Source organism: Pituophis catenifer, unplaced genomic scaffold, assembly GCF_029215685.1.
Source record: "Pituophis catenifer annectens isolate HBS135680 unplaced genomic scaffold, rPitCat1.0.hap2 SCAF_3, whole genome shotgun sequence".
NCBI lineage: Eukaryota > Metazoa > Chordata > Lepidosauria > Squamata > Colubridae > Pituophis > Pituophis catenifer.
In genome coordinates, this window is record NW_027256883.1 from 134,308,961 (window position 1) to 134,381,049 (window position 72,089).

The following is a 72,089-nucleotide window of genomic DNA, read 5'->3' on the forward strand; positions in this document are numbered from 1 at the left end:
GGTTGACTGGCCCAATTCATACATTCGTTTATCAATCATTAAATGCAAAATTAGCAATTGTGTATAAACATGGAGAGGCTTTTAAATATTTTACGTTGGAAGGGAAATTGTTCAAATAGGTTCGCTAAGCGCTTCAGTGTTAGGATTATGATTGAAACAAAAGTAGATCTATGTCCAAAAACATTAAGCTTAGAGCCAGTTTGATGTAGTGATTAAGGCATCAGTTTAGGAACAGGAGATTCAGAATTCTAGTTCTACCTTAGATTCAAAGCCAGTTGGGTGACAATTATTATATTTTTTGGAGTATAAGACACATCTTCCCCCCCCCAAAAGAGGGTGGAAATGTTGGTGCGTCTTATACACCAAATACAGCCATTTTTGGCCTCCCGAAGCCCCGCCCAACTTGTTCCATTTTTGCGAAAAACAGGCCCATTTTTTTGCAAAAACGGGGGCGTTTTTGCCCTCTCCCAGCCCCTAGGAGCACTCTGCAGGCCTCCCAAACCCTCTGTGTGCCTCGTTTTTTGCAAAAACGGGCAAAAACCAGCCTGCGTGTGTGTGCGTGTGCGCATCCTTTCCTCCGCAGCTGCAGGAAAATCTCTCCCTCCCCATCTGCAGATCATTCTTTCAAAGAGGTGCCCTGCACAGATGCACATCCAAAAACGCTCCCTCCATGGCTTTGGAGCCTCCAGTCTTGCAATCCTGGGCAGGGAAGGCAGAGGTTTGCTCCAAAGCTGCGGCAGAGTGTTGTACAAGGAGACCTCCGCAGCTACAGTAACATTTCTGAAATGTTAACTTTTAACACTGTACTGGGCTACGTGGGTCGGGACGAAAAAACAGTAAAAAAATTGTGGATACTGGTAGCTGCTGCTACAGTACCCTTTGGAAGGCCAGTGCAAGATGCGTGGGGTCTGTCAGTTGGCCTCCTGCTGCTTTTGCAGCCGCAGTCGGCTGCAAAAGCAGCCACGCTTGCTGGAGGCCGCAGCCTGAGTGGCACCCGCAAATCAGATGTTTCGTGGATGGTGGGATGGCATGCTGTGACCCTTCAGAAGACTGGCACGAGGGGCCACTTGCCCCGTCCCCGCCTCATACCAGTAGATGGGGGGTGGAAAATAAGGAACAACCTCCCCCCCGCCCCCAAAAATAAGGCCAAGCCCTTATTTTGGAGTTCAAAACGGGGAAACACGGTAACAAGTTTTATCTGTTTTTCTTCTTTCAACATAAGCTTTCATCAAATCCGATTAAAGAGGAGAGAGTCAGTTTTAGAGTACATTGTATGAATGGTGTATAAATCTTCTGTATTAACGCAACTACCGGTATAAAAATGTAGTTTCTATTCTAGATGTTTTTCTGATTAACATAAATAATGGTTGTTAGAGCAACATCTATGGGTATGGTCTTAAATTATTGAAATTTATACTAAACGGATCTCTCAGCAATCGCAAGTGAAACAAAAATTGCGTATGTAATAAGCAAAAACTTGTTAGCAGCTTTAATGAGTGTTGAATCGCAGCTAGAGGAAACTGCTAGTTATTACCACTGAAAAGATACTCATTTTAAAGATAGTCATGTGACAAAGGTGCATGCTATGCAAATTCTTAGTACACAAAACAGTAACATTTCACTATTCTAAATTGAGAAGATTATGGTATTAATTTATTTCACATAATTGTTTTACCCTTTTCAGATAGGTAAGGTTTGTTGATGGAACATAATGTATGTTATTAATGTTCAAAGAGACTAACCTACTTTAAATAGATTAAAGGTTCTGGTTAGATGTAGATATGGCAACGTCTAATTTAGTTTAGTTAATGTCAGGACTGTACTTGGATAGGAGACTAGTACATTTTAGAATGTATCAGATTTGGATTGTGAAAAACATTTGGAGAAAAGAAGAAAGAAGTGGCATATTACTTCTATATTGTTGATCAGAAAACTACAATGTTGTTTCCATAAAGGCACCAGAAGTTAAGCTCAGTTCAAGAGGCATTACATTTTTAAAGGTGGCAGAACCTAGCCAATTTTACTGATCATGAAAAATCAAGCAATAATCCTTTGCTCGGTGCAATTTAACAGATTTCCATTCCTTTCCATCCATAATACTTTTGAAGACACTGCCTAAATAATAGCAACAGCGCTTAGACTTACATACTGCTTCACAGTGCTTTACAGTCCTCTCTAACTGGTTTACAGAGTCAGCATATTTCCCCTAACAATCTGGGTCCTCATTTTACCAACCTCGGAAGGAAAGAAGGATGAGTCAGCCATGAACTGGTCAGGATCGAACCCATGTCAGTGGACAGAGTTAGTCTGCAATACTGCATTCTAGTCACTGCCATCACAGCTCCTAAATAAGACATATAATTATTAATAGGGCTGAATTGTGACTCGAGGCTGGAATTGGGGATATTACTAAAATTGAAAAAAGACAGGGAGAAGACAGGCACACAATTATATAATTATTGTTCACACAATTCAGAAAAAGTAGAAATAAATAATAAAGTACCTAGTGATTTAGAGGAGGGAAAGATGAGAATTCAGGGAAAGAAGACAACCCTCTCCATCCAAAAGATTCAGATTTATTATTGTAATAGAAATGAAATTCCTTTTATCTTCAGTGCAAGCATACAGGGACATGAATGTTTATTTTTTTAATACAATGAAACTGCTGGTAATCTTATTTTATTCTGTCTGCTTCCTTACATAAGCATTCTTCTCCGTGAACAAAGTTTCATGAAGCTCTCCCAAGTATAATGGAAATAAGGGAGAGAGGCTTGTGAGAGAACAGTGAGATGTGTGAGCTTGGAGAATTCAGCAGTCAGCCTTATTATTTTGTCTAGAGGATTTTTGCAGTTACGAGAATCAGAGAGGATATCTATCTCTATTGATTGAATTGCTGGGGAACTCTCTGGAAAGGCGTGGTGAATGATTTCAGATAAAGAGAAGAAAATTGGGTGACCCCTAACCTTGATTACCGTGTTTTCAAAAGATGTACCATTTTCCTATTTTTTCTTTCTTTCTTTAGAACTAAATCTTATCCTTGAATGTGATAGAGGCTACAGCAAGAGCCTGATGATTCTTGTTAATGTTTTATTTTGTTTAAGCCAACCTTCCATTTGTCTGAAATGAGGAAAAATTGTTTCAGAAAAGGGCAGTTATATAGATCATATATAATTTAGCCAAGCTCTCTTTTCCATTCTTAATCTTGAGGGTTACTCTGCCAAACATTGGTTTACCCATTAGAAACCCTCACACTAACTATATGTGACTACATTTAAAGTTAGGTGTCTTCCCTTCCACACCATCTGCCCAGTGAACATCTGCTTTTTATATGGTTCATATTGAAATTTATTGTTGATTTAAGTGTATTGTCTAGTGTTGGTTCCTCATATCATGACTTCTGCTTCCATGTGGACTTAGATCCACTTAGTCATAACTAGCTTGGTCTTTCCATTATCATCCCTAATGAACAACTGCTATATGTTCTTATATATAATACATATAATAAAGTTATAAAGCATAAGGTAGAATCTGTTAGTGTCCTTTCAACATGAAGTGACACCCCCCCCCCAAAAAAAAAGTATTGTGTAAGAAAATGGTGAGAAAGCAATGATCTATTAAGGGTTCTTGTTTTGTTTTGTTTGGAAATAAAAGAAGTAGTTATTTTGTACGACTACGTGAGTATATATATATGTACTTTCATTGCTAATCAGTTATTTTATATGCTGGTATCTATTTTCTCTCTGCTCATGACTCTTGAAATCCAATTTATGATAATTTCTAATTGAATCTGACAAATCTTTAACTTTACCTGTATTAGTGGGCATCAGCATAGCATTTAATTTGGTTATATGGTTAAATGAGCTAGCATTTGAATGAGGACACCCTTATAGCGTCTGTAATAATAATACCTTAGAAAAGGTTGTCACTACGTAGTAAGTATTCAGTGAATATTAACCTACTTGTAATAAATACAATTAATAATGTACATAGAAGAAAAATGATGTGCATTTTATTTTAAAAAATTCTTCGTCAAAAGAAATGGGCAGCATGGATATGACAGGAAGGTTGAATCTAACCTGAATTATAGAATGACCTAGGAAGTTTGCTCAGAGGGGATTGCCGAATAATTATGTTAATATGCAATTATCACCTCATTTCTTTTGTAGTAACTTCAAGATGTAGTGTAGTAAGGGTGTTATAGCAAGTGCTGATAGTTTGCAAAAATAGTGATGTTTGTGATTTCCTAGACAATAAGACTAGCCTGGGGCATTTAAGTGATAATCTGTCATTCTGAAGATGGAGCTGACCTTTGTGCTTCATTTCTTAAAGCTTACATGATATGACTACAGGCAGCTCTAACTGCAGAACTCATTAAGATTTTCTATAAAAATAAAATCATTTTTAAAAGAACCACTTTAAAAGTTTATTTTCAGTTTTGAAGGGAAAAGGAAAAAATATCTCAAGACGATTCTTTATAGAGCTGTCTATTTGAACTAATTTGGGCTGCAGTTCAATAGCTATCAGTAAATGAAGATTTAATATATCGCTTGGGTAAAGAGGATGTCCCTTAAATCCAAATGGCTGTTAAACCTGATTTTATGTTATTTGTTCCACTATGCGGTTCTTAAAAATAAGATTATTTGCAGAAAAATCTTAATGGGCAAACTCACAATTTAAAAAGTTTGAATGAAATATTTGTCTGCTACATATCAAGGATTTAATGTAAAGATATAACATTGATTGGCCTTGTCTGGACTTAGAACTTAAGGAGAGCCAGACATTAATATATGAATGGGAGATCACCAGAGACTACTAGATGTGTAAGCTAAACTGAAAAACGTTCAGAAAAAAGCAATGTTAACCCATTGGTATCCTATATTGTTGCCAAGAAAACTATATTGATTTATCAATACAGTCACCAGGAGTTGAGCTTGACTCAGTGCAACTTTATCTATAGTAGAGTTTCCCAAGTGTAGTGGTATACCTTCCTAGAGTAGGTGCAGAGCCCAGAGGAGGCATGAATAACCCTTTAATTATCTTGTTGCAATAAATCCACATTTCCCAAAGTTTCATGGTATTTTCATTGTTCATTTATGTTCACTTTGGTATTAGGATTTTTAGGATAGGTCTGTACATTAAAATTGCACAAAAACATGATATGATGGCAAAATGTTTTAAGAACTGGCCCCTTACCTGGAAGCAAGCTATATTGAAAACAGTGTGACTTACTTCTAAGTGCCCTGTTTCCCCCAAAATAAGACATCCCCTGATAATAAACCCAATCGGGCTTTTGAGCTCATGGCAATTTTCAGGGTTCAAAAAAATATAAGACAGGGTCTTATTTTCGGGGAAACACGGTAGATATATATAAAGCTAATTTCAAAAAGTAATCTTAATAAGCCAGCTATGTGTCAGTGTTATTGCCTATTTGAATGTGAAGGAAGTATGATATCAGTATGCATATATAATGTCATAACTGGATTTGAATGTATAATTTATAATTCAGTGACTAAAAAAGAGACCATAATTAAATTAATTTTAAATATTTGTGTCATCTTATTTTAGAAGTATATAAAGACAAATGCATTTCAAAGTGCATTAATGGAAGGGAAATAAATTATTTGTTTTAATGTACTTATTTGTCGTGGAATGTTTTATCCATTTGTCATCAGTTTTTTGTGAAAAAAATGTTTTTAAATACAGGAAGGAAAATACTTTCAATGTTGGTATAGATGGATGGGAGTTTTACAGTATAAAACTTTAAGGAGATAGTGGAAGCTTATTTTATATCTCATCTGCACAACTTGATTTCCTTAATGCTACACTTGTATAAAAGGATTATTCAAAGATTAAATTTGAAGATTCAACTCAAAGGTTTTTATATTACCCATTACCCGATCATATTTGAATCAAAGCATCTGATTAATTTTCTAAATCAGCAGTAATTCAAATTAGGATGGAACTAATTTAAAAGCTTTCACTAAGTAATAAAATCTTACGGCATTTATTAAATTTCTTAAATATAGTTCTTTTTGTATTTCTATTCAGATTTTCTAAATTGTAATCTAAACTGAATGTTAAATGTTGAAAATATTCTAGTTTACACATAAACTGAGTATACTGAGTTCATTAGTTTGTGTTAGCATAGAACTGAAAAGTACACAAATGCATTGTAGTCTCTTCTGTGGTTAATCTTAGAAACTTTAATCTATATTTACTATGGAATAAACAAAGTTAGAATTTTTAATTGTGAGAATCTGCACTTCAATTTTCCAGAGTATTTCAGAGCACTATCAGAAGTGTTGGAAATGTCCTGTAAAAGGGATTAAATTGCTGAAATCAACAATTTGAAATGGATGATGTAATACATTCTTTCTGTATAAATTAATAATTTTGATAAGAAGACTACAGTTTAAAATAGTTTGATATATGGACAGTGAATTTAATACATTAATTAACCGATTATTGAAAAAAGTGATGCATAGCTATATTCTTAACTTGATGTTTTTTCTGACTATTTTATCCAATTGTTTAATCTTCAAAACACTTTATCCAGTTTAATGTCAATTGAACAAGCTTTGTTGTGTGTAAACAAAATTTTACATAGTATTTACAGAATATAATTGAATAATTATCCAAAAAAATAACCTTGTCCATTGTATTTTTCAATTTTGCACTTAAAACAATAATATTAGAATTAGTAGTGCAGCTTGGTATCTTCATGCAGAGTTAGGAAAATTCTCTTGAAGTCATTCTGAAAATGATAATTTTATTTTTGAAGCAAATATAATCTTAGTTTATCACCCTGCTGTTCAGGGGGCACCAATAAAATTGTTTTAAATGGGAAGCGTCTGTTCTTTTTTTGAACCCCTAACACCAGAACAGATGGGTGGAACATGGAACATGAAAGGTTTTACCTCAGAGGTGGCAACAGTGAAGCCACTCATTAACACTGAATTTACCACTTCGTTAACAACGTTGCTTCCTGTTGAGAAAAGCTAATATAGTTTCTCAAATTGACTGAGCATATATTTGTCTAGGTCTGTGAATGTCATGAGCTGGAGAAAATACAAATATTTTTACAGCATAAATATTCTAAAAATTGAAATAATTTCTCTACTTGCATTTTGAAGAATAGAAATGTGATGCTTCAGATTTCATTTTTTATTTTACTTGCAATATTTTACTCCTGCCTGAGCTTGTTCTCATTTTTAAATTTCTATGCATAAGATTTACTAGTTGGGATGCTGCATTGTTGTCATTTTTATACTGATTACACAATACATACTTTGTTAGGAATCAGTGTTTATTCTTTTGTAGACTTATAAAATTGCAGGGAATTCTAAAAGTGAAAATATTAAGCAATTTTATCTAATGGAGCCATATCCATTCATCTAATGGATATTTCATCTTTTCGTATGTATTGCTTTATTTTATATGGAAATCAGATAAGCTTTAGACTAGATTTAAAGCATAGTTCTGACATTGCTTATGTACTGTTAACAAATTGGATTTGAAATCTATTTACAACCTCTCCTAGATTTGTTTTTTTTTCAATTGTCTAAAAACATTTTCAAATCATATCGCAGACGATTATATTATCGGATGCTAAAATAGCATACTTTTTTAGGCAGGATTGTGCCTACCATACAGGAAGGGGAAATGATTGGTTTTAAGGTATCTGCGTGAGGAGGAGGGCATGAATGGGTACAGGCAAAATCAATTTACTTAGGATAGCAATTCCAGTTGCGATTGTTAAACGAATCATGTGTGGTCATTAAGTGTAATGTCACATGACTGTGTTTTGCAACTTTTTGCCAGCTTCCCCATTGACTTTGCTTGTCAGAAGCCACAAAGAAAGTTGCAAAAGGCGATCATGTGACTGCATTGTAACAGCAACAGTTGTCAAGTGATCGAATTGTGATCATCTGGATGCAGAGGCGCTGCAACAGCCACATCTTCAAGAGTCATCTGTAAATCTTCTTCAGCACTGTAGGGACTTCAGAAAGTCACTGAATGAGTGATTGCTAACTGAAGACTACCTGTATAAGATAAACATAAGAATCTAGTAACGCATCCTTTCTCTGCCAGACCATGCAGGTTTGGAAGGAAAAATCCATCTGGTTCAGTTCCAAGCTGGGAGAAAGGTGCTGGAAGTAAAATGGAGGCTGATTGAAAAGAAAGTTTATTGATGAACAGAACCACAACATGCAGTTCTGGGACAGATGATCAAATGAGTGGATGGGTGTTTATAAGTTTCTGTGACTTTGAAGTTTGATGTTCTGAGGAGTGTGCAATGAAGGGGTTTGTGTCTTTTGCTAAATAATGGTAGGTTAATCCTATTATGTTCTAAAAGATAATGTCCTTCCTTAATCCCATCACCCTGGAGCTGAAGATGTTTTGTTTATGAATAGATTGGCCAGGATTTCTTAATGGGCCCAAAATCTCCATGTCTAAAGATTTCTGCTGGAAGCTGTATTACTATGCAGGAAATTGGGATTGGAACATGTTTCTCCATTTTTCCTTTGGGGAAATATAATATTCTGCCTCTTTTAATATTCCCCAAAATATTTCATCCTTCTAGGAGGGGGGAGAGGGCTTCCCACAGCAGTTTTCATATTAATTGTAGACGCAAAGTCCCTTTTTCCATAGTTAGTGCAGAATGAAGCAGACTGGTTCAAATAATAAGTCATTGAGTATTGTAGTGTGTGCGTGTCTTTGTGTGTCTGTGTGGCCACAATAGGAACTAGAACCTCCTGATTTTACAAGCTTTTTGCCACAGTTATTGAGCAAACTTGGCTTCCCCCATTGATTTTACTTGTCAGAAGCCCTCTAAGACAGACATGTCAAATCCACGGGCTGCATTTGGCCCGCAACAGGCTGCAGAGTTGGCCTGTGGAGCCATCCCAAAGACAGAGGGACTGGCCCCTGCCGCCCAGGGACCAGCCACGCTCCTAATCAGCCACGCCCAAATCAGCCCGCCCCCAAAGGGCAAACAAACTCCTGATGCGGCCTGTGATGGGATCAGGTTTGACACCCCTGCTCTAAGAGGACCTCATAAGTAGCAATCACATGAATGCTGCAACTGGTAAATATACCCTGGTTGCCAAGTGCCTGAACGTAGTTGCCCACTGGGACATTGCAGTGGTTGTAAGGGTGAGGACCAGTCATAAATCATTTTATTCAGGACTGTCATAACTTTGAACAGTTTTTCAATGAATGATTGTAAATCAAGGACTCTCTCTGTATGTTCTCCAAATATAATTTTAAATTGAAATTGATAATACTCTAGACATTATTTTTTCTGAATAACCTTATGAACATTTTTTTTTTTTAAATTTGATTTATATGCCGCCCTTCTCCGGAGACTCAGGGCGGCTTACAATGCGTTAAGCAATAGCCTTCATCCTTTTGTATATTTATACAAAGTCAGTTTATTGCCCCCACAAACTGGGTCCTCATTTAACCTACCTTAGAAAGGATGGAAGGCTGAGTCAACCTTGAGCCTGGTAAGATTCGAACCTGCAGAAATTGCAGGCAGCTGTGTTAATTACAGGGTGCATTAAACCACTGTACTACCAAGGCTCAATTTGTCCTTGGTACATTAGTAATGCAGCAATATCTGGAAGGTTGCAGGTTTTTCACTCTGTATTAGTAATTAACTTTTTTTACATGTGTATGGTAGCTCTGAATGGGAAAATAAATCCATAATGTAGCCTTGATAGAACATACAGTGCAAATCCTTTATATTCCTTTTAATTTTCTTATCTCCTGGTTTTTCCATTGTGTTCATTGTGCCTACAATATTAAATTGGACAAGGTTTCTTGATTTACTGCATATGCAGTGGCAATTATAATTTAAGAGTACAATTTAGCATTTAAAATCTCAACTCTTTATTACATGCAGAAATTTCAACAAGATATTTCTCATATACTGAGAAATTTTACAAGTGGTAAGCACTTTAGCTGATTTTACAGTTTTTTAAAAAATCTAATCTCTTATATTGACATAATGGGCTTACAAATATGATTACATACATGAGTACTAGGATGATTGTAAGGTAGACGGTTGACTAGAAATGATCATCTTATGTAGAAGTGTTTGTCGAACTTCATCTTTATTTGTGATCTTTATTTTTATTTTTTTTCACAATACTGTGAATAAAAAATATTTTTATTTTTTTAACAATACTGTTAAAAGTATTGTTTTGATGAAAATATGTGGTGCACTCATTATATAAAATGAATGATGCTTTGCTACTCAACTATGTATATTATAATATGGTGTTTTATTCTGTTAAACATAAAATCTTCCTTGATTTTAATTTGTGGAATATCTGTAATAAGAGTGAAATCCATCTGAAGAAATACTTCCAGACAAAGTGCATATGTAGTACATGAAGCTTTGTGTACATCTCAATGCATCTCTCTTGAATGATTTGTGCATGTCTGCTCTATAATTCTACATTGAATTTAAATTTTGGAACTAGGTACACTTCTGAAGTTATTAATCTCTTCATTACTATGGTAGTATGTTTTTGTATGTGTGATTTTCAGTGACATGATATTTTTGAACTATCATGTTTAATCTTAAAACTATTGTTATGCTAATGTGCATTCTAATATGGATCTTTTTATTTTTTTACTTTAGAGTAAAAGTGCTTAATGGACAGAGAATGTCAGCAGTATGGATGAGGCAGAAATCAACACTGAGATCATTGGTGCTAAAGAACTGCTAGATGACAGTAATTTCATCTCTGAGAAGTGTGGCATTCCCAAATTAGAAGAGAGTGAAACATCATTTCAGAATAATACATTGACTTTGCCTGAAGATCTATCAACAGACAAGTCTGAAAACGCCTTAAGTGGGGGCCAGACATCTATATTTATACATACTGGGGCTCCTGCTGTTTCTAGTGAAAATTTTGTTCTGCCTACAGAAACTTCTGTTAATGGACCAGTTCCACACTCCAGTTTAACTAAGATTTCCATTATGAAACAAGGCAGCATTTCATTAACTAATGCACAAGCTGTGGGTCATCAAACAGATTCTTCTTCATCTGTCACAGTGGTACCTGATCTTCAACTTCCCACAAAACCATCAGCCCAAAATTCAAGTCCGGTTTTGTTCTTGTTACCTGAAGCAGCACATGCTAAGAACCTATCACATTCCATGAAAAATCTACCTCCCTCTGCTTCAGTTGCTTGTGATGTAGAGCCATCAATAGGAAAAAGCATAAAATCAGATAGCACTTTAGTAAGCCAAGTAGATGTGAGTGAGGATAACAGAAATTCATTAGGAAAAGATGATGGTAGCAAATCACTAACAGGGATTTCCTCAGCTGCAGGTGACTTCAGATCAGAAAGTGATGTAAGCTGGGATCCACAGAAAGAATACATAGAATTCCTTATGACAAATGAAGAAACGGTAGAAGAGCCACCAATTCAACCTAAAGTTGGCATACAGAAAAGGAGAAAAAGAAAGATGGATGTTAGCAAAATAACTCGCTATACTGAGGACTGTTTTAACGAATCCAATTATATTCCTGACAATTCTGAATCAGTAGATATTGAGTTTTTGGAGCAGAGTGAGAATGTACAAGTAATAGAATCACAAAAATATTCATTAGCAAGAGTAAAGCCTGAATCTACAGATGAGGAATTGGAAGTTGTGGATGCCATCCAGCAACTGATTTATAATCCAAGTAATAAGTGTGTAGATGATATTTCCCCTGTTCACAGTAGCACTTTTCTTTCTAATACTTTATTGAACAAATGTGAACAAGATGATTTGGAATCACCATCTAATTTCATTTCTGATGAGCCATCTTTTTATCCCTGTACAAAGTGCAATGTGAATTTTAGGGAAAAAAAGCATCTGCACAGGCACATGATGTATCACTTGGATGGCAACAGGCACTTTCGTCATTTAAATGTTTCGAGGCCTTATGCATGTAGGGAATGTGGCCGGACCTTTAGAGATCGCAATTCCCTTCTTAAACATATGATAATTCATCAGGAAAGAAGACAGAAATTGATGGAGGAAATTCGTGAATTAAAAGAACTTCAGGATGAGGGTAGGAGTGCACGGTTACAGTGTCCACAATGTGTGTTTGGTACCAATTGTCCCAAAACCTTTGTGCAGCATGCTAAAACCCATGAAAAAGATAAAAGATACTACTGCTGTGAAGAATGTAACTTTATGGCTGTGACAGAGAATGAACTTGAATGCCATCGAGGGCTTGCTCATGGGGCAGTAGTGAAATGTGCAATGATCACTACAGACATTACCCAGAGAAAAACACACAAAAAGGCATTAGTGAAAGATTCCTATATGGAATCCTCAAAAAAGACAGTTGACTATATGTGTAAAATGTGTCCTTTTACTACATCAGCCCGAAGCATTTTAAAAAAACATGTGGAATATTTGCATCCATCAGCTTGCATAGATCCCTTTGGCAGTCGCCTGAGATTAGATAAAAGAAAAAGGCTCGGAATAGAGGAAGCTTTAAATTTTGGTAGCAGGACTAAACATTTAATCAAGCAAGCATCTGCCTTTCCAAAGACTTCTGTTTTAAAACAAGATCTGAAACGACCATTTGGCTCTGCATTCCAGACAAGTCACTTTGCAAAACTCCACAAGAGACCCTCCAGGATACAGAAGGCTCGGAAAAGCGTTGCACAGTCAGCTGTAAGTGTGTATAGTCAAAGCTCTGCAGACAGGTTTATTTTGAATAGAAATAGTAGTGACCCAAATCCTAAAGATTTACATCATGCAGGAAATCTAAAAACTATGCATGTATGTGTTTGGGTATATATATAAATACATATATACACACATACGCATACATACATACACACACACACATAGGCATATCTAGGATTGTGAAATCTAGCGGTCTTTTTTTTTTACACTTAAAAGGGGATGCTACAAGATCTGTCAGGTTGTTACCTTTATTGTCTTAAAATAATTCTTAAAATAAGGTTTATTGTGGATTCGCTTAACTGTGATGAAAAAAGACGAAGAGTATAAAAAATAAGCATGTTACTGTAAAAAAAAAAATTGATTAAAAGACCCAAAAGGGGAGGATCTGTAGCAGGAGATGATTTGGACAGTTTTCCAGGCATTCTACATAAAATGACTGTTGTTGTTTTGCAGAAACTTGCTGGGAAAAAAGACAGCTATGAAACGGACGATGAAAGTTCATGGGATAATGTTGAACTGTGTGATTACACTACACGGTCTGTGGAGGATGGCTCTTACAGTGATATTAATCAGGACCATGTAAACCTGTTCCCTTTATTTAAAGGTAAAATGGAAGAAGAAGGTGGTGGTAAATCGTCTCTTAGATATGAACAAAATGATGGATTTTATTTTGAATATTATGAAGATGGAGAAGGTAACAATTATCTGCATGATTTCCAAGATCATCATCATTTGGAAAACATAGGTACAACATTGCCAAAGCATAATTCCGTTTTTCACTGGACTGATTTATCACTTGAGAAAAAAAACTGTCCATACTGTCCAGCAACTTTTGAAACTGGTGTTGGATTGTCTAATCATGTCCGTGGACATCTTCACAGAGCTGGGTTAAGTTATGAGGCACGCCATGTTGTCTCACCTGAGCAGATAGCTACAAGTGACAAAATGCAGCATTTCAAAAGAACTGTGACGGGTACCCCAGTGAAACGAGTTAGAAAAGGTAAGATTTTTCTTCAGGTTTTCAGCATACAAGAAATATAGACTAACATGAATATTACCTCATTTTATAGTATCCTGACTACTTTTTTATTTGTTCTCTTGTTTGAATGTTTTAACGTGTATGTTTTAAGTAAGCTGCATCCTAATGTCTGGCAAATGGATAAATCATTCATTTTTCTTTGTAGCAATTGAGAAATCTGAAAGTTCTACAGAACACACATGCCAGCTCTGCGGAGGTTGGTTTGACACTAAAATTGGATTATCTAATCATGTGCGAGGACACCTAAAAAGGCTTGGTAAAACCAAATGGGATGCGCATAAATCTCCAATCTGTGTTCTCAATGAAATGATGCAAAATGAAGAAAAATATGAAAAAATCCTTAAGGCATTGAACAGTCGTCGTGTTATTCCCAGACCATTTGTTGCTCAGAAACTTTCATCAAATGATGACTTTTTGTCTCAAAATGTTATACCTCTTGAAGCATACCGCAATGGCCTAAAGACTGAAGATATATCGGTGTCTGCATCAGAGGAGGAAAGGCTGAATTGCCTCAATGAATATGATGAAGCAAAATCATTACTGCATGATGAAAAAAAAACCCAGTCACTTACACTGATAGAACTCTTGAAAAATAAAAGGATGGGAGAAGAAAGAAATTTTGATATCTCCCCTCAAAAGATTCATAATCAAACCGCAAGAAAGAGGTTTGTTCAAAAATGTGTTCTTCCATTAGATGAAGATGGTCCTTTGATGTACCAACCACAAAAAATGGATTTGACTGTACAGTCAGGTAAGATATTGTTTTTGTAACTGCTGTTCTATTAGATTATAATTGAAATCTGTGTTGATACATATGTTTGTGTCTATATGTATTTCTTTATTCCAAAATCAATTCTTATTTAAACTTTTTCTTTTGCAAAGTTCTTGTCAGGAAAAAAAATAATTTCTTACCCAAAATTACCTATATTTTGAACGTGCAGGCCAAGTTTTGAATAGAAAACAATTTTGCTTTGTAGTTGCCAAGGGATAATTGAAATAGGTACATGTGAACATCTTCTTAATTCTTTGTTTTATGTTTATTGTTATATTTGATAGAAAGAATACATGATAATTAATAATTTGATAAAATGTATTGACAGTCAAATAACTGAAAATAGCTGAGACATCGTTGTTTCGTTATCTGTAGTAAAAAATGTCAGCATTTCCCTTAAATTAATATATGCCTGATTGGTTAAATGGATGATGTGTGGTTATATGTGAGCTATTGGTAGGATATATGTATCCTACCGTGTTTCCCCGAAAATAAGACTGGGTCTTATATTAATTTTTGCTCTAAAAGACGCATTAGGGCTTATTTTCTGGTTAGGTCTTATTTTGGGGGAAATACGGTACTAAATGCACCCATCTGGCTGACAATTTTAACTGGGGCTTATTTTGGGGGTAGGGCTTAAATTACAAGCATCCTGAAAAATCATGCTAGGACTTATTTTCCGGTTGGGTCTTATTTTTGGGGAAACGGTAGGAAGGCATCTGTGGTAGCGATAGCTCTGTTTACCATCAGGTTTCTGATACAAAATCTCAGACTGTCTTTTGAATGAAGATTCTCTAGAAATTCAGTCAGTAATTTCAGTCTTTATTTCAGGGTCCTTAGTATAGTTTCAGAATGCTCTTCTTAAATATGTCTTTCAATCATAGTTGTCAGAGATTATGCTGGAGTTCTTTGCCAAGATGTCTGCATGATGTGTATTCCAGCTACAATAATATCTTGCTCTAGTTTGAGTAATTATTTTGTAATTGCGGCGAAAATGCAGGATGTTGTTTTATGGGTCTTTCAATAGCAGTATGATGCAACAATCAGACTGTCACTGGAAGATATTACATGATCAGTAGATTCATGTGATTTGCTTGTTGTACCGCTACAGATTGCATGTAGTGAACCAAATGTTTATTAGGCCTGTGCAGATCTTTCAGTGACCAAACTGCCTCTCTGGATTTGTGGCATGAAATTACGAAAAGCTACATCGCTCAAAGACTGAAGTCAGCAGCTTGACACTCTCTTGGGGTTTTATGAGCATGTGGGTACTGTCATATTCTGGATCCAATAGAGTATGTTGGAAGAGTGATGTGAAGAGTCCTCTTTGAAGGATCTGCTTATGTCTAATGTTTATATGGATTAAATGCATCCTCATATAAAACTTGTTACAATTAAAATGATGTGTCTTAAATGGGAAAGCATTCAAGTGTTTGATTCTCTACTTGCAGTCTGAAATTATATAGTAAGTCACCAGGTACAGTACATGAGACTGCTGATTATGCTTTTACTTTTACCTACGTAGATAACGTAGCTTTACAGGAAAACCTCTATTAACTAAGTACAAGGGACTGAAAAGATGAGTAATATGAAATGCATGAATAATGCAATGAAGTGCTTTAAAATAAGAGGTAGGAGCTCAATAAAGCCTGTCAGACAATAGTTGGCTAAAAATAATGTATTTGATATTTGTGTTATGCTGCCTAATACTGATTATCCTCTAGGTTTCAATCAAAAATAATGAAAGAAATTGCATAATACCAACTGTTATTAAAAGAACTTTTAATTCCAATTAATATAGGATTTGATTGTTAATTTATACTGCTACTTAGTTATTAAAACCTTTGTAACCCTGATTTTGAGCAGTAATGTTTAAATTCATGAAAATTAGTTTTTGTGTTGCATACATCTAAAAATGAAATCTTAAAAGCACCAAATTTTTTCTAACATACTGAAATGTAAATAATGTGAAAAATTTTTTTTGACAGTGTTGACTAAACTTTTATATGTGCATGGAAATACAGTTAAGAACCCATTGGCAGTGTTTTTTTTTCCTGATGTAGTTTGGTATTGCTTCACTATGTGTTTTTTTCTGTGATAACTAAGATGTTTGTTGATCATTTATTTAGCACAAAGATTTTAGCAAAAACTACAAATCATTAACTTTCATTATTGATTGCGCATTCAGAGTAATGAAGATAAAATGCACCGAACGAAATGTTTTGTCTAACAGCTGTGCAGTGGTGTGTTTTACCACCTTTTTCTCCAAGCCCTCATCAGCAACCTAATTTAGTATTGAGCCTTTTACAGTCTTGTGGGTAAAACACTTTAATTACCACTTTGTCAACTAGACTTTCTAATTCTCTTTATTGGGAACATTGCAAGCTTTCAAACTTCTTAACAGAACTGTGCCTATTCAAATTGCAGAATTGTATTTTGGAGTTAGGAAAGGAATCTGTGTAATGCGAAAATCAGCAGCAAAGTGATAATAGTTGTTAAAGTCAGCAAAGTTTAGGGATTCAAATCATGCATTTCATTTTTCTTACCCAAAAGGATGTTTTGTGCCAGATAAGTAAATAATAACCATGAGCTAGTCCTTCCTTATGAAACAATTGCACTGACGCACTGAACATTCTTAAAACAATTTTTAATCCAGGGTTTTTCAAAACAAGTTGAGAGTTTCATTTTTAAAGAGAGAACTGGATTATAGTTTTCTTTTGAATGATAGGTATACCTGTGAAGCTTAGAACGTGTGTGCATTGCAATACGGCGTTTACAAGTGCTGTTAGCCTGTCCAACCACTTACGCGCTTATGCACGAAAGAAGAGTGCTGGACTTTTGACTGGGACAGGTATGTTTGTTACAGATGTAACTTCAAGTCTGTCTATCTACATTTTCCTCATCAGACTTGAAAAAATTCATATAATTCAGTTGACATTTAAAATTCTCTGAAGAAATTGAATTTAAAATTATAGCAACGTATAAAAAAAGTGTGTTGCTATCCCATTTTTTCATGAATTGTTTTATTTTATTTTTTTATCAAACATTTTCATATATATGAACAGTTCAGGAGTGAATGCTCTGTTTTCTGGCTAAATGCAAAAGGAGCTGAATTTTTAATTAAAGGAATTTGCCAAGTTTTGATCAAGAATCTTTACCAATTATTACAACTCATTCTTTAAATAAATTAATATCAGAGTAAACACAGGCATTTATGTGGTTTCTACAATTGTCAGTACATCATGTTCAATCAAAACTCCATTACTTTCTCATATTTGTTATATATGTATATATTTAGATATTTATATTTAGACAGGCAGGTAAGAGTAACAACACAGTTATATCTGGTGTGTGGATTCGTTTTAATACTTTGTACTATGTGTTGGATTTCAAATGTGGATTTAAAGTTGGATTTCTGTGAATCCAACTATTAGACTGTTTCAGTAAAAGCAAACAAAATTCACAAAGTACAGATAGTCCTCAACTTACGAACACAAATGGGACCAGAATTTTGGTTGCCAAGCGATGGCAGTCATAACACTGGATGTCATATGATTGCATCACTTAGTGACCACAATCCCAGTAGTCCCTGTTGCCATCATTAAGGAAATTTTACCAATCATTAACCAAGGACTCATCCCAATTCAAGCCATTATGAGCTTGGTCCATCCCAGCCCCAAGCCTCAATAAGGTAAGGGATTGCTTCCAACACCACCCCCAGCCCATCTATCTCTACTCCATCTCTGCTCTTTTGGCTGCCCTGCCCTTCGTCTTGCAAGGTAATAAGCAACCCCAGAAACACATGGCTCCACAAGCTGCTTGCCACAGTCTGGAAACTGTAACCTCCCCAGCTCAGTCCATGTCATCCTTGCCACCCTGCACTCTGAGACGCTTGCCATCTTGCATTTTACCATCTCACCTCACCTTCTTGTACCTGCCTGGGTCTAGCCTCACACTATGAAAAGGGGGCTGGAGGAGAGGTTGCTTTTGGCTTTTCTTTCCTTTTTCTCAGCACAAAGTCAACCCCAACCCCACCCAGTACCTCTTTACATGTAGCACTTCCTTTGCCAACAGCTCCTGGATGGATAGGGACTGGCCTTCCATTGTTGGGGGAGGGGGGAAGGCTGCTTTCCGCTTCCTCCCCCCTTTTGGAGCCCCAGCCAATCCAGGAGCTATTTGCAAAGAAACACCCCTTTCAGAGATTCCTGGGTGGGGCAGTTGCTTTTCCCTAAATTGGGGGGGGGGAGAGCCCAATGCAGCCTTTTAGTCCCTTTTTCAGAGTGAAGCCGGATCATCCCTGCCCTTGAACTCTTTGCAAAGGGATGCTATGGCTCAAGGACTGCTTTCGTCTCTTCCCTCTCTAGCCAGCTGGATGCGCCTCATTAGCAGTACGAGCAAGAAAATGGCGAAGGTGAGCTGGGACAGCAGAGTGCAGGGCAACAGGTGGCCAAAATAGCATAGATGGGGCAGATAAGCGGATGACTTATCCCATACGAGATAAGTGCAGATGGGCTTGCAAGTGGCCAAGTTTTGATTACATGATTACAGGGGCACTGCCACAGCTTCAAGTACAGGTCATAAGTGCCTTCATTTAGTACCTTCATAATTTCAAACAGTCTCTGAACAATTGGTTGTAAATCAAGGACTGTCTGTATTGGAATAAGCAGATGTGTAATATATGAACACTTTTTTCCTTAAGTAAGAGGACCAGCAGTGCCACGTAGAAATTAATAGGGTTGTTCACAGGAACTAAGTTGTTTGGCAAGGAACATAGTTCAAAAAATGCTATTAGTTCCTGTCTGTATCCTTGGTCATAGAGGAGTAGCTGATTGTTGGGAAGTCATAGATACTACTTTGGGAGTAAGGTGTCTATAATTGCTGAAGTTCTTGAAAGAAGGTGCGTCTCAGGTAGGACCAACGCCCCTTCTCTCAGCCCTTTTCAGACTTGGAACATAGTTAATCTTAATCTCATCAATGAATGATCTTCTTTGGGAAAGTCTCAGAGTGCTGTCAATGCTTTAGATGCTTTTGATTTTGTTGATAATAGCATTCTAGATTATTTCCTAAATTGGAAGATGAAGTCACTAATATAATTCCTGCTTGCAGCATACTGGCAGTTTTGGAGTAGATACTTGTACTTTGTTACTATTGCAGTTTAATATTTAATTGAAGTTCTTGAGGGCAAATGACAATTTGAGAGAGGGGGCAAGATGTTTTTAATATACCAGTGACATTCAACTCTGTAATGTCAGTCGAGAGAAGCTATGCATATTCTGAACTAAAAGTTGTCTAAACTAAATTATGGGGTGTAAAACTAATATATACGGTTAATATTTACATATATATTCTATAAGTAATTTTATATTTATGTATCTATTATATATGTAAATTTATATAAGTAATAAAGCTCAGCTAATAAATTGAAGAAGAACTGTAACAATGTGGAAATACACATAGGTGATACCTTGATTGTGAGAACCAGTAGGGATTCTTTGTTTAAAATGGGATATAACTTTAGCAAGAATATGTGCATCATTTTAGAGAGCTTGTAGAGTTAACTTTCTCAATGGAAATTCGGGATCGTATCAGTGATAAATATATCTGGATGAATAGGATTGCTTTTTTTATTTTTCTTCTTTTCCCATCTTTTAATGAATATAGCTCATGTAAAGTATTCAAGTGTATTACTTGTTTATGTGAGATGACACAAAAATATATTAAATTAACTGATACATTAATAATTGGCAGATTTTGAACATTGATGGTAGTAGCATTGAAGAGTAGGATTTAAAGACTAATGATAACGCACGTCTTGGGGGGGAACTTTATTTCACTGCAATACTTGAACAAAAACTCCTTTCTAGAACAGGGTAAAACAGCTGTTAACTGGCTTCTTTCAAAGTTAAAATACTTTTCTCCATTCTCCATTAGTGGATCTCTTCTTTAATTTATAATCTTTAGTTTTTTTTCTGGTTGCCTCTAGTGTCCAACATTCAAAGTCCTTTTATACTGTTTTTCTCTAATCAATTTCTTATACTTAGATTCAAAATCTTCATATATATTTTAATAGGATTTTAAAGAACCCTGGAAGGATTCTTATAATTAATTTCAAAATCTTATTTCCAATCCACCTGGCTCCTTAGTCCATTTTTAACTTTCCAAAATCAATATTCCAAGAATATTTTTTGCTGTTTTATTTCAAAATGAATTTTTTTAAAGTCCTTAAATGTCACTCAGGATTGAAGGAGAATCACCTGGTGTAAGAAAACTTGTCATTCTGAAGGTTCTTAATATCCAAAGAGTAGTGAAGAAGCAGTTTCCAAAAGTGATTAGGAAAAGAAGTAAATGAACCTGATGTCTGTTTGAAAGCTCTGAACTGAAGCTTGGGCAAAGCTAACCTCCTTCTGCTTCCAAAATTGTAAAACCTACCAAAGACCACTGTTTTATGGTTTCCCCAAGGGAAGCCTTGTATGGAGTGTGTGTGGTGATCCCAACTCCTCCCCGTTATCCAGAGAAGAATTAGGAGGCACCAATCTGTTTGCCAGCTCCTCTTTTGCTGCAGTCATCAGTTCCGCTATTAGCAGAGCTATCCTTCCTCCGGCATCAATATTTTGAGACTATTCTCCATTGTGGGTGGAGACAGCAGCCAGTGTGGGTAGTACTCGCCCAATCAGCTAAAGGACTGAGTCTGTCAATAAGCCTAAATCCCGCCCTTGTTGTTGGGCAGATCAGCTTTTGACTCAGTCCTTCAGTTGGACGGGCGTGTGGGTCTTTAGCTCTGTGCTTACTTCTACCTGTTATTCATTCTGCGGCTTGATTTTTTGGTGTTTGACTCGGATTTCCTTGACTACAAATTCTTCATTAACCTTTTTGGCTGACTTCGGACTGTCTGACTTCGTTGTGAGTGTTATGATTCGGTTTGGACCTTCTCCCGGTTGCTGGCTGTTCCTGGTGGCTGGGAGTGCTTTCCTGCCTGCCTCCTTCGTGGAGGGCGGCTTCTCAGCTGCAGTGCTTGTTATTACGGTGGTGGGCTTACCAAGCCCCTTTCTAGCTCGTTGCAGCTCGGCGCGCTTCTAGCTCCTGATCTATCAATTTACGAGATATTTTGCGCCTTTGGAGCGGCAGCCATTTTAAATTGACTTTCACACCAGAGCACTATTTCGGCTGCATTTGGACATTTCTCCTGAAAAGCGAGCCTATTTAGATTTATCTGTCAACGATTCTTCGTCGGATTCCCTACTGAGCTCGTCCTTTCATCAGCCCTCTCTGCAGCTGCTTGTTCTTCTGAACTTCAGTAACACGCAGCGCTTTGCCAAGTTTGATAGTGAAGTTTCACGCTCCCGTTATTGACTTCCAGTGGCTGTTGGGACCTTTTTTTCTTGGAGCGGCTGGGGCTTCCTCATTGCTGTCAACAGTCCTCCCTTGTGAGTGGAGTTTCACGCTCCCCCTTTGGAGCGGTGTGTATATTTGGAGTCTCTCCTTCCTGCGCTCCTTTGTGGCCGCCATTTTATTGGCTCACCCCTGGGCATCAGTGGCTATTTTGTGGAGTCTTTGCGCTCCCGTTTGACATTGGAGGTTTTTTCCTATCTCCAGTGGCTTCTGATTGGTGGAGTTTTCTGCGCTCCCATTATTGCCTGACCTCTTTCTTGCTGGACTTACCCTGTTTGCCAATTACAGAGGTCTGATTGCCGCCCTGATGCCAAAAGCCGTGGCAAAGTCCAAGCACGGTTGGAGGGCCGGTGCTCATGATTCTGGTCAATCAGACACCTTGTCTGCTATCCAACCTCTTGCCCGGGAGGTCTCCAGGGAGCCATCCCCAGCTTTGTATTCGTCACGCTCCCACCACAAGTCCCATGGCCATCATGTTGTTTCTTCAAAGGCTGAGAAACAGAGGGACAATGTCTTAACCAAACTGTGTGCCAAGGCTAGCGCTAACCTTGCCTCAACGGATCCCCAATCTCCAGTTGTTGTTGGAGATTTAGTTCCTTCGACTGTTCCTTGCCCGGTTAAGCCTGACCAGTTGTCACTTCAGGACTGTCCGGTGGCTATTTCAACTGCTGACTTGTGGGGCTCAGGCTCTTCACCTCATCTTGAACCTTCCGGTCTGGCGGTTGTTCAGGACTCTACTACCATGCCGCCTCTGGTTATCCCTCCGTCTGCAGCTGTGACTTGTCAACTCCTTCCGGAGCAATTCCAACAGCTTATTGAGGCCGTGGTGCAAAAGACCCTGGCTGCAGGGCTTCACCCTCCTAGTCGACATGGTTCGGCGCGGTCAGCCTCTTCGGTCTCTCCGGAGCGGGAGGTCCAGGGGTGTGCACAGTCGGCCCGGGCACCCAACTCTCCTACATGCTCTCACTCGAGCCGCCCATCGGTTCTGACAGAAGCTGAGTACAGCGATTCCGGTTTGTCGGAGGATGAGAATCTTCCACCGGATCAACCGGCCTTTACCAGCCTCTTCCCGCAATTGTTGTTTAAGTCTTTACTTTTCAAGGCCGTTAATACAGCCTGTTTGTCTTCACCTAATGCTGATCCGGTACCTGCCTCTTCTTCTGGAGGCTTGGACCCTATGTTTGTGGAACCTTCAAGACCGGTGACTTCGATTCCTACCCCTCCTCTCTTCTTGGATGTGGTGAAAAGACAGTGGTCTTCTCCAGGGTCTGCGCCGCTCCCTTCCTCTAATGATCGTAAGAACTTTCACGTGGCTGAGGAGCTAGATTCTCTTCTTCAAATCCCTTCTGTGGATGCTCCTGTAGCTGCATTGTTGCACAACGCCAATATTCCGGGGGATCTGGACGAGGGCCTTCGGCCTGACGAGTGGCGATCGGACTTGGTTCTTCAGAGGGCGCACCAAATGATCCGCTTGGGCGATCAGAGCGGCAACCACGGCATCCTTCTTCAACCGCATCACCCTCTTATGGTTGCAGCAACTGCAAGACAAGTTGCCTCCGGAGGACTCGTGAGCCAGACAGGACCTGAACAAAATTGTGACAGCCTTACAATTCTCTGCAGACTGCACTCTGAACGCCACTCGATTTGCCTCCAAGGCTCTGGCCTCCATCGTTACAGCTCGCTGTTTAGTCTGGCTCCGCTACTGGCAGGCAGACGCCAGGCATAAGTGGCGTCTGGCCTCTGTTCCTTTCAGGGGGTCCCGCTTGTTTGGTGATGCTTTAGACCCTTTCCTTACTGAGACCAGGGACAAGAAGAAGGTGTTGGTAGCGGTGTATCGTAGGGGGGAGTCTCGCTTCTCACCGTATGCTCCTCGTTCCCAATTTCGAGGTGCTGACATCGCGGGGTCTTCTTCATTCTCTTCCCCTCGGCCATTTAATAATTTTGGCAGGCAACAGGGTTCCCAGTATAGGTCTCTCTGGGGCAAGTCCTTTGTTTCCAAATGGCCCTTTCGAGGGGGAGGAGGTCGTTCCTACTGCCGCCGGCGGTAATTGCATCTCCGGCCCTCCCATTGGTGGCAGATTGGCCCTCTTCGCCGCCGCTTGGGAGAAGTCCACTTCTGACAAATGGGTCCTGGCCACCTTACGATCTGGGTTGGCCATTGAATTTCTTTCCCTCCCCCCCCCAGCACCTTTGTTTGCTGCCCGCTTTCTCGTAATTCTGAAAAGAGAGCGCTTATGGACGCTGCGGTTCAGCATCTCCTTGCGATCAGGGCTATCCAACTTGTTCCTCCCAATCAAAAAGGGACGGGATTCTATTCCCGGGTTTTTCTGGTGCCTAAGTCCTTGGGGGGGGGGGGGTGGAGACCCATTCTGGACCTAAAATGATTAAATCGGTATGTCATGTACCAAAAATTTAAGATACAATCTTTGAAATCTATCCTTGACGGTGTTAGGAGGGGCGATCTCCTCTCTTCAATAGACCTTACTGAGGCCTATTTGCACATCCCTATCCTCCCTTCCCATAGATGGTATTTAAGATTTTGTTACGGGGGGGGTCCACTATCAATACAGGGCTTTGCCCTTTGGGCTTTCCTCCGCCCCCCGTACCTTTCCAAGGTGTTGGCGGCTCTGGCCGCTTCCCTCAGGAAAGGAGTCTGTTAGACTCCTTTGTTACCTAGACGACATTCTTGTCTTGTCTTCTTCCACCCAACAAGCTGTTCAACTCACTCTGGAGACTTTGGCTTCCCATGGTTTTTCGGTCAATCTGGAGAAGAGCAACTTGGTTCCTTCTACCTCCCTGATCCATTTAGGGGCCTTGATTGATTCGGTTCAGGGTAGGGTTTTTCTATCCCCTGAACGCCAAGATGGCTTATGAGATTTGGCATCTAGAATTGAGGGGTGTCGGGCGGTTTCCCCTTACGTTTTTTCCCAACTTTTGGGAAAGATAATATCGGCCATAGCCATTGTTCCCTGGGCTCAGTTCCACGCCCGGGAGCTTCAATGGTTTCTCTTACTTTTACAGAAGGCGGGCGGAGGCACGTCAACCAGGCCGATCCCTGTTCCCTCCTCGGTTCGCAGATCTCTCCGGTGGTGGCGGTCCCTGGCCCTGTCGGCGGGCTGCCTCTTCCTCGAGCCCCAGAGGGTAGTGGTGACATCGGACGCCAGTCTTCGAGGCTGGGGTGCCCACTGCCAGGGTCAGCTGGCACAAGGAACGTGGACCGCATTGGAAGCTCGTCGTCCAATCAATTGGTTGGAGTTGCAAGCTGTCTTTCTCGCCCTCAGGGCATTTCACCATCTTGTGTCTGGGGCTCATGTCCTTGTGCTAACAGACAATGTTACGGCCAAAGCACACTTGTTCAAGTTAGAGGGCACCAGGTCAAAGTCCCTGTTGTCTGTGGCCATGAAATTGGGCCTCTGGGCGGAACGCCACCTCGGATCCCTTCGAGCAGAGCACATATCCAGGGTTGCCAATACTCAGGCGGACTGGCTGAGCCGGCAGCAGGTGGACAATGCGGAGTGGCGTCTCCATCCACTGATCTTCCAACAGCTGGTCCTTCGGTTCGGCACTCCGGTTTTGGATCTTTTTGCAACGCACTCAAATGCCCAACTGCCCCGCTTCTTCGCCCAGTTTCCGGAGCCTCAGACAGAGGCCACCGACGCCCTTTGGGCTCCTTGGCCGGAGGGTCTCTTGTACGCTTTTCCTCCGATATCCCTGCTTCCCAGGGTCATCCGCAAGAACCTGGACGAACGGGTGGAGGTTGTCCTCTTGGCTCCTCACTGGCCCCACAGGGCATGGTTTGCGGACTTGGTCTCCCTCTCGGTCGCTCCCTCCTGGCACATTCCTCTCAAAATGCACGCTCTGACACAGGGTGCTTTGAGCCATCTGGATCTTCCTTGGCTCAGTCTGACCGCTTGGAGGTTGAGTGGCTCTCTTTGAGAGGCGCAAATGTACCTAGCGACGTTATTCGGACAATCCAAGCCTCACGTCACCCGGCAACGGACCGAATCTATCCTGCTACCTGGCGGGCCTTCTGCTCATGGTGTGACCGAACGGGTGTGCCTGTTCTCCAGCCTTCTATTGTGGATATCCTGGTGTTCCTCCAGCGAGGTCTATCCGATGGGCTTTCGCCTAACACCTTGCATCACCAGGTGGCAGCTATTTCCTCTGTGCTTACCTGCGTGTCTCTCTCGTCTTTGACACAGCATCCGCTGATTCGTCGCTTTCTCCGGGCCGCCACGAACCTGTCTCCTCCGGTCCTGCACCGTTATCCTATTTGGGATCTTCTGTTGGTGTTGGAATCGCTTATGGGGCCTCCATATGAGCCCCTGCGGATGACATCTCTCCGGTTGCTGTCTTGTAAGGTCACCTTCTTGGTGGCCATAACTTCTGCTCGCCACATTTCGGAGGTGGCTGCCCTGTCCACCCGTGCCAATCTCTGCATGTTCCATGCGGATCGCGTGGTCCTCCGTTTGGATCCTACCTTCGTGCCAAAGGTCAACTTGGTGTTCCACTGCTCACAAGAGCTCATTCTCCCGAACTTCTGCCCACGACCCTCTCATCCTCGTGAGCGACGTTGGCACACTTCGGACGTCAGGCGAACACTACGAGTCTATCTTAAGAGGACTGCTACCTTCCGACGATCGGAGGCGCTGTTTGTATTCTTCCTCCCCATCTTCCTGGGTCTCAAGGTGTCATCTTCTACCATGGGCCGCTGGATCCGGCAGATGATCGCTTCGGCCTACAACTTCCGTTCTCTTCTGCGACCTTCCCGTGTGACTGCACATTCCACCCGCAGTGCGGCTACGTCGGAGGCCTGGGCTACTCAGGCCCCATTGCTGGAGATCTGTTGGGCGGCTATGTGGACTTTGCCAGCACTGTTTATACGCCACTATAAACTGGACAAATTTGCTTCGGCAGAGGCCGCGTTTGGGCGGCAGGTGTTGCAGCGGGTCATTTCTAGGGAGGATGTTTCGGACCAGCCTGGTCCCCCCCCCCCCAGGTTTTGGGACAATGAACTTGGGTATGTCCCACACTGGCTGCTATCTCCACCCACAATGGAGAAGGGGCATTGGTCCTACCTGAGACGCTCCTTCTCGTTGGGTGGATACAGCAGCCAGACCCTCCCTATGCCAGTCTGGTCTTTTCCTCTCTTTGTCTTTCTAACTCTTCTCCCACACGCTGAGTCTGTCTCATTCAGTTCTTCGCCAAAAGCTGGTCTGCCCAGCAACAAGGGCGGGATTTAGGCTTATTGACAGACTCAGTCCTTTAGCTGATTGGGCGAGTACTACCCACACTGGCTGCTGTCTCCACCCAACGAGAAGGAGCGTCTCAGGTAGGACCAACGCCCCTTTTATCCTTTCAATGTGATCTGCAAATTCAGTTGCAATTTAAGAAAAAAAAATTAAATTGATTGTGATGAAAATATAATGCTTTTGGCATCAAAGGTCATGCTGGGTTTTCTGCCTTTTATAATTTCTTCAATTTGTACTACTTTTTGATTTCTTTGCACATTTTTAAAGAAAATACCATGGCCATAAGTCCCTTTGAGCATTTTGTTACTTTGTGCCCCAGTTAAATATTTGTATGCATAAATGACCTTTATTTTATGTTTGACAGTTGCTATAGGAGCTTTTTATATTTTGTGTTTCAGCAGAAGAAGAGCTATCAACTATCAAAGTCATTGATGCTGAATGGAATGTCTTCCCAGGGCTACAATTGCTTCTGGCAAGACACTGACTTTTTTTTTTTTTTACTGTCTGTCTGTTTATTTTGTGGCTTGTTAAGAATATCAGTATACCCCTTTTTTCTTAATGGGTAGTACACCAGTAGCAGATAGAGATGCTACAGTTGGATGAGCTTTTAAAATAAAGGTTGTCAGTGTCAGCCTCAAACATTGCACTGTCCCTGGCCAGCTGCTTAGAGAATTGGCCTCTCCAGTCACGATGCTTTCGTTTTTGCTAGCTTGATGTTGAGAGAACTAGCAGAGCTGAAAATTCTTGCTCTTTGCTTATAATTTCAGTCTGGGACCGAATGAATGCGTACCCCAATTTTCTTAATTCATGCTGACTAAAACTCAATATTAGAACTGTCTTTTTAAGGGAAAAAAAGTAGCTCTTATACATTTCAAGTGAAATAAGCTACTTTTAAAAAAATGAAATCTGAATGTAATATAAATAAAAAAGATAAAGGTGGAATTCGTGGCCCATTGACGAACTTGTTCAAGCTTACATTTCTTCTTTTAAAAAGGGAGTGGGGGATTTTTTGAACAAAATACAGGGCAGTTCTATTTATGATTTGCTACTACAGACCAATAGCTTGCAATTAATCACAAATGCTAAATACTAAATGATACCATGTTATATTTCATCACAACTGTTCATAAAATTAAAATATCTACTTCTATTTTATACTTGAGTATACTCAGCAAGATATTGAATTCCAAAATAACTATGATTCTACAAAAGTTTCATTTGGTGGATTTTGGAGCATTTGGTATCAGATATAATTTCTATTTTATCATAGTTGTATTTCTAACACTAACATGCCATAACCTATCTCCAAATTTCATCTGCTTTGGAAAATGGGATAACATTAGTGATGCTTTGTACTTTTCCCAGGTTCATTTTATCATCATTAATACAGGATGATTACATCTATATTACATATCCCCAATATTATATAAGAGTATGATATTCATTGTTTATTTAGTGAATCACTAATATTATGTTGAAGATTATATGTGAAAAAGTTTGATAATTCTGAAGCATTTTAAGCTAGAATTTAAATATATTAAGTATTGGTACAGAAGAATATTATTCATTGATATCAATTAATGTCATTTGGAGTGGGACGATGGCCTAGAGGTGGAGCTCTCGCCTCACAATCAGGAGGCTGTGAGTTCGATCCTAAGTAGAGGCAGATATTTCTCTCTCTGGGCACACAGAATATATCTGCTGAACAAAACTCCGCATTGGTGACAGAAAGGGCATCCAGCCATTAAAACACTCTTTTAGTTCCATTCAATTGCCCAGACTCCACCCCGCAAGGGATTATGAGGTGGTTAAAAGAAGAAGATGATGATGATATCAATTAATGTCATTTGTGTTTTAGGACATAGTTCTTGGCACTATGATTCAGGACTCATAAAATAGATTGAATTTTACATATCATTGCTGGGGAGGTCTCTGATCTTTGATTGACAAATAGCTTTGATTTTTTTTTCTTTCTGGCATATCATAAAGTTCCAGAGTGGTCAGAGTTTCCAAGATCTGAAATCTCTGACCACAAACAGCTCCAAAACGATGTGGCGGACTGTGGCCCACTCAAAAGTGAGGATATGTTGAATCCCAAGGCTTCCCATTCCTTAAATACGTACAGCATTTCTGCTAGGTCTCCGATTTCTGCCCTCTAAATTCATAGAGATTTAGGGATTGTGTCAGTGTTTCAGTAGGAGCTTAACATGCTTTGCCCATTAAATGTCCAAATATTCTGTCATTTTAGACTATTCTGACACTGAAATAGTCTGTTCTGGGGAATGCAGAAATGTCTGAACTTGAATGATCTGTTTCAATGTCAGGACACTTCCATAATAATTCTATTCAGAAATATTTTGTCTAAAATGTTCCACAATGGACATAACTACTATCCATATTAAAAATTTATCCAGGAAATATTTGCCAAATCAGAAAGCTTTACATATTTCTAGAGTTCCTATAGCTTACTTTGCATGTTGCAACTGTTTCATTATATCATCATTGAAATGAATTTTTGTCCAAGATGTAAGCAAATGCATTTAATATTTAATTAATAACACTTTCTAATAGAAGATTCATGCACTTTGACATTAATAGTGGCAAGAGCTACCTATAGATTACTTTAGGAAATTCTGGAGTTTTTAAAGACTTCTGAAAATACATCTGTTCTTGGACTGAACTTGCTGAGATGGTTTGCCCTGGCAGCTGTCTGAAATCTTTTCCACTTGTAGATGATCTTCCAGGTAGTGGAATGATTGATATCCAATTGTTTGAGAATCTTTAAATCCCTTCTTAGATTCATAGTTATCTATAACCTCCTTTCTGAAGGCCTCAAAAAAGCTTTTTTGATCTATGCATGGGAATACCGCACACTTCTACAACAAAGAGCAAATCAAACTAAATGTCTGCCGTTTAAATAAGACAGTTCTTTAGCCATGTTCTATTTATTTATCTATTAAGTTTTTATACATACATACATACATACATACATACATACATACATGCATACATATATATAATATATATTAAATTATCTATTTATTCTAGCCATATTCTATTTATTTGCACCTAATCTGATTCTAATTTTGGGTATTTGTAGTAGTGAAAACTGTAAGGATGCATTTATTTTTACCATATACAAAATTTGCATTTATGTGTATTTAAATTATACAATTGATCACAAAATGATATTTGTTATATTTCATTTATGAGTAGTGCAGAAATGAATATCAATATCTGTACATTGGAATATGTCAGAAATTTCACTGTCGTGCATAATACATAGAACGACTTTGGGAGCTATTTGCCATCTTTAAGAGGAATGCTCAAAAAATAGTTGAGGTCAGAATAGTGTTTATTTTATATAAAAATTCGTTTAATACAGGATGACTCAACCTCAAATTGTTTAAGACGTATGGATTTCAAGTACCAGAATTCCCCCAGCCAGCAGATGACATCCAAACATCTGTAACTGATTAGCTAGTTAATTTACTTGATTGCATGGTTTTCATTATTTGTCCCTTCTGTCATTTTATGAGTTCATCTTTTGAAGAGATCTTTTGAGAAGCATCTTTTGAAAAGTTCAAGCTTTAGGATTAAGCTTGAACTTGCCACGGGACAGCTTGCCGCAATCAACTCACTGCAAGACAATTCAATGCAGGATAACTCAAGAGAGGGACAAGTGAATTGCAGCGGGCCTTGTCTTACTTTAGCTTTGAACTTTCTCAAGTTAAAAGTCATTGAGGCTGGGGTGAGCTGCAATTCTACTTGTCCCTCTCATGAGTTATCCCTCATTGAATTGTCCTACGGCGAGTTGTTCTGTGATGAGTTGGCCACAGCAAGTTGTCCCATGGTGAGGTGGCTGGGACCAGTCAGCTGGATCGAATTGTCCCATTCCTCTCTCAAACACCTTCAGCCTTGAGTAGTCCTTGGTGCTCTCTGAGCTTGATTATTTTCTTGCAAATGTTTCATTACCCAAAGTAGGTAACATCATCAGAGCACCAATGAGGTTACCTAGTTTGGGTAATGAAATATCTGCACAAAAGAACAATCAACTTCAGAGAACACCAAGGACCCTTCATTTGAACCCTGAGCTGCAAATATTGGTAACCTGAGCCTCTCTTGTGTTTCCCAGGCAAAAGTGCTAGTTTGGGTGATTCGGCATCAGCACAGAACAATAAAATAGTACTTTGACCTCTACAAGTGGATCTGACTATTTGTGTCTGTCATTGTCCTATCCAACAAGAATAGAGGTTACAAAAAAAGAAGAAAGAAAGAAAGAAAGAAAGAAAGAAGAGAGAAAGAAAGAAAGAAAGAAAGAAAGAAAGAAAGAAAGAAAGAAAGAAAGAAAGAAAGAAAGAAAGAAATAGACATTAGCTCCAATGACAACATAGGTTTTACTTAGGTTTTTTGTAAGTCCAAATGTATAAAATCAAAGCTTTATTTCAGAATAAGGAGAGATCCAATTTAAGAAATTGTCAAATTATCTTTACAAGTAATTAAACTAGTACTTCTAATTTTTAAAAAATGTTAATAAGATGTAAGCTTACTTTACTTCATCCTCTTTATAAGGTATTGTGCTGAATAGTAGATATTCATTTCAACACCTGCATTTGTTGGTAAAAATTTTTTTAATAATCATTCTAGTGCAGAGTTCCCCAATTTTTCCAGGTTTGCAAGCCAGCAGGGGGTGGTGGGGAGGGGATGGTTCTTTGTGAGTGGTGGGCAAGCACACATATGTGTAGCTCTTTTGCACCTGCTGCTCGTGCAATTGGAACATACACAAGCTCTCACCCACCATTTTGGGCAGATCAGTTCTGAACAGCAGTGGGCCGTGACCTGGGGGTTGGGGACCCCTGTTCTAGTGGTTTATTTTCATAGCATGTAAATATTTTGCATTTTTCATAGAATAATTCTCCAAATTTATTTACAGCATTTTTAAAGAAATGATGTTAACCTTCATTTGATCTCACTGAAACTTATGGCTAGAATTCTCAGTTACCCAAGAGAATGTTATTTGGCTTATTTTAAAATATATTTATGCATTCTTACTGCCTAACTAAATATTTCTATTCTGGTATAAAGGAAAAAAATTAATTTGCAATAATTATTTTTCCCAAATAAAAATGAATATATTAATAATTCATTGTAGCTACTAATTATCTACAGCAGGTGGCAGCGCCTATCTGTCCTTAGTTGATTGAAAAGCTAAAGAGGATCAGATTTGGATTGGGGCTACTAATTTGGAAAGTCAAAAATAACATCCCACAAGAAAGCACTGAGAAACCCCTATAATACAGATACCGAAAATTCTCCTCGTGGAGATATCTGTGTGATCAGTAAGGGTTGAACTTGACTCAAGGAGTCATATCTCTAGCAAGTAGTTATATGAAGGGAAAATATTTTTAATTGTAGCTAGTCCAGAATGGTGTTACAGGCATGCCATGGTTTGCTCATGTAATACCTCTGTTCCAGGTGTTACACTACTAGTAGGGTTTCAGGTACAACTCAAGGTGCTCATTATCACCTACAAGACCTTTGGTAGCACAGGACTTGGCTATATGAGGGACCTCCTGTCTCTGTTGTAGTGTCTGCTGTTCTGTTAGATATGATATAATTAGCATGCTTTGGGATCAGCCAATTAAACTGTGTTATCTGGTGGGACCCAGGAAATGGGCCTTCTCAATTGTAGTGCCTATCCTCTGGAACAGTGTCTCACCAGAGATTGCCCCTAATTGACTCATTTAAAACCAGATTTTTGTTCTTTTATGGATGTTCACCATTTTTTATTTGTTGTGTGCTTGTTTCCATCTGTTTTCGATACTGTACACTGTCCAGAGTCATGGGGTTGAGTGGTCTTGCAGATTTGACAATGATGTTTAAAAAATGGTTGACTTCATTCATGTTTAAAAGAAGTTAATATAACTATTCAACTAGAATTACCTTGGGAAAGTCTATAGATGGAAGTATCTTTATGGCAGAGACCTCTGTTGCACTTTTTTTATTGCAAAAAAGGTATACATATTTTCACATACAGGTAGTCCTCGACTTAAAACCAGTTGCTTAGAGACCATTCAGATGGACCCTGAAAAAAGATCCAGATTTGAAGATCTTCTAGCCATCACCCTCCTGCCCCTGGTTTTTTTGCTGGAAACCAGCATTTACCTACAGTTTCCAGTAAAAAATGCCCATTATGGATAATGGTTTCACTTAATGATTGCAGATTCACTTAACAACCATGGTGATTGCTCAATGTGTGCTGCAAACAAATATAAAATCAAGTTGTAAAATTGACCTACTCAATGACTGGCATGACTTAGAACCATAATTCTGGACTTAATTACAGTCATAAGTGGAAGACTACTAAATATATAAAGCAAAGAGGTTGTGTGGGCCTTAAGAAAACCCTAAAATCCACAAAGGAAATACTTTATTGAGTCAACTGAAATATTATCAAAGCTTCATGCTTTTAGATTTCTTAAATTTCATCATCAGATAGAAACATTTAAACTCAGATTTAAATACAATGAGGAATCTTTTAATCTATACAGAGTATCTTAAATGCATTGAGAGATAGCCTTCAGATACTGAATCTCCCATAGCTTGCTCTTTCTGCCCAATGACAAATAAATCAAATTTTTTTGGCAAGCAAGAAACAGAATAAAAATCAATATAGCAATTTATATAGTAACAGACCTGGAGATAATTTAAGCTATGTCATGAATTAACAATAGAGTCAAAACTATATAGACTATACTTATTTAATGGTGGAAAAGAATCCACCTCCAATATCAGAATCCCAGCAAAGATCATTCAGTTCCCATTATGTTGGCTTTTCTAAACTAAATTTCAAAATTGTGTAATGATGTTTCAGCCCATTTGTCAAATATTTACATTTATTCTTCAAGGAATATCTAATATATTGTTTTATTCTAGTTTATCCTGCATAATTTATGTTAATAAAGTTTGAGGAGAATATAACTAATTATTAACAACTCACCAAGTGAAAATAATAATATCTCAACAACTCTGCAAGCACAATGAAGTGACAGGGTCTCACTCTCCCTCACTGAAGGTCTGGGTGAAGACTTTCGTGGTACTTCTAAACATCAGCAGAGTGGAGTCCATCTGGATTTTGTGGGGGGAACCTCATTCCAGAGGGCAGGCATTGCTACAGAAAATGTAAGACAGCTGAGTGGCCTGTGATATGAAAGGTAGATATATGGCAGTCAGCATTAATCTTTGTTTCGTAAACACAATGTATTAGATTCATATTTATAAGCTTTGCTGATCAAATGCAGATGCAAATTTGTTATTATAATTCCTGATCAGGTGGCAATACCACTTGATAATATGAATTTGGAAATCAGATTCTAGTGTTTTGTGTTTGAGCCCTGCATAGACCATGTGTTGGGAATCATTCTGATTCATGGTTCCCTTTCTTGTAAGGCCTGTGGAAACCTACGTTTTTGCCTTCAGAATAATGTTTCACATCAGAGTCCCAGAACTATTTAGCTCTCAGTAATCTGTATAAAAGAAGCTAGCATTAGAACAGATAACTAGTGTAATCTTAAATCCCTAGAGTACTTGCTTTGGCAGAAATCTAATCATTTGGTGAGAGTTGGGAAGCAGGGTGGAAAATTTGCTTTGGAAGCTGGCTATCTTGGGAAATCAAGTTTAAGAAAAGGTAAGGAATAAATCAGTGCACAGTAGTGGGACTTGCCTCTATGTTTTTCAAATAGCATTTTAAATGATACTTTAGCCTAGTTTTAATGTTTTACCATTGTCATCCCTGAGACAAAATATACATATAGTTATGCTTCTTTACTTTTTTGTCAATGTCTGTCTTTTTAGTAATGTCCAAAAATACTATTTGTATACATAGTATGTTGTTCCTAGGAACCATATAGTTCATCTTTCATTCTGAGAAGAGAATCTGCATGTTCATATATCTGTGAGGCTAATACATTTCTGCTTTTTTATATTATATTTTTTTCAATAACCTAGAAGGTAGTAGACTTAATACTATCAATTAGCATTCACATTTTCTTTTCTTCTTTTCTTTTCTTTTCTTTTCTTTTCTTTTCTTTTCTTTTCTTTTCTTTTCTTTTCTTTTCTTTTCTTTTCTTTTCTTTTCTTTTCTTTTCTTTTCTTTTCTTAAATCATGGAAGATACTTGTCCTTAAGATTTTCAGATATTTTTTGACACATTTGATTCTATCATATCTACTAATCTGACAAAGTGCCTGAAAGTTAGTCTGTAATAGTAAGTACAGATTTTAGTTTGAAATTACAAATGATTCTGCTCATAGATTCTTGTAAGTGCTTTGGCAGAAAAATCATGGTGTCCTGTGTTAAGACCAGTTTTTGTACCTGTTGACATTTTTCCTGAAGGTTTGCACATGTATGTAGGAACTATAGGCAGATTCCTACATATATGTTTGCACATATATGTAGGAATTAGCAAGTAGTATTCTTGATTTGTTTACAGCATTTTAGATGTTGACACCTGGGGTGGAGTTGGAGATGAAGAAAAAAGAGAGAAGAGAATAGGCAAGTTATTTGGAGAGAAAGGAACTTAGGTATATTATGCATTTGAATTTAAATACAGTATATAGCTAAGAGTTTATTTTTGCCAAACCAAAAATTTCCTTCTTCTTCCTCCTCTTTTTCTTCTCCATGTGAGCCAATAATCTGCATTATTCTGGTACACCTAATTTAAGAAATATTGAGCAATGACTATAGATGATGGCTGAAGTCTTTGACAACTTCCAAGCTTTTAAACTATAGTCAATATACGAGACTCCTTTTAGCATAAAGAACAGAAAACACTTCAAATTAATATATAAAAAATTCTAGTTATGAATTTTCTCAAAACATACTTTGCATTTAATCATTGATCCTTTTGCATTATGATTGCATGCTGAGAACAAATTATAACATTTCCAATACAATAAATAACATTTCAAAATTGCCCTGTTCGCAAGCAAAGCATGATGTTTGTGTGATCGGTTATAATAGCTTAAAAGTAGTAGTGTTTTTTAGAATTATGTATGTTGAAAAATGAAAGTTTAATAGCAAGTTCAAACATATCTTTAGTTGTGCATGAAGCTAGAAAACATACTGCAGCATTATGAAGAACTGTAACATGCATATTTTCTACAGCTTTGTAAAATAATAGAAAGTACCAAAAAAATCTTAAATGTATTTTCAGGGACAATAAGTTTGTCAAGAACAATATATATATACTTATATCTATATATGGACTTTTTTTCTCTCAATAGCCATAGATTGTAAGCAAAAAAAATCAAGATCAAGATCTGGAAGCAAGAAAAAAATTCTACCATTACCTCATGGTGCTGATGAAGTTTACATACTCCGGTGCAGGTATATATAGACATATAATAAGTTAATTGAAGTAATAGTTTACTAGAGTTTTTATTTAAGTGGATCTATTTTCTGAGTATGTACTTGAGATGAATAACAATATTAATTAAATGACTTTCACTATTTTAATAATACAGATAGAATGTTAATAAAAGAAGACTGGAATACGTTTTGAGTCTGTGGCATATTGCCGCATGGTTCAAGATACAGATATGTTTGTGTAAAACCAGCAAACCCGAAGTTTTGCAAATTTTCAGTTAATACATTGATGAGAACCAAAGAGGATATAAAGAACTAATAATGCTATGAGCAAGTACAGTAGTTAAGCACCATCATATCTGCCAGAATCTTCCAAAATTTTAGTAATTTTGTATCAGTTTTCTGCACCATTATTTAACTTTATTGGGTGGAGCAGTACTGTTCTTGTATTGTGTGAAAGCAATATGCTTTGATCTCTTTGCTTTTGCAGATTGCTACAATGTATCAGATTCATGTCAAAACAAAACTTTCCAACAAATCAACTAAATCATTAACTTTTAATTCCAATTCAAATGCTAGTTATTAATTCTATAAAGTCCTGCTTCTGAATTTAGCATACTTCAGGAAGCTACCACTTTATAATATCTCAGGTTATTGTATTCTATTGCTCACTTTCTCTTCCATCAAATGTTTATCCAACATAGGATAAACCCTTTAGTTTCTCTCAAAAGATGCACTTTTAAAAGCTTTTTATTTGTTACACTGTCAGTGACAACAGATATGTTGGACTTTTTCATTGGGAGAACAGGAATTTCTGACATGGGGTTTTACTGTCACAATGTCTGTCCTTTGAAAACCTCAGGTTTAGATTGGCATTGGCCCTGGTAGCTTTTGGGAAAGCTTTAATGACCTGGATGTTTTCCCAGAGGTTAGGGAGGTTAGCGGTTAGGGAGATTATTTGAACACATGAAGTGGTACCCTTGTTTTTGTTCCTGGTTGGTATTAAACTTTTGTATATTGTTTATTCTGTATTTGGAATTTTTATGTTTATGTTATGGCCACTTAGAATTGCTTTTATTAAGATGGGCAGCCATATAAATCAAACGAAAAAATGAATGAAGAGTGTAGTATTATTTTAGGAAAGGTAATACTAAGAGATTTGTCACTAGAGACAAAGAATAGATGGTGAAGGACACTATATTGCACTAAATGTGGTTTAACTTTGTACACTGGTTATTTTCTACCTAGTTAGTAGAAATACCCCAATATTCTGCTAAGTGTGATATTTTTTGTTGATCTTAAGGAAAAGAATCGATTCATGGGTATAGCTGCATCTTGGACATTGTAATGTACAGTACCCATACTCCAGTATGCCAGAATCTTCACTTATGAATATTTTACCTTGTTTCACAGTTTACCTAGATCTATCATGTTTTTGATGTATCCAAAAATGAAATTCTTAGGGAAGAAAGCTTACCACAGAGTCATTAACCATGGATTATGTACAGAGATAAAATTTGGGTATAAAAGTATAACAATTTGTACATCAAGGACAATTTAAATCCAGAATAAAAATCCACTGTCTTAACATACATAAAATCCATATTTGGACAATCTGTGCTAAAGCAAACCTTCCTTACGTTACTTTGTGCAATCACTATACTGGATACAAAGCTGCTTAAAAACATTAATATACTTTGTTTGGATCATTTAAAAACTATATAGGTTTTGTGGTCTAGTATTTCGAGGACCCTTATCTGTTCAAGAAGATTGGATAAAGCACCTTCAACGCCACATTGTCAACGCAAATCTTCCTCGGACTGGGGCTGGCATGGTGGAAGTGACATCACTGCTTAAAAAACCTGCCTCAATCACTGAAACTTCATTTTCTTTCCTGATGGCTGAAGCAGCTTCATAGAATATGGAAACACTTCATATTGCATTGGATGTACATTTGAAATCCTTTTGTTAGTTTTTTTAAAGTTAAATTATCTGTTTATAAAATTTGAAGCAAGAAAATGGGAGTGGGAAGAGAATGACAGTTAACATCCAAACAATTGAGTACTTAACACAGTTACCGTAAGTAGTCTTTATATTTTATATAGGGTGGAAGATGTATTTTTAAAGTTTACTATGTTTTTGGGTCAATTACTGTGTTCACTATTGATACAAACCCATCACACGTAAGATGTTTTTAAATTGTTGCACATGGGATCTTAAGATACGTTTTATGAAATGAAAGCATTCTTTACAGTGTTACCAGAATCAATGCTTTGTTTAAAAAAAAAACTTGCTTAGTAAAATATTTTATTTTGTTTGTATGTATGTAGTGTTTTGTACAATACCAAGAAATGCTAATGCAATTTATTAAATTTAGGGCATTAAAAATCATGTACTTCATAGATCAGGAGACTGTTCCATTCAAATAGGGCAATTAGTACTATTTAGCTGTGTATGTGTTTTTTAATCACACAAGACTTTTTTACTAAAAGTGGAGGGAAACTTGTTAAACAAATTTCTAAAACATATGTACATAATACTGGAAATTATTTGTGGTAAGGAAAGATTCTTTACTTCACTTGCATTTCTCACTGACAATAAAATGGTGCATCCATGCTACCTCCAACTTTGTCAGCAGTAATGGTATTTACCCTTTCCATTTGTAGCATCACATACTTATTCATGGTTTTCTTTATTATAGAACATGCTAATGACATTGTTTCTTTATGCTTTGCTTAAAAGTATGTTGCTTATACAAGTCATTTTGTTGCCTTTTATTTAATACTATAGAAATGTATTAAAAGCATTGCTCACTACATGGCTTAGGTTAAACTAGCCTTTTTGCAGTTGTTTTTAAATAAATCATAATATCATTGGACACAAATAGAAAAGTTTCCACATATGAAGAGAATGTTTACAATTTGAATTTTAGAATTTGTTTTGGGTGTAATTATATGTATGAAAACTGTAACACTATGCTCATGCTAAGGACCTATTTACAGAATTATTAAAATAAATGTGCTGTGAGGATAGAAAAATATGGTGCAAGTGTCTTGATCAAAATTAATATTGGCTGTTGACAAAAATGTCACTTTTCAGCAGATAAGCAAATTCCTCTTTGAAAACTGGTTCTGTAATGCAAGTAATGTTTCCTTTTATTCATGTAGGGTGATTAATACTGTAGTTAAGCCAAGGAAATGCATTGATATTGTTTTGCGTGTAAATAAAATTATAAAACAGTTGAGATGTGAGGAGTATTTTGGTGGAGAATATACATACCTCACAGCCAGTGAAATTGCGTTCCTCATGGTATATCTCCATACCAAGACTATATCTCTCTAAATAAAAGGTTAAAAGAAAATGTGATATTTGTCTGTAATGTGAAGTAATTCTTGTTCTGCATTATGTACATGATCTGAAGTTGATTAATCTCTTCTAAATACATACTATAGAAAGTTTTAACATGAAATATGTTCAAAATATATCATTCACAGGGGAACTAATATCTAGACCAGTGATGGCTAATCTTTTTGCCATCGTGTGCCGGGGGGGGCGGGGGAGTTACACATGCGCATGCTCACACCCATAATTCTATGTGCCCCACGCATGCGCGCATGCTCCCTCCGCTCCTGGCACGCAATGGCCCGGTAGGCCTGTTTTTCTCTCTCCAGTGCCTCCCTAGGAGTCTGGGGAGTGCCTCCCTAGGCTCCAGTGCCTCCCTAGAAGTCTGGGGAGGCCAAAAAAGGCCTTCCCCACCCCCCCGGAGGCCTTCCAGAGGCCAGAAACAGCCCATTTGCCAACTTCTGGTGGGACTTACAGAATTGTATGTCACCAAAAATTCCACTTTTCCAGAGAAGTTTTGAAACCACAGGAATAAAACTCCACCAATTCAGTGTCGTTAAGATAGCAGGAGGAATAGATACTGTTCTACTTGATTTGATTTCTTGGAATGTTTAGAATAAATCAACCCTTCCAGCCTGGACCATTTTCAGTCGATAGACATCAGCTCCCCAAATCCTCAGCAAGAGCCATGTCAAAGTTCACATCTAGAAGGAATCCAGGTTGGGGAATAACTGTAACAGATCTATCAAAATAAATATCATGTATTTTAATCAAATTGTTTTTTATTTGATAATGGTTTTTAAGACCAGGCAATGAAGATTTCACATAACTGAGGCATGAAAAATCGCAGTACAGACAAATCATATATATGGATTAGAGAGAAGTAGGTGGGACAACTACAAAGTTCATCATTGTCCATTGTATAAACTACAAAGCAAAAAATGAGTTATGGGTGACCCAGTGTTTTAGCAAATTAAATTTTAAATGGAAGAAAAAATATTTTTTTTCTCCCTTATATTTCAGGAATACCAAATACATTTAATAGCAACATATGTGCTTCTCTATATTATCAATCACTATATGTTACATAGTCTATTCAGAACAAAAATTCATATATCTTGTTATGTTACTACAGCAAGGGTGTCAAACTTGCCACGTCACATTGCCGTCACATGTTGTTTTGCACATGTTGTTTTTCCCATTCGTGGAGCTGGGGTGGCTGTGGCCGCATGACGCATTCGGCCCGTGGGCTGCCATTTTGACACCCCTGTACTACAGCTTTGAACTGGTAAGTTTGGGCAGCTTTTCAATTCTGATCAAAACCTAGAACTAAGAAGAACTAATCAATTGGTTCCCTTGTATCACTATCAGTTTTTAAAAATTTCAGTAGGGATGTTGGCGTGGGCTTGTTTTATTTTCGGCTTGGCCTAGGTAACTTTTGCTCTGGTCCAGTTCTGCCTTTATTTCTCGCTAACATTATTGTTGACCACACTATTCTGAGCTGGCTCCAGAGTCTCCATTTTATGATGGTTCTCTTCCTTTCTTCAATTCCAGTCAGTAGTGGTTGTTGGGGAGAGATCACTTCTAAACCCTCCTGTGTGAGATGGTGCCACAGGGTTCTACACACTCTCCCCTCCTTTCCAACATCTATATGAAATCACTGACATTATGCATCATTTTGGGGCTTGGTATTATCAGTATGCTGATGGTACCCTATTCTGTCTTTCAACACGGGCCCGATAAGTGAGGCTGTCAGGTCTGCCCCTGTGTGTGTAAGTTGGATGGGTTTGGATGGGGGAAGAACTGTCTCTGATGTAATCCTAACAGATGGAGTGACTGTAAGTGTCTGAACTGCCCAGATCTGGAAATACACCATCTTTTACTTTGGATGGGGTTGCATTTCTCCTTTCAAAGTTGGTATGAAACTTGGGGGTCTTCCTGAACTTGCAGCTCCTGCTTGAAGAGCAAGATGTTAGCTGTGGCTAGGAAGGCCTTTGTACAACTCCATCTGACGTGACAGTTATGCCCTTTCCTAGATTTGGCTCATCAACTAATCAACTTGTGGCTTGACGACTACAATGCTTTCTGCATGGGGCTGCTCTTCAAAATCACCTAGAAGTTTCAACTACAGGTAGTCCTTGATTTACAACAGTTGATTTAGTGACCATTCAAAGTTATAATGGCACTGAAAAAAGTGACATGACAATTTCTCGCAGTTACAACCTTTGCAGCATCCTCATGATCATGAGATCAAAATTCAGATGCTTGGCAACTGGTTCATATTTACGACCATTGCTGTGTCCCGGGGGCATGTCATCCCCTTTTGCGACCTGACGAGCAAAGTCAATGGGGAAGCCCAAGTCTGTTAAGTTAATAACTTATCAACTGCAATGATTCATTTAACAGCTGTGGCAAGGAAGATCGTAAAATGGGTCAAAACTCACTTAACAAATGTATCACTTAACAACAGAAATTTTTGGCTCAATTGTGGTTGTAAGTCGAAGAGTACCTATAGTCCAAACTGGCAGCATGGGAGAGAGAAGCTATATTTCATTTTGCTTGTCATCTTTTTTTCTCTCCTCCTTTAATGTTTTCTTCTAATTTCTTTGCTTCTTGTGAGCCGAACAGTTATTTAGAGTCGGGCAGCATACAAGTTTACTTGATGATGGTGATTAGATTTCACTTCATAATTATTCAATGCATGCAAATTTATAGATTTCCCATTCAACGTTTTATATACTACGGATATTAGAGCTTTTCTTGTCCTAATGTGACTGGGCGTGTATATGTGTGTGTGTGAATACACTAGCATTTCAGGGGAATTTAGTAACATTTTTCAAATGACTTGATTTTTACAATTGTATTTTAACTCTCCCAAAGGGGCATAGGTAGGATCCAGTTTTATCTTCGCAACATAATCACAATCCCATTTTGTCTATAGAGATTCATTCTTTCCAGCCTATTAGGACATTCAAAGTAATGACAAATTTGTACTTCCTAAATTCTAACCTTCATCTGCATTTCTAAAGTACTCTCAGCATATTGAAAGGTGGAGAATTCATTCCTGTAGACATACTTGGTAATACAAAATAATTACTGGTAGTTATATAGCTAAATATTTATTTGTGCTCTAAAAATAACTTTGTAAGTGGTAGATTTTGAATAAATATAATTTCTAACTGCATTCTCTAGGTGACAGTATCTAACAGGTTAATTAAAGGAAAATTGATTTACTTCAGTCAAATGACTGGTATTGCTGAGTTTATAAAATATAGACTTCTGGCCACATTTTAATTCCTGACCTGTGCTCTTGATTAATGTTAAGTGTACAATTCATTAAATGGCTTTGGTGATGTGTGGTAGGAACAAGGAATCTTGTCCTCCAGATATTATAGAAATATAATTGTCAACAGCCTCAACGGGTATGGTCATTGATGAGAGATGCTAGGAAATATAATTGTGCATCATCTTCGTTCGTTCTAACGCCTAAGGATTGTGCTGTATAAAATATTCCCATGTGACTAAGTCTTTAATGAACTGATAATATCCATAAACGAATGGATGCTCAATTATAAATGCCCTCATACAAGTGCAGGCGTGTGTGCCTTATTCCAGGCTCATTAAAAACACCTTATTTTCTTTCTGGTTCAATTTCATAAAATGGAAAGGAATTTATGGGGTTTTTTTTAAATAAATCAGTTTATTGTAATATTATTGCTAAAGCCTAACTGTAACTTACATCATATTTGGAAATTCTGAAACTGTCTTAAGATATTACAAAGATTCTTATGTTTCAATTTTCACAGTTGGCATATGTATGGGTGGCCTATTTTTCTTGGTTTTTTGGTCAAAAATGTGAGGGTCCGTTTATCTGCAGATGGGCCTATGTGCCAATGTGTAGGGGATAAGCGGGATTTTAACAAAACCAGGGGGAAAGCCGGATGTATATACTTTTGGATAAGCCCATCTGCAGATGATTTGAACCCAATTTTGAGGGTGTTGGGGTATTGGCACCTAAAATTCTCAGCTTACCTATAAGTAGACACTAGTTACAGTGTAAAGGGAGATTAAATTTTGAGTGGTTCAGGTGAACTTTCCATTGACGCAGTACAGGTAGTCCTTGACTTACGACCATTCGCTTAGCAACTTTTTGAAGTTATGACAAAACTTTGGGTACATGAGCCTTTTCTGATGTTCAACCCCCCCCCCCCCGTGGTCACATGACCACATTTCAGGAGCTTAATTACAACTGGCCTGCATTATAGCCATTTCCTTGCAATTTATAGCAAAACCAGCCCATAACTAATAATTGGTTTGCTTAACAATCACAGGGTTTGCTTAATGACCACCACCAAAAAAAGTTATAAAATTGTGACAGGCATGTGGGTGACTCAGTTTATGACAATCACAACTTCCAATCTGTCCGTTTTTCATTTTGGAATGTGATTTTGGGTCAGTAAGGATAGATGATGCCCAAGGTGAAGCCTCAACAGAAGAAAAAAATCAGAACTGATAACAGAAATCATGAGCGAGAAGGCACTTTTAGTAATTTTGGGGGTCACCATGAGAATGGCCTCAATGAGTTGCAATTTCCATGGTGTTGGCAACTGAGCAATAATTCGGCACGAGACACGAACCTTTGTCAAGCATTTGCCTCCATGAAAGATTCCTTTGGATACATGGTGTACTGTAGTTGTTATAAAGCCTTGGTCCACGTTGTACCTTTGTTCTGCTTTAATTTGTTTTAATATATCTTCATTGTTGGCTCCCTCTTCAGGGACTGAGAACAACTGTTAATGTGAGGCGTGATCTTGGTTACCAGAAGATGGACCCAGTCTAAAAGCAGGGAGAGCATGCAGAATTGTCTTCTGTGTGAGATATAAATGTGTGATTCTTATAACTCATTTTCTTCATTGCACTTCAGTGTTACTGGCTAATATATAATTGTTGAAATGGTTATTCTTGTAGATGAAGTTAATAGGCCACTGAATTGGGTGGGGCTATTTCCATAGGATATGGAAATTTAAGCCCTGCCTTCTGACTAGAAGAATTAGCTCTTTCCTGTCTGATCCATTTTCTAGAGAACAACAGCTTCTTAAGGTAAGTCAAGTGCTCTTTTATAATTAAATGCCAGTTTATTCTTAATTTACACGAAGCTTATTTTTTAGAGAAAAGTTGTAATTGAAGTTAAGGCATTAGGAAATTAGACATTAAAAATGTGTAATTGATGTTGAGATGTGTGTATGTTGATGTGGGTGCATGCATGAATGTGCCTTCAAGTCAGTATTGATTCCTGGTGACTGCTTGACTCTGCTTGGCTTTGCAAGATTTCAGAAGTGGCTTCCCATTGTCTGCTTGTCAGGGCTGAGAGAGAATGGCTGGCTCAAAGACTAGAACTCACCATCTCCTGGTTTCTATCATGCCTTAACCATTATACCAAACTGACTCTCTTAAAACATAAGTAGCCATATAAATATAGCATGTTTATCAGTTTTATTTTGGGGGGGGGGAAATATCTTCTGATATAGTGCTGTAGGATATAAACTAAATATAGTTCTTGGATCTGATTGAAATCCAATTGCCAGTGCAGAATGTCAGTTAATTTAAGCAATCACACATGTTTGCAGTTATTGTCACCTTTTATGGATTTGGTGTCAGGAAACTCACATTCAGATGGAGAGACATTTACTTCCTCTTTATACATGTGTAGCAGCCAAGGGAAGTAACAAGACATAGTACTGATTAGCTGTTCAGATGGAAAAAGGACGGAATTAATGTTTTTTTTAAATGAAATGGTAATTAATGCAATGGCTAGTTCTTTGCATACATATGCATCTAGAAGTATATTATTTGATTACCAATAGGGATTGGAGCTGACATCATAAAAAGAAGACTATTGTCACCTGAAAGGATTTCAATTCTAACTCCTTCCAAAAGCTAAAGATTTGTTCCTAGGCCCAACCTTTCTTACCAGCCTTATTTCTCAGTGTCCCTATTGTTCATATTTTCTTATATGTTCTGTAGATTATGGTTAGAGCTGTACTTTTTCCTTGGGCTTCTTGCCTGAAACCTTGCTCTCTTTCATCTACTTGTCATTACTGCACTTCTGTCCTGCTTTTTTTGGAGGGTGGGAGATGGGGAGCAAGGATTTGACATTTGCTTATTCACTAGAAAAAGAATTTACTTGAACTTTTAGCTTCATGTATGTAGCAAGTGACTCCAGTTTGTACAGTATAACCCAATATTAATAATTGCCATAGCTATGTGGCACAGTTGAGGGTTTTTTTTTTATTTCAAATTTATATACCGCACCTTCTCCTGAGGGACTCAGGGCGGTGTCCAGCCAGATAAAAACATACAATACAAACATTAAAAGCAATTAAAAAGCTATATATTAATTTGGCCCCAGTTTAAAATAACAAACCAATTAATTTTTTTTTTAAAAAAAATATATTAAGCCAGCCCGGCTTGCTGAAAAAAGAAAGTTTTAAGGGCACGGCGGAAGGCACCGAGGTCATGGATTCTCCTTACCTCTGGGGGCAGCTGATTCCAGAGGGTAGGTGCCCCCACAGAGAAGGCCCTCCCGCTTAAATAGTGTGATGTGTGGATTGCTTGAGGAGTAGACAGCTAATGCCCATTTTGCAGCATCCACATTCTAATTTCTACAGTTCTTTTTCTTGGTGAGCGAAGTTGATAAAATGGAGCAATTAACTGGGTTTTGGGGTTTCCATTATTGGCTGATGAGGTTCAGATAGTTTAACTCTATGCAAGACTGGTTGTATTTTGGGCTCAGTCCTGCTCTGGAGGCAGAGTCAAAAGTTGACTGGATCAATTAATGCCCTTTTTCAATGATACTAACTATCCTTCTCTTCTTCCAGTGATATGGTTAAACATGATGAGAGAACCCGATCTGTAAGAGGTTACCAAGTGCTTATAGCAATGTAGAATTTCTAGTAGCTGATCCATCTTAAAGTTAAGAGTAATGAACTATTTTTTTTAATCATATGAAATTAGAATAATGTTTGCATTATGAAAATTTCTAATATATGGTGATTCAGAAAGGATACAGAACATTCTATTAAAAGAGCTGTGGTGGCACAGTGGTTAGAATGCAGTATTGCATGCTAATTCTGCTGATAGCCAGCGGTTCGATTCTCACCAGCTCAAGGTTGACTCAGCCTACTATCCTTCCGAGATCGGTAAATTGAGGACCTAGATTGTTGGGGTCAATATGCTGCCTCTGTAACAGCTTAGAGAGGGCTGTAAAGCACTATGAAGCAGTATATAAGTGCTATTGCTATTATTATACGGAATCTTCTTGCAGATTGTATAGCATACATCATGCTTTACATGTCTGGACGTGTGTGTGTGTGAGAGAGAGAGAGAGAGAGAGAGAATACTACTATTACTACTGAGATGCCATTCACAGGATCTGGATTATTAATATCTGACACTCAAAAGCTTTAATAGCAATAGCACTTAGACTTACATACCACTTTACAGCTCTCTCTAAGTGGTTTACAGAGTGAGCATATTGCCCCCAACCCACCTCGGAAGGATGGAAGCCCGAGCCAACCTTGAGCCTAGTGAGATTTGAACTGCCAAATTGCAGGCTGCTGGCAGGATGCACAAGTAGCCTGCAGTACTGCACTCTAACCACTGTGCCACCGTGGCTCATAAAATAAAAGAAAGCTAGTAGATATCTAGTTATAGTTTTTATTGCTGATGCAAGATATTTTATTGGAGAAACAGGATGCAAAAAATACATTTTGAGAGAACTGTTTTTCTAGAGTTTTGTTACAAGCACAATTTTCAGATAATTAAAGTAACTGCCCTTGTAACTATATCTTTTAATTATCTATAACTGTATCTATTGTTGCCGTGTCTCTTAATTAACAAAAACAAATTATTATGTTCTCTGAAGTTCAACCCAATACAGCTTGTTTAGCCCTCTATTTATGCTAGGAAAAAAAGCCTACAGTTTTTATTTCTTCTCATTCTGGCTGGAATGTGAAAAGCAAGGTATGAACTGATAGGATTAAACTGATTGTGCCAACATAATGTAGTGTAATGCCATTTACTCGATCTCCCTTTCTTATGCCTTTTTCCATGAAGTAGCCAGTAATATCATGTAAAATGTAGAGCTAACTACTTGGTTGCAGAAGCTGTAAGAAACACAATTAAAACTCGAGTAGCAAAAAGTGAACAACAACAACAACAACAAAAAATCAAGTTCACTGTCTACCATGTTACTGTATTAATTTGCTGTTCATCCCTCAGTTAAGCAGCTATATAGATCATAAACTTCACAATTATATCCTTGAAATTTAATACAGCTGAAAGTTATTAGAAAATATTGGCTGGAAACACTATTAGCAATAAAAAAGCTGCACTGCAACTTTAATATTGAATGGCTAGCATTTCTTGCATACTGATATTTATGTGAGCTTGCATGCAAGACAGCTCTTTATGAAGACTCGTGTCGTTCTTTGCTGGCATAGCCGAATTAATAGTTAACATGGTTAATCAAGGAAGAACCAAGGAAGTAAAATGTTACTTCCCACTACCTTGCCATGGAAAAGTTTTGATTCCTACTAAACTAGATGTTGTCATCTAATCCCGTCCTTACTGGGAAACCTTAAAAACACTTCAGTATAGGTATAAAGGCTCAAACTGAGGTTCTACTTAATGAATGTTTAAGACGTCACCAAAATATTCATTAAAAATTCAAGGCAATTTCTTTTTTTTTTTTTCTGGAAATATGCCAGATAAACTCATACTATCACCACCAGAAGCAAACAAATTAAGATACCTACAGGCTAACATAATTTCTTTGCAATATGGAGCAGATGGCAAATGATTTAATTAGGGGTGAAAAAAAAATGCTGGCTTTACAATTCCACTTGCTCAAGGTGTTGTTTTATAAAATAGAGTATGAGCACTGTGATGTCAATCTAATATATTTTAAGATCTTGGCAGTTACTAGAACGAAATTACAGCCATATTAAAAAAAAAAAAAGAAACAGGAAAACAAATCCCGAAAGATGGGTTAAATCTGGTCTATCTGTCCTCTGAATAACCCTTCTGCTACTACATGTGCATTGCCTCAAGCTTCACAAATAGCTGTTACCACAAATTTTCAGCCCTGACATTATTTTTGAATTCTAAAGCATTGCACTTTTGAGGATCAAATCTTTTGCATTTCCACTTTTCACTATGATGTGTTTATGAAAAGTCATACGTAGGGATGAATTTCAGTCTTCCATGATGCTATTTACTATAATAGTAGTGCTAGTACACTACTGTTAACACCATAATGAACGAAGTGATGAATGGGCTATTCATTGTTTCGTTCATTATGGAGTTAACAATCGTGTACTAGCACTACTATTGCAGTAAATAGCATCATGGAAGACTGAAATTCATCCACTCTGCTATAAGCAGTCAGCACTGTTCAGGGTTGAATACATGGGCCATCTTTTAGGACACAAATGAATATCTTTCCTCCATTCAGGAGCTGGTCCTTGTTGCCAACATGTTTTAGGCCTCTGTGGGTTGCAGAGGGCATGGCAGTGACATCACCGGAAGCTGTGTCACTACTTTTTTTTTTGGGGGGGGGGACTTTTTAAAATGCTTTTAGTAGAGTTTGTTTTAAAGCAAAATACATAGATTAAGCCTACCAGAGGCTTAACTATTTTGTTTTCATAACCTGAAAAATCATCCTGCTGAAAAATCAAATGATTTGCTACCAAATTTAACAAGCACCATTTTTGGAGTCTCTGATGATCAAAAAGAGGGCTTGGGGCCACAGATGAGCTACAGGCTATGAGTTGCTCGCCCTCTGTTTCAGTTGGCATGCTTCAGATCCAACAACAATGGCTTTGCGCCAGATGTGAGGAGATGCTCTTTGCATAGTTCCATTTGCACTAGGTGAATCCAGCAAGGAAAAGCCTCCCTTGGTTAAGACTCTGAATACCCGGGTGGTCTCATAATGGTTTGTAATGCTAAAGAGTGTCTGCATAGTTACATCCTATCTGAATTCCTGTCTGAGTTGCACAAGGTCACAAAGTCAGCCTCTTGGAAGTTCTGGGTCTTGGGGAAAAGAGTTAAAGGCTGCTGTTATAGAGAAATGTTTTCTGCTTTTAAAGCAGAAGTTGTATTCAACTTCTTAGTGACTGTGAGGGGAGGAATACACACAATAATATTTAGAATGGAATAGAATAACAGAGTTGGAAGGGACCTTGGAGGTCTTCTAGTCCAACCCCCTGCTTAGGCAGGAAACCCTACACCACTTCAGACAAATGGTTATCCAACATCTTCTTAAAAACTTCCAGTGTTGGAGCATTTACAACTTCTGGAGGCAAGTTGTTCCACTGATTAATTGTTCTAACTGTCAGGAAATTTCTCCTCAGTTCTTGGTTGCTTCTCTCCTTGATTAGTTTCCATCCATTGCTTCTTTTCCTGCCCTCAGGTGCTTTGGAGAATAGGGGAAACTGAGAGTTGCAACTGGAGATACGTAGCCTGCCCAGAATTCTCAGGGCTTGAAGGTTTGTCAGATGTTTTTTTCTTTCTTCAGCTGCATTATGTCTATTTTAGAAGTTTACAGTTTTGTTGACAAAAGAAGAATTGGCCTTCTTTCATCTCTCTCTCTCCCCCCCCCCCCAATTTCCCCTTATCTTTGCAACTAAATGTTATCAGAGCTTACTCACTCTGAATGAGTCCTAGTTACATATAAAGGGAATCTGAATGAGTAAATGAGACCACATTTGGAAGCTTATTTCCTTTATTTTATGACGCAGTGGTCAGAGTGCAGTATTGCAGGCTAACTCTGCCCACAGCCAGGAATTTGATCTTGACAGACTCCAGGTTGACGTCACCTTCCATCCTTCCAAGGTTGGTAAAATGAGGACCCCGGATTGTTGGGGGTAATACGCTGATGTTGTAATCTGCCCAGAGAATGCTGTAAAGCACTGTAGGGCATTTTATATGTCTTAAATGTTATTGGTATTGTTATTTTCTAAACAAATTATCAACTTACAACCTGCCATTGTAATCCGTCTGTGGCTATTTGGAGAATAAAAGTCACCCAAGTCCATCTAATGGAAGTTTCCCTGCCACAGTTATTTTTGTTCTTAATGGAGATCTAAGGGCCACGAAGGTCAAAAACATGATTATTATAGTCTACAGAGTGGACTCTAGATAAGAAGAACATCTGATATTCCCTACTGTGATAAACTGCTAATGTTATCCTGAAAAAATCAGGAGAAAGATGCTAGTGTTGTCTATAGACAGTGCACATTATTAAGAGGCAATGGAGTTGACGCTAACAACTTCTATATTCTTTTACTATAGTATACATAGCTATTCACCTAAATAGTTATTTTAAAATAACAAAAATAATTATAGCAACAACCTTCATATGAAAAGTTTGTCTGTTTCTGTTTAGAATGATTTGTGAACAAGGTCATTTATTTATTTGATGTTTATCCCACCTTTATTATTTTGTAAGTAATGCAAGACAGCGAATGTACGTAAGACTCCTCCCTCCTCCTATTTTCCCCACAACAACCACCCTATCTGGGGTAGGATCAAACTTAGGACCTGGCTAAATCCATGGCTTAGGACCTGGTTATCTACAGGACCGCCTGCTGCCACCAGTAGCCTCCCACCGGCCGGTACGCTCTCATAGAGAGGGGCTCCTCCGGGTGCTGTCGGCCAAACAATGTCGACTGGCGGCCCCCAGGGGGAGAGCCTTCTCTGTGGGGGCACCTACTATCTGGAATGAGGATCCCGGAGGATCCCGGATCTACGTACCTTCCGCCGCACTCTCAAGACCTTTTTATTCCATCAGGCTGGCCTGGCCTAATTTTTCCCTTTTTAAAACGCAAATTTTAATTCGTTCTTAATTTATTGGGGTGTTTTAAACCTGTCTTCGGCCAAATTGTTTAATTCGGTTTTATTCAGTTTTACATTTTGTATTTATGTGTTTTTATCCTGTAGCTGTTCACCGCCCTGAGTCCTTCGGGAGTAGGGCGGTATATAAATCAAATAAACAAACAAACAAATCTATTGTTATGTCCAATGAATATAAAGCAAGGTTCAGCACAGATCCATTTGTTATGGTAAAAAGGAACTTCATGGGCTGTAAATTTTGTCTTACCAAGTGTTCCTGTTCAAATTAATCCAGTTTACCACTTCTAGTCAATTTCAATACCATGTCTACGCTAGATTGATTGTTCCAAAGGGTTGTTTTACGCATGTTCTGACAAATATTCACATTTTGCCTAAGATAACAAAGGAGAAACCTTCCATTTCATTGCCTTTGCAAGAAGTAATGTGTTTCTTTATCTTTATTGTTTAACTGAGAACTTATTCTTGCTAGTTAATTTCTAAGCAAGCTGATAAAGTCCAGTTTGTGTTTTTCGCCAGCAAACTGTCAGGCCAAGACGAAGATTTTTGATCCTCTGTCTATCAGACTCCAAGGCAATTGATGGCATTACATGGGCCACGCATTCCGGATCTGCCGAGCCCCATAAAAATCAATAGTTTTCCATTATCGGGTCTGGCTGGGTCACTAGCCTGTCAATGAGCTGTTACAATTACTGTCCAAGGGTGAACCTAACCAGTCAATTGATGCTGACAAGAAGAAAACATGCTGACAGGCCAACACCAACAGAGCAAGTCAGAAGGCAGATTTGCACTTCATCAAAAGAGTCTGGGAGTAAGGCCATGGACAAGATGTAGGGCATCTACAGGGCGACTCTGGAATTAAACCTCAATCTGATACACGCCCCACACACCTGAAGGCTGTTCTCCGGGTATTTCCTCTCCTGATCAGGTTCATTGTGACATGCCAGAGATGTGATCCTTTCGAAAATCCTGACTTGAAATGGGCCCTGAGGGAACTTCCTTTAAGATCAAAAATTAGCTGAAGAGCCAAGTGGTTTGCCATCTAATTTTGTCTGACTCCTTGTCTAATAATAACTTCCAAGTTAATCAACTGCCATAAAAGGAAGGGAATTATCCTAATATATTTAAACTTTTAATAAACTTCTTAAAATGTTACATCCATATTTTCACATTTTATGACTGGTTCTGGGTCTTTCAGCATTCAGGTTGCATTGGCTTTCAGCAATTCACAGTAGAAGGAGGGGAGGGGAAGAAGGAAAACGAAGGAAAAAAATAATGGAGAAGGAAATAATGAAATTTCTAAGAGGAAAAAGAAAAAAGAAAGGAAAAAAAATTGGGCGAGGGAGAAGGAAATAAAAATGGAAGTTTAGAGCTGTAAAGCAGTTTGCTCATAAATTATAATGAAAAGTAGTCTGTGACTTTCTTACCTCATATCAGGTTTCTTATAGTATTAATTAAAAAGAACTTTTTAAAATAAAATGATACATAGTTTATCCCCCCCTCACCTCCCCCCCTCCCATGTGAGTCTTTGGGCTGAAGGGAATTCAGGTTAATATGTTGACACGCGTAACAACGCGGGGTCATGTTGCACCGTATGCTCGGCTGCTTTGCTTGAGCACCGCCTCTGACAGGTTCCTAATCAGCCGCTGCCCTTAAGGCAGAGGCAAAAGAGAGGGATTTTAATTACTGCTGCAGCGCAGGATTTGCCAGCATTAAATAGAGACATAATTAGGCCTCTGAATTTTAATAATTGTCCTAGCTAATTGGGCAGACAAGTGCGTTTCAGCAGCATGGCGTGATTAGATAATTAGTACTTCCAAATGACAAAATTGGGCTCTTGATTACAGAGTTGAGAAAAATGAGTTGGGGGCAGGATCGCTCTGGGGGAGTGGTTGGCAGGAGGAGTAAGGCAGTGTCTCCTGATGAGTCCATTAGAGGAACATTTAGGAAAGTGGGCAATTTGGTGTGAGCATTCAAAGAGGCTGGAGGTTGAGCCCACTTTGCAGGAATGTCCTTCGAATGCCCAGGTCAACTGCCTGAAGAACACCCATACCTACTACAAACAATACTATCGTTTCAGAGCCTCTCCATGTTCCTTCAGCATCCATGAATATGTTAATTGATATTCCTTTAAGAGGTCCTTTCCCAGAGCTCTTGATGATACCACTACATGCTTTGAGACATTATGAGGAAGGTTTTGTTTGCCCTACTCTACTCCCCCCCCCCTCCCCTCTGGCCACTTACTCATTTTCACACTAAGCTTTCTCTGACTGGCAGGCCTCAAAACGTTTAGGCAGCAGATGAAGGATATATGATAAAAAATGAAAGAATAAGATACTTAGGTGGACCAAGAAATGGAAATGTGGGCAAGTGTATATTGCAACTGACCTAACTAATCCTTCACAAGTGCAAGCAAATGTTGCATCATCTTCCAGTTTACTCCTCAGCCCTTTATATGGTCCATGAGTACGCTCGGTTTTCACTGAATTGGTTTTGACTTCCTCTTCTATTCAGAAGTTATTAAAATACACTTGTGAGCCATAAGCATCCCGAAATTTGTTGACCCCTCCATCTCATGCATGGAAGGATTCTAGAAGATTGATAGCAACATCAAGAGGAGGGAGATTCAACTTCTAGCCTATCTACAGTCACTGAAGCTCTCTGCATGACTTTGAGCCAATCATCCCAGTTTACCTTGTCAGGAAAGGCCATATTCAATGCTTCCCTGAGCTGCTGATGGGTAGATTGGATACAAGTATCTAATTCATTAAAAAATAATCAGAGCTCCTGTAAATCGAAGAGCAAATCTTTCTCTTCTTCCCATTCCACAAATGACAGTGATGATATATTCATGGTATAATATAAAAACCCAATAATTTAATAACAGTTTGGTGGCATATGAGGTCCACAGTTTATGTAAATGTGGGTATCTCTATCTGCCATATGGTCATATTAAGTAATTGGGAGTAGAAGAATTACTCTTTGCCTGGGTTTTCCATCAGGTTGATCAGGGAGCACAACTAAAGCTTTGCTTATTGTGACAAAAGAAAACATATGAACTGGAATTGGTGCTAATTCAGTTAACACATTCAAAGTGGTGAGCTAATATCAGTATTAGGAGCAACTTGGTTGGGATTACTTCAACAGAGAAAGAAAATAAAACCAATCTCCTGATGATTGTATGCAATCTAATTGATTTGGGAATTAGTTTAGGTTCCCCTAAACAGATTTTTAGGTTCCAGCTCCAAAAATAGTTAACACAGAGCTGGAAAAGTTAGAGAAAAAGGCAACCAAAACAATCAGAAGCTTGAGAAGAAGCAAAGATATTGAAGACTTCTTTACTTTATGAAAAAAAAGTGGATGAGATAGTATTTGATAAGAACAGAATAAATATAAATGCATACATGTTTCCATCATATATTATAACTTGGGATCTTCTAGAGAAATTAGTTGGGAATATATAATAGACAGATACAAAATACAATTAATTTGGAGTTAACTATCAAAAGACATGGTGATAGCTATTAATTTAGTTCACCAAGGACAGTTGTACAATTAAATAGCTATATGGAACTTACATATTTTGAGGCAATTCACCCTAAATATTAGTGATGCAAGAATAAGGAGGAGGAGATGATGAATGACAGTGTCCACAGGTTATATTACTGTAGAATGAATCAGATTTTTTTGCAGCTGTGGATACAATTCCATTTCCACAGTGTTATTCAACAAGGAGCCAGTCTGAATATGTTCTCATATGTCATCTCAAAGGCGTTTTTTTCAAAAGACAACTGGACTCCCCCCCCCACTCTTTTTCTTGAAGAAGAAGAAGAAAATGTTTTGCTTCTCATCCAAGAAGCTTCGTCAGGGGAAAAAAAAAAAGTTCAATTGCCTTAAAAAAAAAAAGCACTTTTGAGACAACTATGACCTGGATGACTGTGAATCTTCACAGAAGTTCTCATATATCAGTTCCATGGATTCCTTGTTCATCTCTCCTAAGGCAATTTTGATATGCATGATATTACTTCTATAGGTAAATACCGGTATTAGTTATCTTGGTTGCATGTATAAGGCCAGCTGTGAAAAAATTGTTGGAAAGATACAGGAACTCCATATGCAATCTACAATTTTCAATATTTCATCCACACATGTAAATGATACAATATTGTTGACAGGCGATTAAGAAGTATGTACAGGTTAATCCTCCAGAAACTTAGTTTACTTATGATAGCTTTACATGTTAAGGTTCATATAATTGAGACATCCTTTAATGCATTTCCCCCTGGCTTGGTGACTTCTAGCTCTGTTAGAGCTACACTACCAAAATGCCCAGCCAACATGATCAATAACTGTTGAAGTATGTGATCTCACAAAAGCATTTAATGCTTCCAAACAGAGGGCACTAGCTCCCTAGGTTTTTTATTTAAAAAAAAAAATAGCTGTAGAAACATGAAGGCCTCACAAGTGGGAGATAATGTCTCTCCTCCCCCATGCCAATACGAATCTGTTAATAAAGTATAGTAACGATTTAAAAAAAAACATTGAAATACCCATTATGTGCAAAGGGAATGGAAGCTTGAAGGAGCTGTAAATAGATAGAAACTAATTTTCTTCTGCAAGTGTTACCAAAAGCATACAAATAGGGCACCAGGACACACAAGCAAAGCGCTTGAACAGTTGGGGGAAAGCCTCTGAAGAAAACCATGGCAAAACTTATTGGTGACTGATGCTGGCACCAATGTATAATAAAATGCCACCTTAATCACCGGCAGCATTATAAAATATCAACCCCAAAACAAATGCTTCCCCCCCCAAAGTACAGAAGATTTATGATTGTTTTTATGGTCACAGAAGATTTAGGATTATCCCTATGGCAAGTGGAGCATGGTAGAAAAAACAGCAAAGCCACCTATCTGAATAATTGCTAGATCTTGTTCCCTAAGGCAGGCAGGCAGGCAAGTAGAAGAGAGAGTGAGAGATGGTAGGTCGAAGACAGGCAGGCAGGCGATAGGTAGATACATGATATCTACATATCTACATATTTATATATATCTACATATTTATTTTTTTTTATACACACACATACACACACATGTAGATACGTAGATGATTAGGTAGGTAGGTAGGTAGGTAGGTAGGTAGGTAGGTAGGTAGGTAGATAGATAGATAGATAGATAGATAGATAGATAATAGATTAGATAGAGATATAGATAGATAGAAGATAGATAGGTAGGTAGGTAGATCGGTAGCAGTGGTGGGTTCTTCCTGGTTCGGCCCGGTTCTCCCGAGCCGGTAGTGGTGACGATATGACATCATCGAACCGGTTCTGCCCCCCACCCCCCCCTCCACGCCCCCCACCCCCCGCATTATTCTTACCTTTTATTTGGCCCCACCCCCAATCTATTGCTGCCTCCTGAGTCCCAGCTGATGGCTAGAGGGAAAAAAACCTGTTTAAACTCTTGCCAAGCGGCTTCAAAGGGCCACCCTACAGCTGATCAGTGTTAAAAGAAAACAAATGAGTAGACCGGTGCCTGCAAAAATACATGAGTAGATCAGTGCCTGCAAAAAATAAATGGGTAGATCGGTACAGCTCTGCAAGCAGTTAAAAGCCTGTTAAAAGCAGTTAAAAGTCTGTTAAATCCTAAATAATTGTGACATGTCCATCAAACCATGCCCACAAAATAAGCCACGCCCACAGAACCAGTAGTAAAAAATCTTAGAACCCACCCCTGATAGATAGATAGATAGATAGATAGATAGATAGATAGATAGATAGATAGATATAGATAGATGACAGATAGATAGATAATAGGTAGGTAGATAGAGGTAGGTAGGTAGATAGGTAAATGATAAATAGGTAGATGATAGATTAGATAAATAGATAGATAGATAGATATAGATATAGATATAGATATAGATATAGATATAGATATAGATAGATGACAGATAGATAAATAGGTAGGTAGGTAGATAGGTAGGTAGATAGGTAAATGATAAATAGGTAGATGATAGATTACATAGATAGATAGATAGATAGATAGATAGATAGATAGATAGATATAGATATAGATATAGATATAGATATAGATATAGATATAGATATAGATATAGATATAGATAGATGACAGATAGATAGATAAATAGGTAGGTAGGTAGATAGGTAGGTAGGTAGGTAGATAGTAAATGATAAATAGGTAGATGATAGATTAGATAGATAGATAGATAGATAGATAGGTAGGTAGGTAGGTAGGTAGGTAGATAGATAGATAGCTAGATATAAAATATGACTATATTGATGTTACCTAGTTTGGGTAATGAAACGTCTTCAAGAATACAACCAAGCTCAGAGAGCACCCAGGACCCTTCATGCCTAGATATGGATAGATAGATGATAGATAGCTAGATAAACAAACAGCCACTTATAATATGTTTCTCTCTGAGAGAATCTCTAGAATTGCTTTTTGCTTGCTTTCCACATGAAGCAACCCCCCCCCAAAACATAACTTGTTTTAATGGAGATGTTTCACAGTTTTCAGTTAGGTCATTTTCTCTGGCCATGAATGGATTTGACCATTTGGCCAAACAAGTGGCCCTGTTTGGATTCCTTCCAAAGAGCACATACATTTATGCACCATGAATTTAAATAGACTAATTAGCACAGAGGTGGGGAACTTGTGTCTCTTGACAACCAGCTGAACAATAACCAAGCATCCTTCATCCTATCGCTACTTGTGGAAGTTGTGGAAGTACAATGCACTAACATCTGGAAGAATGCAGGTTCCCTAATTTGGATGTAGTGAAATTTGTAAATGTTTTCGCTGAATACCAGACCACGTGCCAATATTTAAATACAATTGGTTCAACAAATGTTTCTATTTCAAACATTGGTTTCCAGGCCACAAATTAGGCACTCTGCTGCTAAAGCCACAGATCCCCTCTAGATACGCAGAACTGGAAATATGAGTCTCTGAATTCCAGTCCATATGCATTAAACGCAACTTGAAGCAAGAATCAAACTTAAAATCAAATAACAATTGTGGAGTCAACAATTCTGGAAGAAAAAATCATGGACACCTGAGAGGAATGGGGGTAAGGATCTAAATTTGTAGCTGTTTTTATGGATGGGGGGGGCTTGTATAATTTTTGCCTGCTGTGCTGGGATTCTTTTAGAAGGAACTGGGTTACAGAACCCTTCAGAAAATTGTATTGCTGATGAATAGAAAACTGCTATTCTAATCAGCATTAGTATTGCTCTGCATTGTTCAAATAAAGGAGTGCTTTGCAATTAGGGACGCGGTGACTCAGTGACTAAGATGCTGAACTTGTCGATTGAAAGGTCGGCAGTTCAGTGGTTTGAATCCCTAGTGCCTCATAATGGGGTGAGCTCCCGTTACTTGTCCCAGCTTCTGCCAACCTAGCAGTTCGAAAGCACGTAAAAAATGCAAGTAGAAAAAATAGGAACCACCTTTGGTGGGAAGGTAACAGCGTTTCATGTGCCTTTGGCATTTAGTCATGCCGGCCACATGACCATGGAGACGTCTTCGGACAGCGCTGGCTCTTCGGCTTTGAAACGGAGATGAGCACCGCTCCCTAGAGTTGGGAACGACTAGCACATATGTGCGAGAGGAACCTTAACCTTTACTTTTACCTTGCAGTTTGACCAACACTTGACTGATTTGTAGATGTCCATGTATAAAAAAGCCCAACATAAAAAAAAAATGCAGTAACTTCCAAGATCTCCATACTGAAACCGGTATCTTTCAGATATGTTGGATTACAAAGCCCATCATCTGTAACCAACACAAGTTTGGAAAGATTAGATTGATCACCACAATTTTTTTCTTTCTAAAGGTATGTGCTGTCTCAAACAAAAATCAGATTTCTTCACCAAGAATTTCAACTGCTGCAATAGCTTAAAATTTCTACCTGGCAAGAAGTTAGGCTGCCATTTTAACTTTCCTTTTGAATCCAAAATATAAAATGTAGCATCCATAGAAAGAAGGTGCAACATCAGACTGTCATAAACATTTCATCTTCCCTTAAAATGCCAAGATTCTCCCATCCACCACCACCCCCTCTTTCCCCCAAGAACTGCTTTTATCACTCAACACCTTGTTGGCTCTGATTGCAGAAAATGCACCTTATAAATATATGATAACCGTCCTGTAATGGGGAGTGTGACAATTTACTTCACAGTGCATTTCAGGCTGCTAATTGATCGTTTCAGTCCGGGGACTATGCAGAATAAATTACAGCCATCAAAAGGATATCACAGTTCATTCTTGTAGAATGCCGGCTGTGTCTTTTCTTACTCGTCTTTTGTTATAAAATCAACCACGTTGCTGTAACTGGATGGGCCGTTGAGCAACTATCAGCTACCGACGATGGCCACAGGAGGGCGCTCTATTTGCATCCTTTTGCAAACACAGGTTTGAGTTTTGCCAGTTAACTGCATGGGTAAGGCTGAAACTCTGATTTAGTAATATTCTGGATTATTTATAAACAGCCAGGATTGTACGAGATAGTGACTATTGCAAATTAGCAAGAGAACAATTCTAATGAGATATCATTACTCCGACTATCACCACTCTTCAATTTTTAAGTCCTCCTTTTTTGAATGATCAAAGAGGAAACAAACGGGCAGAGTTAATTGTGGGTTGGTAAACCCCTTAAACGCTTAGAAAGGAATTGTTTTGGTTTCTTTCCAGATCTTATTTCTTTATAAGTGATATTTTTAAAAGTACACCTAAGGATGCTAGTTCATATCAAAGACAAACAATTTAATAAAACCCATGCGTGTAATCTGATAGTAAAATGAAAAGCCAAGAGATGTACTTCATCTGAAATTAATTCTTCCATCATATAAAGAAAAAAAAATATTTTGACTGTAGGTAAACTAGTATATTTAGGGGTATGCTATTAATACAGAAGAATTAATATATTTAATTAAATGCACCAATTTTTTTAATCTCCAAAGACTTGATGAGAAATCAATGATTTTCTTAAATAAAAAGGTACAACGCATAGTATATTGCTTCAAGTTATACACAATTTCACAGGGAATTATACCTGTCTATAGTATAAGTTATACACAAATTTTCAGGTAAGCTTAGTTCCCCATGTTTATAGTTAGAGGAATAGACCAGATGTGTTTGGCTTTAGAAAGTTTTGTCTGATGAAGAATGTCCTGAAGTGTTTGAAAGTTTGAGGTGAATAAATAAATCTTTCAGGTATTTCTTTGGGCAGGCTTGCAAAGAGCTGAAAGGATAATAGTCTTGTATTATGGGGGAGAGGGTGGAATATGCATGCAAGGACTTTCTGTAGAAATCAGATATAAGTTATCACTGTTAAAACACATAACAGCCTTTCTTAATTAGCACTTCCTTGCTTTTTATTCAAGCTTGTACCCATTTCTTCCATAACACACCTGATCAAATCTGTTGTGAAAGTCACTTACGAGAGAATGGTAGGCTTACACAGTTTACTATTCCAAAATCTAACGGACTAAATCATGGTTCAGAAGGCATGAGCCAAACCATTGTGGATTATAAACCTGGTTTATGGAGGGATTCAATCAGTTGTGGCTTACTCAACAAATCATAGTTTGCCATTGTATTGATCTAGCCTTGGATTATGTGTTATTACCGAGGTGATGCAAAGAAAGACTTCATATCATGTGACAGGCTGCTCTTACTATAATTGGAATAACAAGATATTCATATTTAACCTAAATCCACACTGTTTTCAATGGAGCTCTTCTAAACATGACTGTCCCAAAGTTGCTTTTTCAAAAGGCAACTGGACTTTGTTTTTCCTTGAATATTTTTTGCTTCTCCTGCAAGAAGCTTCAAGTTTTTTCAAGGAAAAATAGAGGCTAGTTGTCGTTTGAAAAAGTACTTTGGGGCCACCATGACCCAGATGACTGAGAATCTCCATAGACATATAAACATGACTAAATCAGAATTTACCCCATTAAAATACTGTAGTACCTAAATATAAGAATGCCTGAACTGGTAAAGATAATTCATAGCATAACATCAGCACTTATCTTCATTTTCTATTCAGGCAAATTCTTGTTGAGTTAGTGTTAACATTTACTTCAGTCAAAAGACTGCTGTTATGAGTATGAATTGCCAAAACACATAATTCCACTTCTGATTATTCATGCTGTGCTAATGAGAAATTATCCTTCTCTAAAATGCAAGAACTCCAGGGCATTGATTTCAGGATTTTTTTTCTTCTTCTTCTTCTTCTTCTTCTTCTTAGGAAAATGCCCTTAAGGTTAAAGGAACTATACATACTGTATATATACAGTCTACCTAGAATTCTGCACTCATAAAATCTGCCACAAATGAAATGCAAACCTTGTTGCACAATTTTTGTACAGGCATAATGAAATGTATTTGAAGAAAGGAAAGCCAGGACATCTGAGTGAAGTTTCTGATGTTTCCTCTGCCAGAAGAAGAGAAAAAAAAAACACCACTGTTGTAGTAAACACAGATGTATACTTTAAAGGTTCATTGCACGACATGCACAGCGCATGAAATATATCTTGTCTCAATTTCATCTTCAAACTAATTCACTGACATTTTGTATCAGGATAGTTTTATATTACCTGCTTGCATCTAAGTGATAATACAGATAAAGTGCTTGCAAACTTAGCATAAATGTATAGGTGAGTAAACGGTGAATAAATGAAGGAGAGGGAAGAGGGCACACTTATTTTCTCCTCTTACATGAATTAATTAGTGAAAATATACATTTAGTGAGTAAAATTAGCAAAACTGTGGATATTATTTCTTAAATACTGTTGGGGATATAGAAAAATAATTTTGTCAACATTGTTTTCCTTTCCCCCTCCCTTCTTCCCTCCCTTCCCTCCTTCCCTCCCTTCCCTCTCCCTTCCCTCCCTCCCTTCCCTCTCCCTCCCTCCCTCCCTTCATAATGTTAAAAGCTAGGCTAGCATTCTGTATACCCCACAAAAATCAACTGTAGCCCTACTCTTACAAAAGGAAAATATCAATTATCAAATATCAACATGACGGATCTGTTTTCCAGGAAAGGGGAAAAAAGGGAGATAATGTTTTTAATTTTCCTCAGAAAAATCTCTTGGGAAAATACCTAATGCTCAAATTCATGTGGCCTTGGACTTATCAACAATTATAGGATCCTATTCATCCAGTTATGACAATCTTAGGCATATCTGTAGCTGCCTTTACCAACCTTGTACCAAATACCATGTTGTCTGGGAATGATGGGATTTGCAAATGTTACTGTATTAAGAGGGGGTCAAATAGGGGAAGGCAGCCATATGCCCAAATTTGCCCCTTAAAAGTGAATATTATTTCCCCCTTTTGTTCTATATCTTCTCTCTTCTTTCTTCTGTACTTTTGTTGCATGACTGAATATAGATGTGGTTAAAAAGATTTTCCCCATGTTTAATACAAACCCCATCCGCTGTAATTTTAAAGCATAGCTTTTGCATCTTACGTTTTTCTGCTTCTCAAGAAAAGAAATGGAATTAAATAGAATTTTATTTAATTTGGGAGACTATAAAGTTTCCTGTCTCTTCTGTCTTGCTTTTGTTAAAAAAAAATATTACAGGGAACTCTGTAGAGGGTTTTGGGTACATCTGATAAAAAAAAATTAACCATCGGAAATTCAGATAATTTGGATATGCCATAATTATAAGATGTCACACTGACATGATATGTAAAGGAGATGCTATTATATCATCCTGGGAAACAAGGTCTGTACATCTGCTAAGGGTTTTAACAAATAATTCTCAGCCTTCTCGAAAAACTGCAACTCCTTGTTTCCTCCAAGGAAACCTATGACAATGAAAACTATCATTTAAATTGCTAGTGCAGATACACTTAACATTACATTCCTCCAAGGACTTGCTAGAACCAAACTTAACATTTTTTTTTTTAAAAAAAGATCATTAAAAAAACAATACCCTGGTCTTATGTTTAGTAGCTGGTAGTGCATTATTAACATTCTAAAACATATTTCAAAATGAATAAAATATATATGGTGGTTTTTTTTTCTCTGTACTTTTGGAACTGTAATTACATTTAGCACCCAAATTATCTGGGCTTTTTTAAAATAGATTATTAAAGATCTCTAACAATGAAAACCAAAAGGCGATACCTGTTAATATTATAGCCTGTTTTGCTAGTTTAGAGTTTTAATAATAATAATAACCACCTCTATTGTCATTGTACATATATACAACAAATGCTGTATAGTGCTGATTATAGCCTCTCGTTGCTCCTTATGCAGAAATGAAACATTCAAAAATGTTTACTAATGTACAGTTTTTAGAATTTGGCTTATTGTTCCAGTGCTCGGGAAGCAAAGCATAGGATAAAAAGTGTGCTCTCTGCCTTGCAGTATCATCTGTGCGCAGAAAGGAAAACGGCCTCTCCCTGCCATTTTGCCTTCCTTTCCATCTCATCCACAGGGGTGGCTGGTTGTTATCCGAAGTCCACGGAAGGCTGTTTAAAGCCAACAGTGTGGCAACTTCTTTGTGAAAGTTGCTTAAGAAGCCCAAATGTAAGAAAACTTGGTTGATGGGAGTTAATTGATTTAATTGGATGCTGCTGTATTAAAATTCCTTTCTGTAATTACTCTTCTTTTTTTTTTTAAAGTGCTTTTTACATTGTGAGTGAGCAATTTCATTTCTCCTCCCTTTGGAGCGAAGATGGAGAGATGATTCAGGCTCTTCTAAATAAATAATTCAGCCTTTCTCCTCACTCCACTCTCTGATCTCTTGCATATGTAAATTCCCCTCCGGCTTCCATATTCAAGGATCATCCGGATTCTTCTTCTCCACTCTCCCTCCCTCCCTACCACCCACCACCCACCCTGCCTAGCAGAGCATGGTCTCCAGAAGAGGAGGAGTTTGGCTGCCGATGACAAGATAAGATTGCCATGCTGACACACCACAGAGTCAGTCTCTGGATGGGAAGACGCTTTGGTCAGGCCCAGAATTCCTCCTGCACTTCCAGTTTTCCCAACAAAGAGCCCCCATCTCTGTTTTAATGTCTTGGTTATGCACTACAGCAGGGGTATCCAACCTTGGCAACTTTAAGATCTGTGGACTTCAATTCCCAGAATTCCCTATGGCTGGATGAGGAATTCTGGGAGTTGAAATCCACAAGTTTTAAAGTTGCCAAGGTTGGACACTTCTGCGCTACAACGTACTTGCCTCACTCTGGGCGTTCCCTTCTCTCTAACAGGTTGTTGCATTCAACCCAGATCAATAGGGATTGTCCCAGATCAGGAAGTGGATGTGGCTCACCAGGGCGAGGGAGAATTAGAATTCATCCAATCAGCGGAGTGCAAAAACACATAACATTGAACCTGAAATGTGCCTGTGCTAAAATAATTCATGGAAATGCCAGCAGAAGCGCCATGGGCTTTGCAAACTAAGAACGGATGGAATATGGAAAATCAACACAAGGGTCAAATCCCACCCACCATCTTTTGAAGCAATGGATAGTACTCTTTTATCAAAAAATTGTATGTTGCACTTAGGTCCATTTAGACTGGAATTTGGTAGCAAGCCAGTTTTAAAAAAAATGTTCCTCTCTTATGCCCAGTTCTAAATATTAACTGAGTTTATATCTCTTTATATTTGCCAGTTGCTTTTAAAGTTGTATACTCTGGTTAAAAACAGGGATACCCAGGACTATCGACGAATCCTGCTGTCTTTCCTCCCATCTGTGTGGACTTCTATGCGCCCCTCCCTTCCCAGTTGTGCTGCTTTGGAAAAGAAAAGAAAAGAAAAATTACAAAGAAAGAAAAGACTCCCAGGAAGTTGAATGGATGGTTTTTATTTGTAAAGGGTAAGAAACGGAAGACGGAAAAATAAAGTGTAACGCGTTGCAGAAGAAGACCATAGCAAAAGGACGCTGCCACAAGAAAAGCAATTGAATATCAAAGGGGGTGTTTGAATTCTCCTTTAAGCTCAATGAAGTACGAGACGTGATCATCCACCCCTTCAGCTGCCCTCTGAATGGAATGCAAGGGTGACATCTTGCTAACAACACCCAAATGTGTATATTTAATTGTGACCTGCTTGTCTGTTCCCGTTGAGGGAGGATGCAGATGACAAGATAGATATATCCACATACACACACACATCAAGAAGGAAATAATAACTGAATACAGCCAGTTCTGAGTTCACAGGCGAACGTATCAGTACAAAGTCACCATCTTTCTGTGGAGTTTGTTTTCTTTTGCAGCTCCCGTGTTTTATTGACTGTTTGTGTGATGCGGCACAGGAGAGAGAAAAAGAAACGAGAGCTTAAAGTGGCCCAGTTTACGATACAAACATGCAGATGAGATCAGAGATCTGACACCGTGTTTCGCTCAGGACTTTAAAGGGAAGCATAAGACAGGGCCTCTCCTGCTGTGGAAAAAAAAGAAAGAAAGAAAACAAAAAGGAGAAAAGATGATGTCATTTCCCCCCTTTTTTAAAAAAAAAAAAAAGAGAGAGAGAGAGAGAGAGAGAGAGAGAGAGAGAGAGAGAGAGAGAGAATGCAGCGTGATCTTTTCAATCACTCAAGCGTGTGCTAGTAGGATCAGCACCGCGCCATGCAGCTTCCTATTCCCCCACCCCACCCCACCCCAAATAAGAAGGATGGATCCTTGAGCATCTTTTGCAGATTTGAGGATCAACCTACTCACGTCTCATTTAAAAAATATTAGATGTAAATCCTGCACAACCTCATTGGTTACACAACACACACATCCATAGTTAGGAGCCCTGGCTCTGTTCTTTGGCTGCTAACAAAATCCACAGTGGAAGATTGTTGCCAGAAAACTCGGCCAAGTGATATGAGGCTGGTGGTTAGTGGAAAAAGACCCTTTGCTCTCCCTGCGTTCTTCTCCCACTAAGTAAAATTCTCTCCTTGGGAAGGTCTGCATGGCTCCCTTTTTTGTGATTTTTCCCAGTATAGGATAAAGCGCATTATTTTATTTTAATTTCTTTGTGCCTTTTAGCTTTCCGGATTCTTTATTTTATTTTTATTATTTAGCTTTTAAAATTTCTGATGGCTCATATATATATATATTGGTTGTTTGATTTGCAGTTTGTGTTTGCATTTTTTTTTTTTGTAAATACAAGGTGTCTTGGGAATTTCTGCGGAAGAGCAGTATAGATATTTCTGTAATAAATAATAAATAATAGCTAAAGTTAGTAGAGTTATAGCATTGCACTGATTTTATTGTGCACTCCATCTTGAAGGCATGAGGCAGTTAAGAGTAATTAAAAGTGTAAAATATAGCATTAAAATACAGTAAACCCTTTCCCCAAGCAAAAAAAATAAAAATAAAATACAATACAATATTCTACTCCCAATTACAGCCTTAATTAATGACTCCTAAAAGCTACTCCAGAAAGGAAAATATCCCAATGCTCCCAAAATATCTTCATTCCCAAAATACATTCCCTAACAACAGCTATATTTGGTCTCTGTATCTTCTCTTTGTAATGAGAAATAAACATACCTCAGTAGTAAAAAAATCTACTATTCGCCATCCTTGTGTATCACAAAGAAAGCTCTACAATTGTATGATACGCGCGTGTGTGTGTGTGTGTATGACAAAATACACAATCTATAAGCATAAGCTATGTCATTTCCCTTACTTCTGATATTCAGGATTTGAAATGCTAGTTTAATGAAAATGACATCACTCATATTAAGATGGAAACTCTTGTAAGCCAACACGTTAACTTTTGAAGAGGATTGAAATGTTTACTGAGCAGGATTGGGGGTAAATTAAAGGATGAATCCCAAAACAATTTGTTTCTGTGAAATGACTATAAGATGGCGGATCTGAAAGGAATGTTTGGAGCAGGAACATTTCATATTTCAGTCTTTCTCTGTAGAGTCCATCTACCACTATCAAAAGAAGGCACTACACTCCTGAGTCAGAATTTGTCCATTTACTTACATATACTCAGCAGTTGTAGAGGTGGTCAATATATATATATATAAGAGCCTGGTGGTGCAGCAGACTAATAGCCTGTTATTAACATTCAGCTGCCTGCAATTACTGCAAGTTCAAATCTCCCCAGGCTCAAGGTTGACTCAGCCTTCCATCCTTTCTAAGGTAGGTAAATTGAGGACCCAGTTTGTGGGGGCAATAAGCTGACTTTGTATAAATATAGAAAAGTATGAAGGCTATTGGTTAACGCCTTGTAAGCTGCCCTGAGTCTCCGGAGAAGGGCGGCATATAAATCAAATAAAAAAAAAATAGTATTAAGTATCTGGGAGTGAAGATAACTAAGAATCTGAACTGGTCTCTCCACACATCATTCTTAGTGAAGTGTGCAAACCAGTGTCTGCATTTCCTGCTTTGGATGAGAAGAGCACATCTTTCTCCTTCTCTCCTGGCCACTTTTTACAGAGGCACGATTGAGAGTGTTTTAACAAACTGCATCACTGTTTGGTTTGGTGGCAGCAATGCTTCAGATAGAAAGTCCATACAGAGAATGGTAAGGACAGCCAAGAAGATTATAGGAAGCTCGCTTCCTGTTATTCAGCATCCTGTTTATAAGCACTATGCGCTTAGAGCTCAAAGCATTGTTAGTGTCCCCTACACACCAGTGGTGGGTTTCAAAATTTTTTACTACCGGTTCTGTGGGTGTGGCTTGGTGGGTGTGGCAGGGGAAGAATACTATAAAATCTCCATTCCCACCCCACTCCGGGGGAAGGTTACTGCAAAATCTCCATTTCCTTCCGATCAGCTGGGACTTGGGAGCCAGAGAATAGATGGGGGTGGGGCCAATCAGAATTTTTACTACCGGTTCTCCGAACTACTCAAAATTTCCACTACCGGTTCTCCAGAACTGGTTAGAACCTGCTGAAACCCACCTCTGCTACACACCCACTTCACTGTCTGTTTCTGTTGCTCCCCTCTGGGAGAAGGTTTCGAAGTATTTCTAGCAGGACTATCAGATTCTGTCACAGCTCCGTTCCCTATGCCATCCATCTGGTAAACTCTCAAGCTTCGTTTTTCTCACCATGTACATACATCCAAACTAAACTGTCTTGTTTCTCTGTGTCATATAATGTGTGGGTATGTGGGTATATACAAATAATTTTGTATTATTTATTTATTTTGTCATGTTTATGTAGTGTATATTGGAGGTGGTGATCCTTTTGAGAGCTGTACGCAACAAATTTCATTTTAATATATGCCGATCAGTGTATGTTCAAAGTGACGATAAAGTTATTCTAAGTCTAATTAATACTGTAATATCTGTCTGAAGCTGGAAAGAACTCACCTGTTTTGGGAGGAGCCTGGTTCTTTCTGCATCAGTCTCTCGGGCAACTTTTGAACGCAGATGAGATTTCAACAGGGAGGCCCTTTCAGTTGAGGTGAGCCTTTACCCCGGAACCTGTCCCCTCTGCCCCTCCATCAGTCTCTTTACTTGTTCACAAGACCATGAGCAGAATTAGGAGGCGTTTAACTTTTTGCCAGACGCTTTCACCGTGGCTTTGCATTTTGTCCCTGAGACTTTTAAAGGAACTAATAACATTCTCAGTGAGGGGCAAATCCTGTTAATGAACAAATTAAAGTTCAACCTGTTATTCAAGTTCACAGCTATGGGCCTCCCTACAAGCTGCTCTTTTAATAAAGAGTTATACATGTTACTTTCTTCCTGCCCCCCATACCCCTTTGATTAACTTTTCTCAAGGCTTTCAGATCCATGCCTCTGTCTAAAAGCAATGCCTTTCCCAAAGGCTGGATGAAGGGAGCCTTAATCCCACCTTAATTTAGCAACTTTTGTAAAACACATAAAAGCTTTGGCACAACTTTTGTGTGCTTAGATGACTCTATCAGAGCCCAGAAGACCCGCAAGATGGAAACTCCACCTCCCACAAGTTCTTGCTGCTCTCTGGCCAGCTCTTTTTCTTTGCATGTGGAATTACGTTTACTTTTGAGAGATTTCCACGAGCAGCAGAGGTATTCGTGGAATCTCTATGAGCAGACCGGACCCCAAAGGAATCCTAGGCTAACTTCAGCAAAACAGAGGGAAAATGTCCCTCCCGATGCAATACCCTGGTTGTGACTTCATTTTAGTCTAGGTTTCCTCAGTCTGTCCACATCACAAGAACGGATTGGAGCACCAATTCTAGAGTACCCAGCCATTCTCAGAGTTTTACTCTAAGACAACTCTGGATTGCAATTCTAGTTTCAGGGCAGGGATGAAATCCAGCAGGTTCTGACCAGTTCTGGATAACCGGTAGCGGAAATGTTGGGTAGTTCGGAGAACTGGTAGCGGAAAATTTGAGTAGTTTGGAGAACTGGCAAATTCCACCTCTGGCTGGCCCCAGAGTGGGGTGGGAATGGAGATTTTGCAATATCCTTCCCCCAGGAGTGGGGAGGGAATGGGGATTTTGCAGTATCCTTCCCCTGCCAAGCCCACCAAGCCACGCCCACCAAGCCACACCACACCACGCCCACCAAGCCACGCCCACAGAACCGGTAGTAAAAAAAAATTGGATTTCACCACTGTTTCAGGGTACAAAGTCAGGGAAGATGTGGCATCTGAAATTTGATCAAATGTGACATCAGTAAAAGAAACAGCCTTTCTTCGGTGATGCTAATGTCCCTTCTGTAGAGCTTGCACCATCTTTCCTTCTGTTTCTCTCAAGGAAATAGTTGAAGATTGTGTATTCAGCCTGGCTGGTTTTCTGGGCCCCTACCCTTAAATCTGGTTTTAAAGCATGCAAAAACCACACTTTCCGTTTAAGATGTTGTAAGGCAGACATGTTTGATTAAAGTTGATGGTAGATTATATCCCAACATGGTAGTTGGCGGATGAAAGATACAGCTAAAAAGATGGTGCATATTAAGCTGAAAAAATATTGGTGGAGTTTCGGAGTCTTGTTTATATGCTTAGAATCCTTGCTACTTGGCTTTTCTGGAGGGGGTTCATAAACAGTCTTAATTTGGTGTAGAAGTTAACTTTCAGGAGCTTTCTCATTCCAACCTGGATCCTCGCCCTTGAGCTGTACTTCTCTTTGCCGAGGCCATTTCCTCCAGTGATATTTAGACAAATCTCAGTTCTCAGATGGAGGGGTCCCAGGGACGCCAATCTTGAGAAAACCACTTATCAGAAATGCCTGTGACTGGGGGACTGCATGATATTTTTGCACCTAGGATCTGCTTTGACCATGAGGGCAGAAGGCAAAGAGTTCAAAGTGTTCCCGTGTCTGGCATATTGTTGGTTTAGACCAGTGGTTCTCAATCTTCCTAATGCTGCAACCTTTAATACAGTTCCTCATCTTGTGGTGACCCCCAACCATAAAATTATTCCTAAAACCATTGAAAATATGTGTTTTCCAATGGTCTTAGGCGACCCCTGTGAACGGGTCGTTCGACCCCCAAAGGGGTCCCGACCCACAGGTTGAGAACCACTAGTTTAGACAATAAGAGCCGAGGTGGCGCAGTGGTTAGAGTGCTGTACTGCAGCTACTTCAGCTGACTGCTAGTTCAGCAGATCAGCAGATCAAATCTCACTGGCTCAAGGTTGACTCATCCTTCCATCCTTCTGAGGTGGGTAAAATGAGGACCCAGATTATTGGGGGCAATATGCTATTTAGTATACTGTCTTTGGTGTAAGCCGCTCAGAGTCCTCAGAGAGTGGGCGGCATAGAAATATGATTAATAATAATAATTAAAAAAATAGCAATAGCAATAGCACTTAGACTTATATACCGCTTTACAGTGCTTTACAGCTTTCTCTAAGCGGTTTACAGAGTCAGCATATTTCCCCCAACAATCTAGGTCCTCATTTTACCGACCTTGGAAGGATGGAAGGCTGAGTCAACCCTGAGCCGCTCAGATTCAAACTCCTGGAGTGAGCAGTGAGAAACTACCCCTCATCTTTCTTGGACTTCCCTCTCTTCAAGATGCAGCTCAGGTAAAATTGAGGGTTTCCCATATGACATATTTCTTAACGAATCTAAGTTCAAATATAACTAGTGTCTGCTAGAATTAATTGACAGCTAAGTGCACACTTTGCATCCAAAACAACAACAAACTTATGAGTGTTTTATTCTTTTTACATGGGAGCTGTTTAGTTATTTGGTGTTCTTTTTAACACTCTTCACATGCCTAGGAATACCTCGGCTAACAAGTTCTTACGTTGCATTCAGATCTCTAATTGGTGACACATTGAGTAGATGAACAAGCTGGGCCAATCAGTCGTTTTCAGCCCAACCTACCTCACAGAGTTGTTGTGAGGAAAAATAGGAGGAAGAAGGAGTATTAGATATGATTGCTGCCT

The 72,089-nt window shown here is 38.4% G+C and overlaps 1 protein-coding gene across 1 annotated transcript; it reads left to right on the plus strand.

Annotated features, from left to right (window-relative positions):
- The first annotated feature begins 10,687 nt into the window (after positions 1–10,687).
- ZNF644 (zinc finger protein 644) lies at positions 10,688–39,765 on the plus strand. Its single transcript, XM_070939406.1, has 5 exons — positions 10,688–12,691; positions 13,160–13,706; positions 13,891–14,496; positions 36,442–36,544; positions 38,249–39,765. Exons 1-5 carry the CDS (start codon positions 10,688–10,690, stop codon positions 38,439–38,441), a joined length of 3,453 nt encoding a protein of 1,150 aa, XP_070795507.1. The 3' UTR covers positions 38,442–39,765.
- The last annotated feature ends 32,324 nt before the right edge of the window (positions 39,766–72,089 follow it).

Coding starts and splice junctions, on each gene's coding strand:
- ZNF644 (XM_070939406.1), top strand. CDS start 10,688: ATGGATGAGGCAGAAATCAACACTGAGATCATTGGTGCTAAAGAACTG. Junction 13,707..13,890: donor AGTGAAACGAGTTAGAAAAG/GTAAGATTTTTC, acceptor TTTTCTTTGTAG/CAATTGAGAAATCTGAAAGT. Junction 14,497..36,441: donor GGATTTGACTGTACAGTCAG/GTAAGATATTGT, acceptor TTCTCTCAATAG/CCATAGATTGTAAGCAAAAA.